Source organism: Oryx dammah, unplaced genomic scaffold (genome assembly GCF_014754425.2).
Source record: "Oryx dammah isolate SB20612 unplaced genomic scaffold, SCBI_Odam_1.1 HiC_scaffold_24, whole genome shotgun sequence".
Lineage (NCBI taxonomy): Eukaryota > Metazoa > Chordata > Mammalia > Artiodactyla > Bovidae > Oryx > Oryx dammah.
The window spans coordinates 64,787,113-64,859,201 of record NW_024070208.1 but is presented as its reverse complement, the minus strand read 5'-3'; the positions used below and the strand labels follow the sequence as shown (position 1 = coordinate 64,859,201).

The 72,089-nt window shown below is 38.9% G+C and overlaps 1 long non-coding RNA gene across 1 annotated transcript; it reads left to right on the top strand.

The window, feature by feature from the left end:
• The first annotated feature begins 31,230 nt into the window (after positions 1 to 31,230).
• LOC120883289 lies at positions 31,231 to 55,720 on the top strand. Its single transcript, XR_005725729.1, has 3 exons — positions 31,231 to 31,320; positions 42,426 to 42,430; positions 55,710 to 55,720. It is a non-coding gene; the product is annotated as an uncharacterized LOC120883289 (long non-coding RNA).
• Positions 55,721 to 72,089: the final 16,369 nt, after the last annotated feature.

Below are 72,089 nucleotides of genomic sequence, written 5' to 3'. Positions count from 1 at the left end.
GCACCTAGAAGGCATTCATACACTCACAGTAAATTTAACTGCATATCAGGTAGTGAAGCATCTATCTTCAAATATCACTATCATTACTCAAACAATCAAATTTATTTTGACTGCAAAAATTGCACCTGCAATATTAGGTCCTACACTTTATCACTTACTACATATCTGAATTACAGTATTATCAGAATTATTTTGCTCACAATAACTGTAGGAAGTATGTAGATTAAGTATTATCATCCTCATGAAAATCCCAAGGCAGAAGGAATGAGAGGGCCCAGCTGTAAATCACATAGATAATTAAAGAAAAAGGACCAGAATCAAAATAGCTTCATTCTCTGCCAAGGTTGTATTCAACTAGAGTATCTCTATTGGCAATAATATAAAATGCTTTATAATATTTAATATTTATAAAGTAAGTCAATTCTATAGTTGATGTTTTACATTAAAAAGGTAAAAACAAACAAAAAATACATTGTGAACATCCCTGATAGGAAAATAATGTTATATCATATCAGTATTAATATAAATGATAATATTATGCTGGGCAAGGGTTCCCACCCGCCCCCTTGTCCCACCCCCCATAGCAATGGCTCCAGCCAAATCTGCTTTCACAATTTCAGTTTCAGGTCATCTGGTCTGAAGTGATCACCCTAATATACAGTCTATATTTCTATCAGCATTCTATACATAATTACTTTTGCATTCTCTAAGAAGGGAGAAGATATATTCTCCTTTCCTGTCTGAGCTCTCACCAGGATGACTCTGAACAGTCCATGGGCTTTCTCTAACATGCACTTCAAAACTCTTCTAGCCCCTGACCATTACACAGTTCCAAAACCATTTTCATATTTTTAGGCTTTTGTTAAGTGACATGCTACTTCTTAGTACCAAAGTCTATTTTAGTTCAGGCTGCTATAACAAAATACCATAGACTAGGTGGCTTAATAAACATTTATTATATCAATAGTAATCAATAGTACAAAATAATAAAAAAGTGTTTTGATCAGAACAATTAATCTTGTTCTTTATTTGTTGCCTGCTACATCTGACTTTATATATGTGTTCACACCTAGAGATGCAACATTTTAAATACCAATTTATAATTAACTTAAGAAATTTATTATACCTTTATAGTTATTTGAGCTCCAAGTTCCTTTTGAGAAAACATCACTAAAAAGATATTGAGGGAAAAGAAAAGGTGAGAAAGAAAGGTAATTTTAGTAATATCAGAAAAATGTACCATACATTGGAATGTCAGTTCGAAAAATAAGTGTAGCATTTTGTTATTATTGTTCAGTCACTCAGTTGTGTCTGACTCTCTGTGACCCCAAGAATTGCAGCATGCCAGGCTTCCCTGTCCTTCAATACCTCTGAGTTTGCTCAAACTCATGTCCATTGAGTCAATGATGCCATCCAACCATTTCATTGTCTGTTGCCCCCTTCTCTTGTCCTCAAGTTTTCCTAGAATCAGGGTCTTTTCCAATGAGTCAGTTCTTCACATCTGGTGGCCAAAGAGTTGAAGCTTCAGCTTCAGCATCAGTCCTTCCAGTGAATACTCAGGGTTGATTTCCTTTGGGATTGACTGGATTGATCTCCTTGCTATCCAAAGGACTCAGCATTACAGTAATAAAAGACAGTATGTAAAGCAATATATCTAAAGTTCAGACCTTGAATATTGAATGAATATGCAACTTGATTTAGATAAAAGCAGTTGTGATCTGTTCTGATGAAATGGAAAAGAATTGGCTTATAAAATTTTAGAAAATGAGTAGAAATGTATGAATTGAGCAATTGTATATTTATTTCAAAACTGAATATGCTAACAAGAAATAAAGGAGCACTTTTATGAGAGAAAAATGCAAATTGTGATCAACATTGACATTATCTGTGATAAATGTCACGTGGAAATAAATATATGTTAAGAATTGGTACATTATTTTGTTGACAGTACATTATCTTGTAGAAAAGTCACAGTTACATCTGTTTATGGTTAAATGGGGCTTCCCTGGTGGCTCAGATGGTAAAGAATATGCTTGCAATGCAGAAGACCCAAGTTCTATCCCTGGGTCAGGAAGAACCCCTGAAGAAGGGAATGGCTACCCATTCCAGTATTCTTGCCTGGAGAATTCCATGGACAGAGGAGTCTGGCAGGCTACAGTCAATGGGGTCTCAAAGAGTTGGACATAACTAAGTGACTTTCACATGGTCATGTATTTCTTAAAGTGTCATTTGTGACATCTGAAAATTTTTTTATTAAGGGTTTAAAATGTACCAAAAATAATCTTAGCTTCCATGATATGAAGTGTTGAAAACACTTAAGTAAATTATCATTGCATAAATTGGGAAAGGAGTACACCAAGGCTATATATTGCCACCTTGCTTATTTAGCTTATATGCAGAGTACATCACGTGAAATGCCAGGACAGATGAAGCACAGCTGGAATCAAGGTTGCAGGGAGAAATATCAATAACCTCAGATATGCAAATGACACCACCCTTATGGCAGAAAATGAAGAAGAACTAAAGAGCCTCTTGATGAAAGTGAAAAAGGAGAGTGAAAAAGTTGGCTTAAAGCTCAACATTCAGAAAACGAACATTATGGCATCCGGCCCCATCACTTCATGGCAAATAGATGGGGAAACAATGAAAACAGTGGCGACTTTATTTTGGGGGCCTCCAAAATCACTGCAGATGGTGGTTGCAGCCATAAAATTAAAAGACAGTTGCTCTTGGAAGAAAAGCTACGACCAACCTAGACAGCATATTCAAAAGCAGAGACATTACTTTGCCAACAAAGGTCCGTCTAGTCAAGGCTATGGTTTTTCCAGTAGTCATGTATGGGTGTGAGAGTTGGACTATAAAGAAAGTTGAGCGCCGAAGAATTGATGCTTTTGAACTGGGGTGTTGGACCCTTGAGAGTCCCTTGGACTGCAAGGAGATCCAACCAGTCCATCCCAAAGGAAATCAATCCTGAATATTCTTTGGAAGGACTGGTTCTGAAGCCAAAACTCCAATACTTTGGCCACCTGATGTGAAGAACTGACTCATTTGAAAAGACCCTGATGCTGGGAAAGATTGAAGGCAGAAGGAGAAGGGGACGACAGAGAATGAGATGGTTGGATGGCATCACTGACTCAAGGGACATGAGTTTGAGCAAGCTCTGGCAATTTGTGAAGGACAGGGAAGCCTAGCGTGCTGAAGTCCATGGGGTCTCAAAGAGTCAGACACGACTGAGTGACTGAATTGAATGATTGAAAGAAATGGAGTTGTCTCAAACAATTTCTACCTCAAAATTTTACATACAAAATATGAATTGTCCTGTTTTCAAAGTAGTTATAGTAGAACATAATATGGAAATAATATAGACAATGAAAAATATAAACTGTTCATTCAAAAGCATTTGTGTTTTTTCCACTATTGCCACTTATTTCATCCAAATAAAAATATTTGCCATTTAGATACCTGACAGCATCTGAGAAGTCCATTTGGTAAGTTTATTCAGATGCCTACCCTCAAAATAATGCTAAACTATCTTACGCACAATTCTTTTGGTGGCCACGTTTTTGCTTTTGTTTCGTTTTGTTTTGCCATACATTGTCCTATATCACCTTCATTACAGCTGATTAATCCAAAACAAAGGGTTTACCCAAAGGCAATGAATATACAATCTGGTCAGATGTTTCTAAAATAAAAGATGAATGGAAATTTGGATTAAATCTGAGAGATTGAGTTATCTACGATCACCAGATGAATGGAATAAGGAAGAGTTACAATAAAAAAAATACACAATAGAAAATGTTCAAGGAAGTTCTGCAGAAAAGGAATTGTTCTTAAGCAGAAGAATGTTATTGGTAGAGAGCAGTGTATGGTAACAGTCAGATACACAGTGAAAGAAAAGAAACCGATGTTAGAATGCAGCACAACCCTATTGGTTTGGGAAGACTTCCACATCTGCTCCATAAACATCTTAATAGTAGCATTCTTTCTTTGACTGAACACATCTTCCTTAAAATAGTGCTTTGCCAGAGCTAAAGTACTCAGAGAGTAACTTGTAAAACTATACGGGGAAGAAATCTTCCATGTCAACAAAAATTTCTCTGAAGAATTCCTCTAAGGACTCCTTTTATTTACCAAGTTAGCAAACTGGGTTCCAAAAGTTATTTCACATGGTAAATATATATCAATGCAAGAACCATTAATTTCCTACTTCTTAGGTTAATAATCCTTAGAGCTAGTGAAATTATCCTCATAAATTTCCAACAAGACAAACAGATTTTTTTGTGGCTGAATTCTTTAAAGCAAGAGTCCCCAGTCTCTGGGGTCTAATGCCTGATGATTTGAGGTAGAGCTGATGTCATAATAATAGAAATAAAGTGTATGGTGAATGTAACATGCTTGAATCATCCTGAAACCATCACCCTCCCCTCGGTCAATGGAAAAGTTGACTTTCATGAAACTGGTCCTTGGTGCCAAAAAGTTGGAAGCCACTGCTCTAAAGAATCTAATAAGTTATTTTTAATACACATGGAGGGAAAAAAAGGTACTAATCTGAATTTGTATATTAAAATAAAAACATCTTATGGACATTAATGAAGACAGCTGTTAGACACAAAAGTATAAGCTTGAATATTGATTTCCATAACCATCAGAAGAGGACCACTTTATTTTTAAGGGTCTTCCCTCCTTGCCCCTCCCCCCTCAGGTTTTGAATATTAGAAATTGGAACTAGAAATCTCATTGTAATACTTTTGCATTATTACATTATAGCACTTAATTCATCTCATTTTCATGAACTTAATTGTTAGAAATATTCACTTTGCAGAAATCTTAGCCCCATTGACTCTTTATTGAGTGAAGCTATTATGCTCATTCCAATATACTTAGTAATCTGTTGCATTTTAATTTTTACTTTGAGATAGTGAATGCTGAATAAAATTAAAATCACTTAATATGTTATTTCAATATACAATTAAAAAAAAAATTAAAGGACTAAAAGGGCACCTGTCCTAATACTGGATCCACTTAAAAGAGAGTGTCTATCTAGTACATTTCCCCAGAGGGACAAAAATTCAAAATGAGTTAACATTTTATTTTTATATTCCCTTCTTCTGTTTAGACTTTAAATTTCTGAGTGATTTATACTAATCTATATTCAACACTGTTTTCTTGGGGTAAAAGAGTAATGGTTATGTGTTAAAATTCATTTGAGAAAAGAACAAGGTCTACAAAGAAAAAAAATCTTTTAAATAAAAGAGAGCAATCTTTATTATAAGAACTACATTTTAGACCTCTTTTCTTTGTTATTGGAAGAAGTTTAACTGAAAAGAAATATCACTTATACCTTTTTGCTATTCTCCTGAGTTATGTGACAGGATTAGCTGGCAGGAATCTTGGGGCCAACTTGAATAGGAGGTTCCCAAGGGAGAAAAGCAAGTCAAACCCAACCTCCATAAGTTTCTCTGCTACACTGCCCACCTAGGAGTCTGCCTCATTGTTTTGTGTCTTTCGTGGGTTAAGACCCAGGAATTTTCCCTCTGAATGTGGCTCCCCCGGGTCCATGTCTGAATCTTAGGATGTCATAGTGCTTCTTAGACTATGGGAATCATTTGAGAATTATCAAATGCATGAGGATTATAAGTAATGATTTTATAGTTCTCATTTAGGTCTAGCTGGGAGTCAGAAAAATATGATTTATATTTAGCATTTTCAAAGAAATTTTACAAAGCATTCCTGCAGTACTTCTTGCTGATCCCATTGTTTACAAGGTTGCAAGCATGCCAGCTCTCAATTATTCAAGTCAGTGGGTAACTGTCAATGAGCAGAGGGTACTTTCATTTTTAACCAATTATTACAATTTCCTCTTCCAACTCATCTAAAATGTCAACATAATTTCCTGGAAATATATTGAACTATTTTTCCTTTATTTTCTTGTCTGCTGGTACAACTCCCACATTGAAATCGCTCTTGTGTGAGTCACCAAAAGTTTTCATGTTATGAAAGCAAAAGGATGTTTTCTGATGGTGTTATCTTGCTTAACCTCTTTTCATTCATTCATTTAATGAGTTATTGAACATTTACTATTGCCAAGCACTGGGGAAACAGAGGTGCACAATGCAGAGTATGGACCATATCCTTATAGTATTTATAATTAAGTTTGAAAGACAGACCGAACAAGTAATTACAGAGGTGTTAAATGTCAGGAAAAGGTGCCATGGGAACATATAATGGAAACCTACTCTAGCTTTGAAGTCAGAAAAGGTCTCTCAGTGGAAGCAATTTTTAGTTGGGGTCTAAGTGTAAGTAAAGAGTTGATTTGTGAAACAGAGATAAGCAAGACATTTTTTTTAACAAAGAGAAAAGCAATTTTCACTTTCTCAATTTTCTTTCAGTTAACACCTACTCAGCTACCAAAGTAGCACTAAATCTAGATAAGAAATAATGAGGATTTAAAATCAGGGACAAAAAAAAATGAATATATTCAGGTGCATTAGGAATGTGTATTTGGTGATTGCATACATGTGAAGATGTGGGAAAAGGGAAAGTTAAGGAAGTCCTGAGTTTATGTTGGTCCACTATGTAGGTGATAGTGTCCCCTACTAAGACTGGGAATACTGAACACCTGCAGGTTTGGGAAGAGATCATAAATCCAGGATTTCATGTGCTGAATTTGAGGGGTTTGAGAACAAACTATTGGGAATGTTAAATAGTCAACCCAAGGTATCTTGCCCCAGAAGAGAGGCTGAAGATGCGTATGCATGCTAAGTCACTTCATTCATATCTGACTCTTTGCAACCCCATGGACCATGGCCCACTGGGCTTCTCTGTCCATGGGATGCTCCAGGCAAGAATACTGGAGTGGGTTGCCATTTCCTCCACCAGGGGATCTTCCTGACCCAGAGATTAAAGCTTATATCTCCTACCTTGGTAGGCGAGTTCTTTACCACTAGCACCACCTGGGAAGTCCAAGCATATAGCTATCTTAAAAAACAAACAATAAAAACCCCAAATTAACTCATCACACACAGCAGTATATTAATATGATGTCAGTTCCCTGATATCTTTGTGATCATATGATCTAGCATCCTTGTCATCAAAACCAGAAGACAAAGACATATTTATCCCTCATATTTTCTTATTCTCTATGTCTTTCCCAGCACTGTGTCCACTCAGTTCTACTTCTTAAATTTCCTCAGCCTCATCCTATAACACTTCCGGCTTTTCTGGGAAATTACAATCGCTTAATGTGGGCTCTTTCCTCAGTATCATCATTAAAATGAACATTTATATTACTGTCAGAATGAGCTATTTAAGAAAGAAAAGACACCTATGTTTTCTCTTTCCTCTTCTTCCCTATGTTAACTTAGGTCTAATGCTTTATGATGTTACCAGCAGAATCTTCACTCTCACTTTTCCCTACTTCCCTTTTTCTAAAGCATATATGGAGATAAATTTCCTCTAATAATTTTCTCCTTTGCCAGTTGTTTTGCTTAATCCTAGCACACAGATTGTAAAGCATTACTTTCATCATGAAAGCCACAGAGAAGTATAAGACAGTGGGTGCCAACATAGTCCAAGGAGAAAGACTATTAGCATTCAGAATCCAGCCCCAGTATCTGCCAGCTTGGTGACCTTGGACAGTTAAACTACTGGTGCTTTATTGTTTTCACATTTAATAGTGACTATTTCATAGTATTGTTCTGAAGATTGAGTTAGTTAATACATTAACGTGCTTAGAATGGTACCTGATACAAAGAAAACAGCAAGTCACCTTATTTTTAACTATGTACAGGCTAATTTCTGGATACTAATAAAAGAGAAACTTTATATATTAACTAAATTAACTTGGCTATTAAGACAGTTAAGATTTCTTATGTACCTGATGTGTGACAGGCCCTGCCCCAACACTGGTTATACAGGAGCAAACAAAAACAGCATGGTTTCTTTTATCATGAAAAATAGCACCTGAAAAAAGAAATGTACAGGACCCATACGTGATGAGTGATGTGTTTATCAACAGCTGATCATTGCATAGATATAGCATATCTAAAATTTCTGAAATAAGGTTTATCTTTTTATTCTAAACCTACTTTATCTTTGTTTCTTGGTTTCAATAATGGAAATATTTACTTGTTTCCTCTATTCAGAACTGGGAATTGTCCTCCACAACTGGCCCGCTCATTCATGTATTTAACAAGCATTCATTGGGTGCATTCTTGGGTGATATGACATTAAACATGATAAACACAATCCCTGCACCCTCAAAACCCATGCTATTAGGTATACCCATGTGATTGGGCCACCCAAAATGGCTGTTCTCTTGTTCTCTGTACATCCCCTGCTGAACTAGTATCTGCTTCACCTACACCCTACTCACATGACTGATGTTCCTACATACTTGCCCCTACCTGATCCAGCTAGTGACTGTTCTAACTTTTTGATCAAAACATCACCACCAAGATAGCTTACAAGATGGATGGTGAGGGGTGTGCCCCCTTCCAGTTTCCCTGGCAACTGATGAGCCAACCTGTTGGCCTGTGCTGTGCCATCCAACAATATTTCCCATACATGGCTTATTTTCCTTAAGGAGGTAGTGGTCTTGCTGGTGAGAAGAAATGAAACATTTAAAATACTAAATAACATTAAATAGTTAACTCATTCAAGGAAACAACATAAGAGCTGCTATAAGGTGGCAAGTGATGCTAAAGAGAAGGAAAGAGAATTGCAGAGTTAAAGGCTGCCGTCTTGCTCAGGAAAGATCACTGATGCTTTTTATGTTGGCAGTGGGATTTATGAAATGGTGGTCCTTCTAAGGAAGGAGGAACTACAACATTCTAGAGACGTTGAGTCAAATACATTATTTACTCATTAAAATTAATCATTTCCCTTTAGTTTTTGACCAAACACTTGACCGCTGGGATTCCATCTCAGCCCCAGATTGGAGATCTAGATCCTAGAAGTAGAAAATGACATTGAAGAAGATTCAAAATTACTATATTTTATTAGCAAGTACCTTGCTAATGTCAGGGGAGTGTGTAATTTCCTCAGTTCTATCTCGTCACAAGAAAAATTTGAAGTGACGGACCAGAGTTAGAGCCCTTGGGCAGACTGTGTCACAGCTCTCGGACAGATCAGTGTTACAGCTCTGTGTTACAGCTCAGTTTTATTTAGAAAATAAAGGAAAATACATCCTCAAAGCATGAGGGCAAGCCAACCCAAAAGACACAAGGAGAAGAGAGAGAGAGAGACAGAGAGAGAGAACAAGAGACCCCCTGGCTGTTTGGCTCCTCTTTTTATATGTTTTTTTCCTCCCCTGGGCCTGCCCTATGTAAATTGGGCTAGCCAGGAGTGCTTGTTTGTTTTACCTGAGGTTTTCACTGTGGTCCTTGGAACTTCCTTAGTTCTATTTTCTTGGGTTTTCCCACCCTTGTCTTTTAGCCGCACCATTCTGGACTCCTTTGTCCTATTCTAACTACCTAACATTTTCTAGCAAGATGGGAGGCCCAATTCTTTGGGAATAGGGGTGTCGAGGTCTTTCTGGCTACTTCCTGCTGAACTGGGATGGCAAGGGACCTTGGGCCTCCCCCTCTTGCCAGTCTCACGCCTCAGAGTCCTTATAGCAGTGTCCATCTAAGGGTGAGTGATATTTTCTGTGGTCAGCTGTAGTTTTATATATCCTTGTTGAACTGGCACTGCATGCTGTAGCTTGTTGATCTGGGCAGAGACAAAATGGGTTAGGCAATTGATAATACATGGAGCAATCGTAAGCAACATCAATATGGCATAACAAAGACTAGTAGGGGCATTAATCAACTCCAAATTCCCATTGCTGGGATGGCTCAAATCCCTCCTTGTTCAGGGATCAGAAGATCTATCTCCTGTCTGTTTTGGAGTACAACCCCTGCCAAGCTGTGTTGGCTCTTTAGAGCTGTCCTGAGAAATCTTATCCCCAGAAAATAGCTTTTGGGGGTGTTCATTAGAATGACACTCATTTATAGTTCTGAATAGGTATCTGAGATCTCCCAGGGGCTCACAGGTGTATTGAGTGTCCTCTTCTATTTTCTTCCATGACTTGATTCATGAGTAGTAAACCCAGGAGTCATGTCCTGGTACCTTGACCACTGTGGAGGTAGAAAGTATTACAGGGTAGGGGTCCTTCCATGTGGGCTGGAGTTGAGCCTTTGGGGACCCATCTTTCCAGACTTTAATTAAGACTTGAGTCCCTGGAGCATATAGTGGTGACTCCTTAAAATCTTTTGGGTCCTGGTTGACATCTCACAAGCGTATATCCTGTTGGAATTGCCCAAAGGTCATGATATAAGACTGGAGGGTCTGAACCTCTGGATCCAGGAAGAGGTCATTGACATAAACAAAAGGTCTTCCATATATCATCTCATAAGTACTAAGACCAACCTGTTCCTTAGGGACAATACAGGCACGGAGGAGAGCTATTGGTAAAGCCTCCTTCCATCCCAAGAAGGTCTTCTGGGTTATCTTTTTTATCGCTGATTTTAAGAATTGGTTGGCTCTTTCTACTTTTCCTGAAGACAGAGGCCTCCTGGCACAATGGAGATAAGTAATGCCCAATGCTTTAGAGACCCCTTTGGTGACCTTAGAAGTAAATGATGTCCCATTGTCACTTTGTAATGACCTGGGCAGACCAAATCTTGGAATGATTTCATGGAGCAGCTTTTTTACCACCTTCTCAGCCTTCTCAATCCAGGTGGGAAAGCCTTCAATCCAACCTGCGAATATATCTATCATCACTAATAGGTATTTATACCCTTAAGAAACTGGTATCTGGGTGAAGTCCATCTGCCAGTCCTCTCCTGGGTAGGTCCCTCATCGTTGGACAGGCTGGGCCTACTGGGGTCTTCAAGTTCCTCGGGGATTGTTTAATTGGCAAGAGGGACAAGAGGAGACCACCTACCTTATGGTCATTTGGAGGCCTGTTCCTCTGAAGGACCTTTCTAGTAATCTTTGGAAGGCCTTTTCCCTAAATGAGTGGTGGCATGTAAGGAGTTAACCAACTTCCATTGGAGCTTTCCAGGCAGAAAAAGGAGTCCCTCCTTTTGGAACCACCCCCTATGATCTTGAAAGCCCTAATTCTTAGTTTTAAGAGTCTCACCTTCATTATATGAAGTAGTTTCTGACAAATTAGTCTGTGGAACTAAGGTGGCAACCCCTATTAGGTTATTGTTCTGTAACACTGCTCTCTTAGCTGTCTGATCAGTAGCTTGGTTCCCTCGTGCCAGTTCCATGCTCCCTTTTTGGTGTCCTTTACAGTGGAAGACTGACACCTCAGTGGGCAGATGGACTGCCTCCAAGAGTCTAAGGATTTGATCACCATATTTGATTGGGGACCCTCGGGTGGTCAAGTGGTCTCTTTCTCTCCAAATAGCAGTATGTGCATGTAGCACCAGAAAGGCATACTTGGAGTCAGTGTAAATGGCTACTCTTTTTCCTTTTCCCATCTCTAAAGCCCGAGTCAGGGCTATGAGCTCGGAAAATTGGGCTAAAGTACCTGGTGGCAAAGGTTTAGCCTCTATGGTCTCAAAATTGGAGACTGCTGCATTTTCGGCTATTCTTTTTCAATTCAAGACAAAGCTACTTCCATCAGTGTAACAGATTTTAGAGTTGGTCAGAGGATCTTCCAACAATCCCTCTTGGGATTTTGTCCAGTGGTCCAAGGTTTCTAGGCAAGAATGAAAGGGGAGAGAGCCCTTGGGGGTAGGCAAGATGGTAGCTGGGTTAAGAACCTCACAAGGGGATATAGTGAGGCCTGTGCTTTCCATCAGCACTACTTGATATCTGACGATTCTTTGATCAGACATCCATAAATGGCCTCTCCCACTTAGGAGCTGTTTCACTTGGTGGCTGGAAAAATAGTTTGCCCCCAAAAGAGTTTTAAAGCATTTTCTATCAAGATTGCAATAGCTGCAAGATTTCGAGGGCAGGGAGGCCAACCTTGGGCGGTTGGGTCGAGCCTCTTGGATAAGTAAGCTACAGGCTGGGGCTCAGATCCCAACCTTTCAGTTAACACTTCCAAGGCTATTCCTTCTCTTTTGTGGACATAAAGTTGGAATGCTTTTTCTGGGTCTGGCAACCTCAAGACAGGTGCTTGAGTCAAGGTTTGTTTTAGTGTAGCCTCTGCCTTCTTTTGAGAAGTTCCCCACATCAGAGGGATTGAATCATCCCATCCCTTCAAGCTTTCTTATAAGGACTGAGCAATTAGACCATAGTTGGGTATCCAGATTCTACAACTCTCAGTTAGCCCCACAATTATTTTCAAGTCGTGGGGGAGGGCAACTGGAGAATTCCTTGTACCTGATCAGAGGACTACCTCCTGGACCCGTGTGTAATCTGAACTCCAGGTAAGTGACCTTTGTCTCAATCATTTGTGCCTTAGCACAGGAGACTTTATATCCTCTCTCTGCCAAAAAGTTTACAAACTGAATTGCATGTGGTTGGGCATTTTTTCTCATCTGGAGAGCAGATTAACAGGTTATCTACATATTGTAATATTTTCCTATTAGGTCCCAGGTCTAGATCTAAGAGATCCCTGCTAAGAGCCTGTCCAAACAGGTAGGGGCTATTGCTGAACCCCTGAGGTAATACTGTCCAAGTCATCTGTTGGTGTTTTTCTCCTGGACACTCCCCCTTGAAGGCAAAAAGATATTGGGATTCTTTAGCCAGTGGTATGCAAAAAAAATATGCATCTTTGAGATCCAAGACTGTAAACCACTTGGCACTGGGTGGGATTTCTCCCAAGATTACATAGGGATTGGGTACTGTGGGATGGAGGAAGACTACAGCTTTGTTTATGACCTGGAAATCTTGAACCGTTAACCAGGTTCCGTCCTTTTTCTTTACTTAGAGGATCGGGGTGTTACACAGCAAATTGGTGGGGACCAAGAACTGAATAGCCCACAGGCAAGATATTTATTTATTAGAGGCTGTAATCCCTCCTGAACCTCTCTTCTGATGGGATATTGTTTCAGGTTAGGAAACTGAGTGGCATCTTGGAGGACAATGATGACTGGTTCAGCCTGGTGGGCTCGTCCAGGAATCCCCTGGTCCCATACCTGGGTGTTCATTTTGTACTCCTATAGTTTTTGGTCCCTCTCTGTTGGAGAGGGTGTAATGGATTCTTCAGTAGTAAGCAGAAGCTCTAGGGCTCCAGGGGCTGAAAAGCTTCCCATCACAAGGGTGGTCCCCAGTTTAGTGAGTATATCTCCTCCCAATAAAGGAGTAGGACACTCAGGGACCACCAAAAACGGATGGGAAAATATTTGTCCACCCCAGCAACAAAGAATTGTTCAGGTGAATCTTTTAGTAATTGTTTTTCCTGTAGCACATAAAATGGTACAGGTTTGGGAGGAGAAGGCTCCGGAGTAGGAGATCAAGACAGAGTAGGTAGCCCCTGTGTCAACCAAGAAATTCTTGGACCTACCTGCCACATCCAGTTGCACCCATGGCTCCAGCCCCATGATGGTTATCTGTGACAGGCGGGCTGGCTGAAGCGAGCCGCTTCAGTCCTGTTGAACTATCATGAGGGAAGGCTTGGCACTTGACCTTGAGACTGTTGGATCCTGAGGGCAGAGTGCCACCCAGTGTCCCAATTGATGGCATTTATGGCAGGCAGTTTTAGGAGACTTGTCACGGTTTGGACACTCTTTGGCCCGATGCCCCTCCTGTCTACAGATTAGGCATTTGCCTCTTGCCTTGTCCTTCAAGGACTCAATGTTTGCCATAGGGCTTCCCTGGAGGGTGGCCAACACCTGGGCATGCCTTGTCTCTTTCCTTTTCTCCCTCTCCTGGGCCTTGGCCTCCCTCTCCTGTTCTCTGTTATAAAAGGTATTGGTGGCTGTCTGGACCATCTCATCTAAAGAGGCAGCAGGGTTCTGCTGCTGTAGCTGTTGTAACTTTATTCTGATGTCTAATGCACATTGGGACAGGAATTTGTTCTTTAAAATCACCTGTCCCTCGTAAGAGTCTAAGTTCAATTGCTAAACTTTTGGAGGGCCTCTTTTAGCCTTTCCAGAAAGACAATGGGGTTCTCATTGGGCTCCTGAGTTATTGCTGAGATCCAGGTATAGGCTGATTACTTTTTTTCTGGGCTGCTTTCAGTCCTGCCTTCACACAGATCAGAAAATGAGGGACTTCCTTAGGGGTGAATCTTTTTGAAACTTATCCTACCCAGTTGCGACCGGAAAGCCAGGTGTCCCCAGGTCAAGGTGCAGATCCCCAGGCAAGCTGAGGTGTGACAGCCTTCTGGAGATCAAATCCCCAGGCAGGTTGAGGCAGGTCGGCCTCCCGAGAATTGGGTCCCTGAGCAGGTTGAGGCATGATGACCTCCCGGGACCACTGGACTGGGGGATCCCCAAGCAGGTTGAGGAGTGACAACCTTTCGAGGACCAGATCCCTAGGCAGGTCGAAGCAGTTCAACCTCCTGTGACCCTCAGACTGGAGATGGGCATCCCCAGGGTCTCCAGTGTGACCAGTGCTGGGTAGGATTAAGGGGTTGTAATTTTAACTCATTTCCAGTTTGTTCACAGCAGATGGGAATAGATATCATGATATAAAGCAATCCAAGCCTGTGCCCTGAGACTGGGAACCTGGTGAAACAGTCATAAGCCTTATCCTCAGGCTTTCCTGGTGGCTCAGAGGTTAAAGTGTCTGCCTGCAATGTGGGAGACCTGGGTTTGATCCCTGGGTTGGGAAGATCCCCTGGAGAAGGAAATGGCAACCCACTCCAGTATTCTTGCCTGGAGAATCTCATGGATGGAAGAGCCTGGTGGGCTATCGTCCATGGGGTCACAAAGAGTCGGACATGACTGAGGGACTTCACTTCACTTTCACTTTTCTTACTGCTCTAAGGGGATGTAAGTCACTGATTTCCTCCCTTAGTCCTCCATAAATGCAGCTTAGGGTGTTTCCAATGGTAAACATTTCGTTGTCATAGACCCACTTTAGGTAATAACAGAAGTAATGACAAAGGAGTGGGTTATCTGTCCCTGTTAGGGGCATTAAAAGCATTTTAATAATAGGGGGGATGGAGCAATATTGCCTAAAAGGGAGCAGGGTCCTGGTTGTAAGAGTTAGTGATTGACTTAAGAACAAATTGGTAAGAGGCAACAGACCAGATGTTCCATAAAAGTGGAGTGGAGGTTTGATCCAGAGATTTGTTTGTAACTTTAGGAGAAGGGTGGTAAGGGTTTGGGCCCAAACGGCCTGCAGGGCTAACTCCCAAAGTGGCAATCATTATCCTGGGAAGCCCAGTTGCCTTTGAAGAGATGCCAGCAGATGAACTTCTAGCAGGCATTGTGTGCCTGTTTCCCACCCTAGCGAGTTCACTGGGAGATGCTGATGTTGCACATGCTGTAGAAAACATGGAAGATGAAGGGCTGAATATCTAGGGGGATTGGATATGATACAGTATTTCCCTCCCAAGAGCCAGCTATTTTCTTGTTGTTCCTCCAGAAGATTGTAGAGGCAACATTGTGGGCCCAGATGGGGCTCAGGAAAAGAGCATGAAACAGGAGGGAAGGGGGCAGGGCCCAACCTTTGAAAGAATGACATATAGCACATGGGCATAACATAAACTGATTAAAATCAAATGGGTCCAAGTTGACAAGTCAAATTCAACTAAACCTTGATCCCCAATCTGCAAGCTAAATGATACACCCAGGTGGCAGGACAGTTCCAAGACACTGTCAAAAGACAGAGGAGTGGGTGGCTCCCCAATGGTTGGGATGATCCTCCCACTCAGTAGCATATGAATACACTCAGCTCGCAAAACCTAGCCACACCACATTCCATGGCCTAAGCACTTGCCCTCTGCAATGGCCCACACCCTGCAGAGTGTGCTTCTCTCTGAATCTGAACAAATGTACCCCTTACCTTTTGCTGTGTCTTTGACTGAATTTTTGCAAAGAGACATCAGAGCCTGAGCTTCATTAGGTCCTCAAGCCAAGCACCATGGGAGTTTGACTGGGCTCAAGTCCCAGGAGAGAGGAGCTGAAGGATGGGAGGAAATAGCAGTGGGAAAAGCGTGCCAAGGAATCCCCTTCATAACCTGCCAGAAAACTTCTAAATACCTGACCTGTGCTCACAATTTTCTTTGACCTGATCCTTGGCACAAAGAAGATTAAGGACAGAAGAACCACTACTGGCTTGGGTAACAGCTACTGGGGCTCTGCAGATAGTGGAGCCTTTGGGACATACTGAGGAGTAGCCTGTCCTCTTGTTTGAGAAAACAAGTGAGAGATTATAAAGGAATTAAGATTTTTTTTTTCTAAGGCATATGTCCTTCCAGCCACAGGAGTGAGGACTTCCTTTCTTAACCGGAGGTCTTCTGGACTCTGTGACTGATCTGTGAGAGCTTTCTGCTGAGTTTGTTTTCTGATGTCCCAGTTTCCAGCACACTGGGCTTCTTGTCACTTCCTGTGTGCTGGGTTTTCTTTGCTTCAGCTTCCACCATAGGCACTTTCGATGAATTGGGCTCCTGCTGTGCTTGGCCTCCTTCTTGCGGGGGGCTGTGCTGAGGTTATTTCAGCCAGGTTAAATCGGCGTTTATTTCAGACAGGTTAAATCGGAGTCATGGCACCATAGATGTTGAGGGAGTGTGTAATTTCCTCGATTCTGTCTCGTCACAAGAAAAATTTGGAGCGACCGACCAGGGTTACAGACCTTGGACAGACTGTGTCACAGCTCTTGGACACATCAGTGTTACAGCTCTGTGTTACAGCTCAGTTTTATTTAGAAGATAAAGGAAAATACATCCTTGAGGTGTGAGGGCATGCTGACTCAAAAGACGACGAGAGAAAGAGAGAAAGAGAGAGAGAGAGAGAGAAAGCAAGAGAGAGAGAGCGAGAGAGAAAGCAAGAGAGAGAGCGAGAGAGAAAGCAAAAGAGAGAGCGAGAGACCCCCAGCCCCTTGGCTCCTCTTTTTATGTTTTTTATCCTCCCCCTGGGCCTGACTTATGTAAATTAGGCTAGCCAGGAGTGCTGTTTGTTCTACCCGAGGTCCTCTTTGTTCTATTTTCACGGGCTTTTCCCTTCCTTGTCTTTTAGCCACGGCCATTCTGGACTCCTTTGTCCTATTCTAGCTACCTAACACTAACATCCACCGGACTCCCAAACCTAGCTCCTGATTTGTCCATTTTCTCCAGAATTGTTTCTGTAAATGGTTACTGAAGATTTCTTAAATGACAGAATGGACCCAAAATTATGACCATAGTGTTAGAAGAAATTTTAAGAGAGCTTATCTTGGACATAAAACCCATGCAGAAAATCTGAGAGGCCCAGTAGAAAAATAGAATTAGACTTACACCCCTAGAGCTTGCTTTGTCTGCACTTTTCTGAAAACACAGTTAGCCTTAACTATTTTCTCCATGTTTATCTCTGCTGATTCTTGTTCCCATCAGGACTATCTATAGATTTATTTCCCCTACCCAGTTGACAGAGCCCTTAGCACAGGCTGTGCCAGCAAACATATGTTGTGAGCTCATGATTATTTGTCTAAATTCTGCCTGCTCTATGACCCTGGCTTTCCAGACAAATTTGGGGTTCCCCATTTAATATAATTCCCTGATCTGATACACAGTCATTTAATGAAAGAAAGGTATCTTAATTAAAACATATGATTAACTTTGTCAATTCAAACAAAAATAACTCTAATTTAGACATAGGCATAGAATTTTAAAGTTAGAAGGGGCCTCAAAGATCACCTAGTAAATGAATGGTTTTAGTAATTGTTCTTCCCTGCTGTGTACATTAGCATCTGCATTTTATTCACTGCTGTCAAATACATACTTTTAAAAGAGATAATAAGACCTTAGGAATATGCAAAGTTCCTAATAGTTGCACTTCTTAACAATCTCGCTAAAGTCCTCTGACCTTACAGTTCATGACATAATTATTTATTAGGCTAGGGATAGAATCATTTATGGCTTAGAGTAGATAATAAAAGGGATTACTACCCAGGCCATTTCTTCCTTAAACTCACAGTTTTCCTAATCTTTTTCCCTATGGCAACGGAGCAATTACTTTCCAGCATGTTGATTCCTTTGTACTTTAAATATAGATAAATGTAATCATGCTGAAAACCTGGAGGTTAGTGAGTGTTCCTGAACTGAAATCCCTTAACTACAGAAAAACATTGATTCATGGCTTAGTTTTCTATAAAACCTGGTTACAAGTGTATAAATCTGTAACTGTCATCACTATGAAGAATAAAGTCTAAAATGCGTAAATCTTGATTAAAATATTATTTCTAGAAAATAGAGTAAGGCTCTTTTTTTAAAGAATTACAAGTAAAACTTAGTTGATATACAAAGAAAATTTATAAAAATAAAAGAATGCTTGATTTAAGATGGGGGAGAAGGAAAATGATACAGTGACTGAGCATAATCTCTGCAATATGTCAGAGAGTGCATTTTTTTTTTTTTTTAAGGAATACATATCTGTGTATCTCATAGGGAATGAGTCTTTCGAATACTAGAACTACTGAATCAAGAAAAGAATTTCTGCAAGCCTGGGTGTGAATTTGCCCTCAATGATGGTCAATTACACCAAAAAACAAAAGTCCATCTAAAACACCATGAGAATTCATGGCTTTTGTGTAACCTACCCTATTTTTGCAGGCTTCCCAAGTGGTGATAGAGGTAAAGAACTCACCTGCCAGTGAAGGAGACATGAGTGATGGAGGTTTTTACCCTGGGTCAGGAAGATCCCTGGAATAGAAAATGGAAACCTACTCCAGTATTCTTGCCTGGAAAATTCCACGGACAGAGGAGCTTGCTGCTAATGCAGGAGACAAAAGATATTGAGTTTGATCCCTGGGTCATGAAGTTCCCATGGAGAAGGGCATGGCAACCCACTCTAGTCTTCTTGCCTGGGAAATGCCATTGACAGAGGAGCCTGGTGGGCTACAGTCCAAAGAGTCAGAAACCCCTGAGCATCTAATACTACCCCATTTTTATCAGTTACTAAATAGTTCACAAAACATTTATATCTATCTAACTATATATATCTATATCTCTCTATATATAATCTATATATATATATATATCTCATAACTGGGATAGTTAGATTAAAAAAAAAAAAACCTATGGCAGGAACTTGTATTCTACATCATTATCAAAGTAAACTGGGTTAAGAAGACTAAGGAGCAAATAGTCAAAGTAACCGATTTTCCTCCCCTTTTCAAGGATAATATTAAAATCTGTCACTGTGTCAGGGAGCAAGACATTTTTCTCTACTCTTCTAGGATTCCTCTGACTGACCCAAGGATTAAATTTACATGAGACAGACTAACGGAGAAAATTTAGTAAAGAGTATAAATGGGAATTATTGTCTGTTTAGTTGCTCAGTCATGTCTGACTCTTTGTGATCCCACAGGCTGTAACCCTTCAGGCTCCTCTGTCCATGGGATTTCTCAGGCAAGAATAGCAGAATGGGTTGCCATTTCCTTCTCCAGAGAACCCAGGAAAAGTGAATAAAACTCACCAAAATGGCTGAAATCCTCACCTTAAGTACTATCTTCAATTAAAGACAAAACAGGATTTGTTTATTAGTGGTTTGGGACTTCAAAGTGGGAGAAAGGTAATTCAGACAGAGATGGAAAAGCAAATGTTTGGTAAACAGACACTTGCTGGGCCACATGAGACAATGGGACAGAGTGGACCCTGATCTCTAAGCTCTGTAGTGTCCCCCTCTCCAAACCTTGCCCATCGTCTCTGGCATCTTTGCAAATAACTTATTCTGCTCTCCTATATCATCTTTCAATGCAATAGCTAAAGTAGTATTTTGAATCAGATTCTTAGTTATTAACTGAGTAATCATCACCTCTATCTTTAACTGAATAACCATCTTCATTCATCCCTATCTTGAGGCTTGGAAATATTGATACAGATGTTAGTTTGGGTACTACTGTGGAGAGTAGATGAAAGCAAGACAAAAAAGCAGGTTTTAGATCATGAAAAGTTCTGACTGTGTTGATAAGGTTATGTTTTATTCATTTAGTCAATACTGGTCTAGAGGTAATATTTTTAAGCAAAAGCATTAATATAATTAGATCTATCACTGAAAGGTGATTCAAACAGCATGAGAAGGGATTAATTGGGGCAAGAAGGGAAAGTCACCCAGTTCTAATAATCCACATAGAAAATTTATGGTGTCAGGACAAAAGGCATTAGGAAGAAAAATATGGAAAGGATTAAAAAATGATCAGGAATTAGAATTGTATGTGTCTTACTTCTGATTTGATATAGGCAGAGAGAGAAAAATAATAATCCAGGATAACAATTGCATTTGTGGCTGGGTTATCTGGTGTATAAGATTTCTCATGTGGCTCAGTGGTAAAGAATCCACCTGCTAGGCAGGAGAAGAGGGTTCAATCCATGGGTTGGGGAGAGCCCGGAAGGAGGGAATGGCAACTCACCCCAGTATTCTTGCCTGAGAAATACCATGGACAGAGGAGCCTGGCGAGGTATAGTCTATACAGTCGCAAAAGAGTCAGGCATGAGTTGGCAACTGAACAACTACAATGATCTAGTGAACGATTGTTTCATTTTCTCAGGTAGAGGGTATGAAAACAGAACACATCTGAGAAAGGGACATTTTAGTTGAGCTTGGAATACATAGAGCTTGAGGGGAGTGTGTGAAAACGGCAAGCAGGTTAAGTGGAGAATTTTTGTTACTTAGACAATGAAATAATGAGCATGGTTGTGGTAGCCCAGGGAATGAATACAGAAGAGAAGACAACTGAAATTGAAATTCTCAGAAAAATTGCCTTCAGGTTGAGAACCAGTGCTCAAAGGATGAGTGGAAAAAAAGCTGTAAAGCAAAAGCAGGAAAATCAACAAAGAGTATTGTCTAATTAGCCAAGTTTTGATAGTGCTTTTTGATAAAACTGAAATAATGAATATTGTCAAGTCTAACTTCAGGGGAGGAAAAAGAATGAAAAGATGCCCTTTGATTTGTGCATAAAGATACCATTATTATCCTTAATTTATAAGTGTTATTAAGGAAGAGATAAAATAGACCTAGAAATATTTTAATTTTAAAAGTTAATTTACAGAACTGGAGGAGTTTTATAGAGCAGACAGCTTCAAATTTTGATGAGAAACACTTATTAGTTAACAAAATTGAGCCCACTGTTCATATAAAAGTATAAATTATATACATTCAGTACTCTAATATATTAATATATGATAGCATGATTAAAATGAGTATATAGTTTAACAAAGTATATAATTAAAATATTTTAAATAAATATATTTCAGCTGATATGTTATACATGTGCTTGCTCTCAGAAAATTTGTAAGAGGGAGTAAAAAGCATAATCTTCAACAGTCTTCTCTGATGGTATGAAAATGTTAAATTAATTGATTAGAACCACCGTGACCAAGTCAAACAGGAACTTATTTTCTCTTTCAAAGATAACCTCAAAGTTTAAAGGCATCCTCTCTAACATAACAGTTGTTAGTCTGAATAAAAAAAGAAAGCTGTCATTTACTTTTAAAGGGAGGAGGATGCATGCTGAGTATTATTATTCAGATTATTTTGATCAAAACATCTACTGTTTATCACTAAAGAGGAAGGCAATTTCTAAAGTGAATTTGTATCCTAGGAGGGGAAAAATCCCATTATAATTATCTCAGTACTCCCCAGCACTTCCACATGTCCCAAGGACAAAGAAACGAAAATCATTTCAAAAGCTTTCAGAAGTGAGTTGATTGTCTTGGCAATAAAGACAGGAGTATTGTAAATCCTCTGAGCATCAACCCCTTCCAGATAGCAGTACACTGATTTCATTTAAGCAATTTGCCCTAAGGATGAGTTTATTTTTACATAGATTATTTAAAAATCTTTTCAAGAAACACATATTCTTCTTAAAAGAGAGATTGATTTTCATTAGCAATGTGCACACAGGCATTTCACTTGGGAAGTAAACCATGTTACTAAAAATTTATTTTTACCTGAAAAAGTTATTAGCTTTATTTTTACTATAAGCTAATAGTAGAGCTATGACATCACATTTACCTCTATCAGGTAACATAAGCGTCAAAGACAATGTGTTACCTCTTTCTATACTGAATTTTATTTTTCTACATATTGATCAGATATTTATTTCACTGTTAGCAGACTCTCAGGCTTCCCTGGTGGCTCAGATGGTAAAGCGTCTGCATGCAATGCGGGAGACCTGGGTTCGATTCCTGGGTCAGGAAGATCTCCTGGAGAAGGAAATGGCAATCCACTCCAGTATTCTTGCCTGGAGAATCCTGTGGAGGGAGGAGCCTGATAGGCTACAGTCCATGGAGTCCCAAAGAGTTGGACACGACTGAGTGACTTAACTTTAACTACCAGACTCGCCAGGCTTCCCTGGTGGCTCAGAGGTTAAAGCGTCTGCTCGGAATGCTGGAGACCCGAGTTTGATCCCTGCATCAGGAAGATCCCCTGGAGAAGGAAATAGCAACCCACTCCAGTATTCTTGCCTGGAGAATCCTGTGGAGGGAGGAGCCTGGTAGGTTACAGTCTACGGGGTCGCAGTGCACGACTGAGCGACTTTACTTACTTAGCAGACTTTCAATGGGGTAACAGATCTGTTACATAATTTTAGGTCAGAAAGTTACATGAATTAAAAAAAAATAAGATTTAGATGGAATATTAGGATCTTGGTTCACAGATATAAACATACAATTTAATAAGTGAGGCAAAAGAAAAGTAAGCTGAATAGTGAACTCTGCCTCATGTTAATCCTTAATTCAGAAGGACACTGTTGTGGCCTTGACTCATCCGTTAATCAGATTCATCTTGAAAAGTGAAGCAAGCAGCCCTATCTCATAGGGATTCCAAGATTCAATGGTAATTAATTACTGATTACAACATATTCTGAAGAAGCAAACTCTCATTAAGTAACATGCTGTAGGCAAGGTCCTTTCTCCTCCCCTCGCCAGCGAGCTCTGTGTGAGTTTGAACAAACCACATAAAGGCTTGGGGCTTCAGGTTCATCATCAAGACAGGATAAAGTCTAAATTGCCCTGGATGGCATCGTAGGTCCCTGTGGGCTTTCCTTGATTAATTAGTTTAGTCTTATCTTCTGTTCTCCCTCTTATTACCCTCACCCTCTTATTCACATCTTATGCTCCAAGAATACTTAATTACTGATAGTTCCCAGAAAATGCTCTATTTCCCTCGGCTTCCATGTCTTTGCATGCACTGTTCTTTTGGTGCAGAAAGCTTTTATCTGGGGTGTTGGCCTGAACAAATTCCCTTCCCTTTCAGCCCATCCTGCAGTGCTTCTCCCTCTGAGAAGCTGAGGTGATCTCTAAGGTCTGTGGTTTCTAGCAATGACCACACCACACTTATTCATTCTACCTACTCTTAAATGAGTCATGTACATCTGCCTGGCATACCATTAAGTAGTAAACTCCTCAAAGGACTTGAACTTTTTCAAGGATATGAATTTCATCTCCTTATTCATATATAGATGTTTAACACCTTTACTGAATGTACTTACACAATGGGTTTATTGAATACAATCAATTTTTAAAAAGTAGAAAATTAATCATCCTCTATGAAACAATCAATATTGAACCACATTTGAAAAGTGTTTACTGAGCAACTGCTTTGTACTAGGACAACTGATAAACACCAAAAATATAAAGTTAAATGATACAGAATCTCTGTCCTAGAGGAGTGTAAGACCAGAGAAGCAGGCAGGATGATGAACAGACCAATAAGAGAACAATTTGGTAAATTCTACTGAGGGATGAACAGAGTTTTTGCACTATGTGAGGCCAGAAAATAGAGAAACTGACCTTGCCTAGAAGACCTAAGGATTATCAAACTGGGAACTTTAAACTGGGTTTAATGTTTTGATAAGAGAAAGCAAGAATGACTGACTATTTTAGAAGGAGTGAGTAGAATATGCAAAGATAAAGAGTAGTGAAATATTTTAGGTCAAATAAAGAATGAATTTCCAAAATATCTCAGAAAGGGTCTCAGAAACTTTTCTTTAGATAGATCAATAATTTTCCAATGTGGAAGAACTTCTAGGCCATGGAAGAAGACTTGTATTTAATGAGCTTTCAGGAGGGAGAACTAAATGATGGTATGAACACCTTACAATACAGGAATTTGTCTGTAAGCATTTGAACTTCAACCCTCAAGCAGCCAAACAAAGCACGAGTAGTCACTGCCACCATATTGTGATTTCTGCTCTCTCTGCTCTCTTGTGTGGATCTCTTTATTTTCATTAACTTTCAGGGTCATCATGTTTTAAAACTGGGAGGGAGTGAAAGGACTCACTCTTCCTGCCAAGTAAGACATTAGCATCTTACATTATTTCATAACTGCATCCAATTGCAAATGTCACCAAACAGCTATTAAACAGCAAATTCTCTGCACAAAACTCAATGGTGTGTGACACCTCTGATTAGGTGCAGTTTTTTCTGAAAGGGTGATTATTCTTAGAAGGAATATTTCATTACCCTTAATGTGAGGCCAGTTTATGCAACCATAACCTGAAGCCCCATAAAGATATGTAACCAAACTTCAATATAAATCTATCGGTGCTTGTGGGTTATCTTGGTGAAGCATCTGTATGATTGAAATGCACTATTCCAAGTTATGTGTCAGAGATTATTAAAACTCTCATCAATTGCATTGTTGAAATTTTAAAACGATTCTTAATGCATGATTTGTATTACCCTTTGTTTGAAACAAAGCAGTGTTCTCTGCAGTTTCCAAGCAACATATTTTTTTCAGTTACTATTTAGCATTAAATTCTGGCCCTAGATTCCTAATGCACTTCTCTTCCTCACTATGTGTATCTTCAGTCTTGCAGAGGAATATTACTACTGCCTTACTTTGACCAAATCTATTGTGTGTCATATGTAAACCTTATGTAAATATGATAAATACACTGCTGCTAAGTCGTTTCAGTCATGTCTGACTCTGTGCGACCTCATAGTCAGCCTACCAGGCTCCTCCACTGGGACATTCAAAACTGAATTACGTAGTTCAACTTACTTTCAAGAAAAGAAGAATTCAATTTAGTTAGAACAATTAAAAAATATTTTTACTGATTGGAATTTTCCTCTTATTTCAGAAAATATAGAGTAAAAATTCTGAACCCAGATACCATTTTCACTCTTACTTTATAAATTTTCTAAGACTCAACAACTACATAGCAGAAATGAAGTTTGATTATAATAAGTTCATAAATATAATGATGATGACAATGATAAAAATGATAGATATGCTTACCTGGGTTTATAATGTGCTTGGCCTTGATCTAAGCCTTCAATGTATTTTAGCTTCATTAATGCTCAAATCAATGTCTAGTTTGATGGATAAGTTCACTACTAGAAGGCAATGGCAGCCCACTCCAGTACTCTTGCCTGGAGAATCCCATGGATGGAGGAGCCTGGTGGGCTGCAGTCTATGGGGTTGCTAAGAGTCAGGCACGACTGAGCGACTTAACTTTGACTTTTCACTCTCATGCATTGGAGAAGGAAATGGTAACCCACTCCAGTATTCTTGCCTGGAGAATCCCAGGGATGGGGGAGCCTGGTGGGCTGCCGTCTATGGGGTCGCACAGAGTCAGACACGACTGAAGTAAATTAGCAGCAGCAGTATTAGTCTTACTTTATAGATGCAGAAACTAACAAAGAGGGACATTACCTGACATGCCTAACATAAAAATATTAAGTATCAAAAGTGTTATTTTAGCATAGATAGCCTGACTTGTAACAAATAATTAGTCAATGTTCTAAAATTAATTGTTGTAATTTATACTCCTAGTTAAAACTAAATCTAATGATCTACCAAAAGAAATTACCAAAGAGTTTCAGCACATCCAAAACTACTTTTGAGTTTTATGACAAAAGTTGTATAGTGATGGTTTTGCAAAAAGCAATTATGATTTTGTGATAAATCTTACTGCAAAAAGCATTACTAGAAGTAAAATGAGGCATTTCATTTTACAGAAGATTTCCATACTTACTGTTATTCTTCCAAGGGCCTCTCTTAGCCTCTTTCTTCAGGAGTTCCACTGCTGTTTCAAGTAATCACAGTAATTTCTCCTGGAAAAATGACAACATGGGAAAGACTTTTAAAAGTGACTCTTGTTGTAGACAAGCGATTGTCTATTGACTGACTCTGGGAAAAAACATCATTGGGAATGGAACTTCTTTCTCTCTGTGGATTTCTCTATAGCTCTGTATGTTATTGTTATCTTTTAGACCAGAGGGAAAATCACGGTGAATAAAAACATATTAGTTCATCATGTGGCATACTCTATTCATTTGCTTCAACAGATATGGTAGGGTTTTTCCAGACACACACATGGTAATTTATAAACTTCTTAGCATCCTAAATAACACATATTGATAAAGTGACAGTATCCAGAAGACAAAAATTGGCCATTGAAAAATATTTTTAATGCTTGGTAGGATTCTTTACCATCTGAGCCACATGGAAGCCCTTTATTTGGGTAGTGGACAGAATTTGTACATAATGAAATGATACTGTGAGAGAGATTAAAGAGCTTTGGTATAATGATATAAGTGTCTTAGAAACATATATATTCTTCCCATTATAATCAGGCCAATCTAACAACATTCTTGCTCATATGACTATAGTAGCCTCAGAGTTGTCTTCCTACATTTTCTTTTCCACAACACTGGGGAAAAAAAAAACCTCTTTAAAACCCTACACATTTAGTCATGACAGATTTCATGTTAATGTACTCTGAGTATGCATTGGTCTTAGGAAAGTGAATTCTTTAACCTGACTGACAAAAGCCCACTGTAGTCACCACTGTCTAGCTAGTCAGCTTCATTTTAATGAACTATGTGTTTTGTCCACCTCGTCTTCATTTCTTCACTGAAAATCTACCCTCACCTTCCCTCCTAAGATTTACACATATCCCTCTATCAAAAAATGTTCTGAAATTTTCTAGTCTTAAAAATTTCTAAATTTTTCAGATCCTTTTCTCTGTGCTATATGCCTGAAACAAACACAGCATTGCAAATCAACAGTAGTGCAATCACACTTCAATAAAAAAATATAAAAATAGGAGAACTCTAGGTGGTGATCAGTCTGGTACTCTGAATCAGTGCCTGTTAGAGAGCTACCTATCAATCAGGAAATCAATCAGGAAAGCACATTTTATACTAAGGAATATGCTTCTACTGTGTTTGAAAAACAAATTTTAAATCACCTTTCAGATTTGAGGTTAAATTCCACCATTCTGGAAATATGTTTCTGGCTCTCTATGCTATTTTAGGGGTTCCATGTTATAATAGCTCATAACACTTTACCCTTTATTCATGTATCTTAGAGCAATAGTATTGAAATAAATTTATGTAGTTATTTGTTGTAGAATTTCAGTTGAGCTATTTCAAATCCTAAAAGGTGATGCTGTGAAAGTGCTGCACTCAATATGCCAGCAAATTGGGAAAACTCAGCAGTGGGCACAGGGCTGGAAAATGTCAGTTTTCATTCCAATCCCAAAAGAAGGCAATGCCAAAGAATGTTCAAACTACTGTACTGGGGTCCAGCCCCGGTTGGATCCAGGGTATCTGAAGTGTGGGCAGCAAGGAGAAGGAGATATATAGATATAGAGAGAGAAAAAGAAAGAATTTGCAGTTAAGAGAATAGAGGAGAGAAAAGAGGCTGATATTCCTTGGTTTACGCAGAAAGCCAATAAAGCCTCAGACAGGAGACTTGCTCTGTTCACGTAGGCCACAAGCGCACTCTTGAATAGCAGAAGGTGCCCCCCTTGGGTCTTAGAAGCCCGGCAGGAAAGTGAACTCAGAGGGCCCCTACACACCACGAAGTCAGCCCGAAAATAAAAAGAAAGAAAGACATGGGGAGACCAAGCTTCAGTGAGCAAGGCCCAAAATTTTATTTTCCAGGGAAGTTTATAGACCTTGAGTTGTACGTAGAGAATAATGGAAGATGCAGAGTCATGCAGGGTCAGTATTCTTGACCCTTATCAAGACCAAGCTTTCTTTCTGCATACCTTTCCATATGCAAAAGTTTTACATGATTTACATCATCTTATGGCCAGGAGGCCTGCTAACATTTTATGACCCTTCTTTCTGATAAAGGTTCAGGTCAGTTTAGTTCAGTTTAGTCGCTCAGTCATGTCCGACTCTTTGTGACCCCATGAATTGCAGCACGCCAGGCCTCCCTGTCCATCACCAACTCCCAGAGTTCACTCAGACTCGCGTCCATTGAGTCAGTGATGCCATCCAGCCATCTCATCCTCTGTCATCCCCTTCTTCTACTGCCCTCAATCCCTCCCAGCATCAGAGTCTTTTCCAATGAGTCAATTCTTCTCATGAGGTGGCCAAAGTACTGGAGTTTCAGCTTTAGCATCATTACTTCCAAAGAAATTCCCGGGTTGATCTCCTTTAGAATGGACTGGTTGGATCTCCTTGCAGTCCCTGGGACTCTCAAGCGTCTTCTCCAACACCACATTTCAAAAGCATCAATTCTTTGGTGCTCAGCCTTCTTCACAGTCCAACTCTCACATCCATACATGACTATTGGAAAAATCATAGCCTTGACTAGATGGACCTTAGTTGGCAAAGTAATGTCTCTGCTTTTGAATATGCTATCTAGGTTGGTCATCACTTTTCTTCCAAGGAGTAAGTGTCTTTTAATTTCATGGCTGCAGTAACCATCTGCAGTGATTTTGGAGCCCCCCAAAATAAAGTCTGACACTGTTTCCACTGTTTCTCCATCTATTTCCCATGAAGTGATGGGACCGGATGCCATGATCTTCGTTTTCTGAGTGTTGAGCTTCAAGCCAACTTTTTCACTCTCCTCTTTCACTTTCATCAAGAGGCTTTTTAGTTTCCCTTCTCTTTCTGCCATAAGGATGTTGTCATCTGCATATCTGAGGTTATTGATATTTCTCCCAGCAATCTTGATTCCAGCTTGTGTTTCTTCCAGTCCAGCATTTCTATGAAGTACTCTGCATATAAGTTAAATAAGCAGGGTGACAATATACAGCCTTGATGTACTCCTTTTCCTCTTTGGAACAGGTTTGTTGTTCCATGTCCAGTTCTAACTGTTGCTTCCTGGCCTGAAACAGATTTCTCAAGAAGCAGGTCAGGTGGTCTGGTATTCCCATCTCTCTCAGAATTTTCCACAGTTTATTGTGATCCACACAGTCAAAGGCTTTGGCATAGTCAATAAAGCAGAAATAGATGTTTTTCTGGAACTTTCTTGCTTTTTCCATGATCCAGCGGATGTTGGCAATTTGATCTCTTGTTCCTCTGCCTTTTCTAAAACCAGCTTGAACATCTGGAAGTTCACGGTTCACGTATTGCTGAAGTCTGGCTTCGAGAATTTTGGGCATTACTTTAATAGCGTGTGAGATGAGTGCAATTGTGTGGTAGTTTGAGAATTCTTTGGCCTTGTCTTTCTTTGGGATTGGAATGAAAACTGACCTTTTCCAGCCCTGTGGCCACTGCTGAGTTTTCCAAATTTGCTGGCATATTGAGTGCCGCACTTTCACAGCATCATCTTCCAAGATTTGAAATAGCTCCACTGGAATTCCATCACCTCCACTAGCTTTGTTCGTAGTGATGCTTTCTAAGGCCACTTGACTTCACACTTCAGGATGTCTGGCTCTAGATTAGTGATCACACCATCACGGTTATCCAGGTCGTGAAGTCTTTTTTGTACAGTTCTTCTGTGTATTCTTGCCACCTCTTCTTAATAACTTCTGCTTCTATTAGGTCCATACCATTTCTTTCCTTTATCGAGCCTATCTTTGCATGAAATGTTCCCTTGGTATCTCTAATTTTCTTGAAGAGGTCTCTAGTCTTTCTCCCATTCTGTTCTTTTCCTCTATTTCTTTGCATTGATCGCTGAAGAAGGCTTTCTTATCTCTTCTTGCTATTCTTTGGAACTCTGCATTCAGATGCTTATATCTTTCCTTTTTTCCTTGGCTTTTCACTTCTCCTCTTTTCACAGCTATTTGTAAGGCTTCCCCAGACAGCCATTTTGCCTTTTGCATTTCTTTTCTTGATTCCTGTCTCCTGTACAATGTCATGACCCTCAGTCCATAGTTCATCAGGCACTCTATCTATCAGATCTAGGCCCTTAAATCTATTTCTCACTTCCACTGTATAATCATAAGGGATTTGATTTAGGTCATACCTGAATGGTCTAGCTGTTTTCCCTGCTTTCTTCAATTTCAGTCTGAATTTAGCAAAAGGAGTTCATGATCTGAGCCACAGTCAGTTCCCGGTCTTGTTTTTGTTGACTGTATAGAGCTTCTCCATCTTTGGCTGCAGAGAATATAATCAATCTGATTTTGGTGTTGACCATCTGGTGATGTCCATGTGTAGAGTTTTCTCTTGTGTTGTTGGAAGAGGGTGTTTGCTATGACCAGTGCATTTTCTTGGCAAAACTCTATTAGTCTTTGCCCTGCTTCATTCCGCATTCCAAGGCCAAATTTGTCTGTTACTCCAGGTGTTTCTTGACTTCTTACTTTTGCATTCCAGTCCCCTGTAATGAAAAGGACATCTTTTTTGGGTGTTAATTCTAAAGGCCTTGTAGGTCTTCATAGAACCATTCAACTTCAGCTTTTTCAGCATTACTGGTTGGGGCATAGACTTGGATTACTGTGATATTGAATGGTTTGCCTTGGAAACAAACAGAGATCATTCTGTCGTTTTTGAGATTGCATCCAAGTACTGCATTTCGGACTCTTTTGTTGACCATGATGGCTACTCCATTTCTTCTGAGCGAGTCCTGCTCACAATGGTAGATATAATGGTCATCTGAGTTAAATTCACCCATTCCAGTCCATTTTAGTTCACTGATTCCTAGAATGTTGACGTTCACTCTTGCCATCTCCTGTTTGACCACTTCCAATTTGCCTTTATTCATAGACATGACTTTCCAGGCTCCTATGCAATATTGCTCTTTATAGCATCGGACCTTGCTTCTATCACCAGTCACATCCATAGCTGGGTATTGTTTTTGCTTTGGCTCCATCCCTTCATTCTTTCTGGAGTTATTTCTCCACTGACCTCCAGTGGCATATTGGGCACCTACTGACCTGGGGAGTACCTCTTTCAGTATCCTATCATTTTGCCTTTTCATACTGTTCATGGGGTTCTCAAGGCAAGAATACTGATAAAGGTTAGCTAACCAGAAACTTATTTCCTCTAAAGGTGATTCTTCTAAAGTCTAGCGCCACTCCCTGAAAGCACTAGATAAAGTTGCATTCCTATAGGGCAAAGTTGCGGTGGGCTATAACAAGGAAGGAATTTATTAACTCAAGGTTTAATGATGCAAATATCAAAGCTACTTACTTATATTTCTATATATCAACTATATTAGTTAATGCACTCCCAGGTACACAACGAAAGATATGAAAACTTGGCGGCAAGTACTGGCTCAACAATGAAACCCTTAACCAGTTCTATTTTAATAATTTTTAACTCCTCAAAAGGTTCTATATCCCTAAAGTGTTTTAAACTCCCCGTGCCTCTCATGTTTGGGAGGCTGTAAACAATCACATGCATAGTTGTAAGCATCCAGATAAACCTATCAGGCAATTTAGCAAGCTATCAGAGAGGTTTGAATTGAAACACTCTTATCGTGCCCAGGATACTTATTAACTAGAGTTCTAAGTTGATTTCCTTCAGAGAAAGGTGGTAGGGGACAGCCCCCATTAATATCAGAAGAATTGGGTGAAAAGCATAAGATAGTAAGATGGACAATTTCTGGGTTTGAGGTAGATGCTCGAGCAGGTCCAGGGGATCCCTCGAGTCCTGATCTGCCTTGCCCATCAGATCTCTCCGCATGACCTTGTCATGGGTGGGATCAATACAGGGAGTCCCTCGAGACCTTATTCTGCCTTGCCCGTCAGGCCTCTCCCACATGACCTTGTCATGGGTGGAATCTCCCATGCTGGCTCCTGGCACTACTGCACAATTGCACTCGTTTCACACGCTAGTAAAGTAATGCTTAAAATTCTCTAAGCCACGCTTCATCAATACATGAACTGTGAACTTCCAGATATTCAAGCTGGTTTTCAAAAAGGCAGAGGAACCAGAGATCAACTTGTCAACATCTGCTGGATCATTGAAAAACCAAGAGATTTCCAGAAAATCATCTGTTTCTGCTTTATTGACTATGCCAAAGAGTTTGACTGTGTGGATCACAACAAACTGTGGAAAATTCTGAAAGATATGGGAATACCAGACCACCTGACCTGCCTCCTGAGAAATCTGTATGCAGGTCAAGAAGCAACAGTTAAAACTGGATGTGGAACAACAGATTCGTTCCAAATCAGGGAAGGAGTACATCAAGGCTGTATATTGTCCCTCTGCTTATTTAACTTATATGCAGAGTACATCATGAGAAACACTGGGCTAGAAGAAGCACAAACTGGAATCAAGATTGTCGGGAGACATATCAATAACCTCAGATATGCAGATAACATCACCCTTATGGCAGACAGTGAAGAGGAACTAAAGAGTCTCTTGATGAAAGTGAAAGAGGAGAGTGAAAAAGTTGGCGTAAAGCCCAACATTCAGAAAACTAAGATCATGGCATCCGGCCCCATCACTTCATGGCAAATAGATGGGGAAACAGTGGAAACAGTGGCTGACTTTTTCTTGGCTCCAAAATCACTGAACATGGTGATTGCAGCAATGAGATTAAAAGACGCTTGCTCCTTGGAAGGAACATTATGACCAACCTAGACAACGTATTAAAAAGCAGAGAGAATACTTTGCCAACAAAGGTCTGTATAGTCAAGGCTATGATTTTTCCAGTAGTCATGTATGGATGTGAGAGTTGGACTATAAAGAAAGTTGAGCAGATAAGAATTGATGCTTTTGAACTGTGGTGTTGGAGAAAACTCTTGAGAGTCACTCAGACTGCAAGGAGATGCAACCAGTCTATCCTAAAGGAGATCAGTCCTGGGTATTCGTTGCAATCATTAATTTTGAAGCTGAAACTCCAATAATTTGGCCCCCTGATGCAAAGAGCTGACTCATTTGAAAAGATCCTGATGCTGGGAAAGATTGAGGGCAGGAGGAGAAGGGGACTATAGAGGATGAGATGGTTGGATGGCATCACCAATTCAATGGACATGAATTTGGGTGAACTCTGGGAATTGGTTATGGACAAGGAGGCCTGGCATGCTGCTGTTCATGGGGTCACAAAGAGTCGGACATGACTGAGCGACTGAACTGAACTGAACTGAACCGTAAAACCTACCAGCTATGAACTCTGTATAACCTTGTCTTTATTTTTCTTCACTCTTTCCTCAGCCTTATAACTACCATAAAGAGATCCTAAATGAAAATCTATAAAAGGAATGTTGAATAAACCATGCAATCATACTACTAAAGTTATTTTTTTTCCCCTTTAGCTATCCCTTAGCTTCAGCAGAATTTGAAGAATCTAGAAATCAGAGAAATAAATCAGCTATGGAGTCTAATGGAGCTCATGTTTGGTTTTCAATTCCCTGTACTTCTGTGTTCCACAGGTCAAGACTCGGTATTAATGGGTTACTAGACTGGTGGCTCTTCCTATTGTTTAGCATACCTAATATTCTATGTTACTTTGGACTTTGAAAATTACATAAGATTAGAACAATCCATACTTATATGTACAAGCTTTTTAAACTACCATATTTGAGCTTTTGAGGTTTAATTCAATGATTTGAAATTTGTGTATTACTAGTGTCAAGGATAAATACACATTAATTTATCTCATGCTTTATTAAAATGGATGAGGAGATCTGTAAAAATATATCAGGATAAAAAGTTCTCAAAATCTTGTCATTTGACTTTAAATTTTCTTCTTCTACCTAATTGTAGAACAATGAATGTGAAAGATGACCATCTTAAGAGTTTTCACTTTCCAAACATGTTCATCATGCATTCATCAAATAAACTGTTCCAAAATTTTTCATATTACCTCATTGGATATTTGCTCCTAAGTTGCAAATGTGATATCCTATTTGTATTCATGTCCAACTACAATGAAAATTTAATATGTAAAATAGCAGTTGGTCCTTTCAAAAGCCTAAAGTCATTACATAAAATTGAAACAGTGTATATTAAAAATAAAAAAATGGAATTCTGTAATTAAGGATAATATTTTTTCATGTAAATTTGTGTAAGTCTAATAATATCTTACCTCACAAAACATAGTTTATATCACAGTAAATAGAAAGTAAGAGTAATATAAATTCCCTTCATAGTGCATATACTTATTTAATCTCTATCTTCAATCAAAATTTCAATAACCTAAATGAGAATTATTGTCATTACATTTCAGTTAAAACATGAACAAGCAGAAAAACAACACACAGCCGAGGATAGGAAGACCTGCAGTAAAATAATCTTGTTCTGTTGTGAAACTACTTTGAAATTGCTATGCTCCCAAGTGTACAATGCTCAGATACAGAAACTCAAATACATCTAAACCACTTACATTGAATGATAGTATTCTTGACATATATAGCAATATGCCTGTTTGAAGATATTTATCAACTACCATTTTGTTAAAAATTGTGGACTGAATGACAACTTGTACTGAAAGTATATCTTTACACTCAGAGAGACAAGATATGATAAAGCTATAATGGAGTGCAGAGATTAGAAGTCAATGTTTAAAAAGGTGTTTTACCCATGTAACTTATTTGTCTTTATCAAACTATTCCCTCAGAGATAGTATGGAATTGACAAATGTAATGTTCTTCTGGGTGGGGCTGAAGCATTTTGTTCCATTCGTAGAGCAGTCATAACATGACCATTTGAATTCAGTTAGAGATAGTTCAGTCATTGCTTAAATATTTGCAACCTGAATACGCAATTTAAAACAGAAAGTTTCAGTTATATTCAAGGACTATTTAAAAATATAAATTCTTATGAACTTGAAGCAGACTATTCAAATAAATAAATGCATTTTTTTTTCTGATTTCATTCAATGTTTCTTCCCATGGCAACCCAGCCTTTATATAACACGATATATAAGAAGTAGTGAGGCACAGAGGAATGACAAATATCTACATTCAAACACTACTTTCAAGAGTATGAATTCTCTCTTCAAGACAAATCCCTTAGCATCTCTGAGATAATTTTGTCTACCTTGAAGCAATAGAATTGGAGATAATGAATATAAATTGACCAACCATACTGACTCCAGACACAAAACATGTGGTGGATGTTTTTATTAGATGATCGAAAAGAATCCTATATCTCTTAAAACATTTTTCATCTCTACAAGATGGCAGAGAATTAAAGAATAAGAGCAGAAATATTTGGCAGAATTATGGAAGAACAGAGAATCTTTCTTAAACAAGAAATTGAAGTAGAGTTGGCCTTTGAACAACACTGGTTTGAACTTCACAGGTCCACTTAGAGTTAGATTTTTTTTTCCAATGGTAAATACTACAGTACTGCTCCACTAGTGGTTGGTTGAATGCTAAGATTCAGAGGAACCAGGGATGTAGAAAGAGGGCTGACTGTAAATTATATGTGAATTTTGGACAGCTTGGAGGGCAGGGCCCCCTAACCCCCATTCAGTGATCAACTGTAGTAGAAAGGAAAGAAAGATAGAAAGTGAATTACCCAAATCCCATAAAGTAGATATTTTAAACTTCAGATCTCTCAGGAGAGTCTGGAGTAACCAAGAGCTTAATATAATCCTCTTGTTGACTCCAAAGCCCATGTTTATGCTGTCTAAGGCTGGGTTCCAGAATCTCTGTAACTGTTGGCCATTATTTAGGAAAAGCATTCCCTGGGAAAAACCTAGACCTGCCTAGGACCCAGGGAGAGGAAAGTTTGATTTAATGAGCTTATCCACATGTGAATGGAACTGAGGACACATAGACTTTTTGCCCAAATTTTCAGGGGGCACAAGATGGCAAATACTGTTCTGTGAGATTTTGATTCTTAATCTGGATGGTTGTTGGTATACAAGTGTGATAAAACTTCCAGAAAATATATAAATCTATACCCTTTTAATTTTTGCATTTACATGTATATTTATGTATGCATGCATGCTTAGTCACTCAGTTGTGTCTGACTCTTTGCAGCCCCATGGACTGTAGCCTGCCAGGTCTCTGTCCATGGGACTCTCCAGGCAAGAATACTGGAGTGGGTTGCCATTTTCTTCTCCAATATCTTTACGTATACACACATATTTTTATATATACCCACAATATGTATTTATATATTCATTTCAATCAAGTTAGCAAAACAAAAAAATCAATGTCCAGCAAGTACTTAGAATAAAGGAATCTGGAACTAGCATGAATGGAGTCAGATACAGGTCACCCAATGAAATGGCACATAAGCTGTGACCTAAAAGATGTATCTAGTGAGTTACATGACATTAAAAATGTGTAGAAAATGATATAGAGGTGAAAAGACTATTCACAAAAGGACAAGGAGATTGAGAGACCAGCCAGAGAATCCCTGGAGTGATTTGGATAAAACAAGTGCTTTATTATTGGTATATTTTGTGAGTAGAATAAGAACCTTTACTGAAAATATTCAAAGTCAATAACTTTTCAGTTCCGTTCAGTCTGTCAGTCGTGTCTGACTCTTTGCGACCCCAAGAACTGCAGCACGCTAGGCCTCCCTGTCCATCACCAACTCCCAGAGTCCACCCAAACCCATGTCTATTGACTCGGTGATGCCATCTAACCATCTCATCCTCTGTTTTCCCCTTCTCCTTCTGCCCTCAATCTTTCCCAGCATCAGGGACTTTTCAAATAAGTCAGCTCTTCGCATCAGGAGGCCAAAGTGTTGGAGTTTCAGCTTCAACATCAGTCCTTCCAATGAACACCCAGGACTGATCTCCTTTAGGATGGACTGGCTGCATCTCCTTGCAGTCCGAGGGACTCCCAAGGGTCTTCTCCAACACCACAGTTCAAAAGGATCAACTCTTCTGCACTCAACTTTCTTTATAGTCCAACTCTCACATCCATGACCACTGGAAAAACCACAGCCTTGACTAGATGGACCTTTGCTGGCAAAGTAATGTCTCTGCTTTTTAATATGTTGTCTAGGTTGGTCATAACTTTTTCCTTCCAAGGAGTAAGCATCTTTTAATTTCATGGCTGCAATCCCCATCTTCAGTGATTTTGGAGCCAGGAGAAACAAAGTCAGCCACTGTTTCTACTGTTTCCCAATCTATTTCCCATGAAGTGATGGGATCGGATGCCATGATCTTAGTTTGTTGAATGTTGAGGATTAAGCCAACTTTTTCAACTCTCTTCTTTCACTTTTATCAAGTGGCTCTTTAGTTCTTCTTCACTTTCTGCCATAAGGGTGGTGTCATTTGCATATCTGAGGTTATCGATATTTCTCCTGGCAATCTTGATTCCAGCTTGTGCTTCTTCCAGCCCAGCATGTCTCATGATGTACTCTGCATATAAATTAAATAAGCAGGGTGACAATATACAGCCTTGACATACTCCTTTTCCTATTTGGAACCAGTCTGTTGTTCCATGTCCAGTTCTAACTGTTGCTTCCTGACCCACATACAGGTTTCTCAGGAGGCAGGTCAGGGGGTCTGGTATTCCCATCTCTTTCAGAATTTTCCACAGTTTATTGTGATCTACACAGTCAAAGCCTTTGGCATAGTCAATAAAGAAGAAATAGATTTTTTTTTTTTTTCTGGAACTCTCTTGCTTTTTTGATGATCCAGCAGATGTTGGCAATTTGATCTCTGGTTCCTCTGCCTTTTCGAAAACCAGCTTGAACATCAGGAAGTTCACGGTTCACGTATTGCTGAAGCCTGGCTTGGAGAATTTTGACCATTAGTTTACTAGCATGTAAGATGAGTGCAATTGTGTGCTAGTTTGAGCATTCTTTGGCTTTGCCTTCCTTTGGGATTGGAATGGAAAGTGACCTTTTCCAGTCCTGAGGCCACTGCTGAGTTTACCAAATTTGCTGGCATATTGAGTGCAGCACTTTCACAGCATCATCTTTCAGGATTTGAAACAGCTCAACTGGAATTCCATCACCTCCACTAGCTTTGTTCATAGTGATGCTTCCTAAGGCCCACTTGACTTCACATTCCAGGATGTCTGGCTCTAGATGAGTGATCACACCATCGTGATTATCTGGGTCGTGAAGCTCTTTTTTTGTACAGTTCTTCTGTGTATTCTTGCCACCTCTTCTTAATAACTTCTGCTTCTGTTAGGTCCATACCATTTCTATCCTTTATTGAGCCCATCTTTTTCAAAAAATATTCCCTTGGTTTCCTAATTTTCTTGAAGAGATCTCTAGTCTTTCCCATTCTATTGTTTTCCACTATTTCTTTACATTGATCACTGAGGAAAGCTTTCTTATCTCTCCTTGCTATTCTTTGGAACTCTGCATTCAAATTGGTATATCTTTCCTTTTCTCCTTTGCTTTTTACTTCCTTTCTTTTCACAGCTATTTGTAAGGCCTCCTCAGACAGTCATTTTGCTTTTTTGCATTCCTTTTTCTTGGGGATGGTCTTGATCCCTGTCTCCTGTACAATGTCATGAACCTCCGTCCATAGTTCATCAGGCACCCTGTCTATCAGATCCAGTCCATTGAAACTATTTCTCACCTCCATTGTATAGTCATAAAGGATTTGATTTAAGTCATAGCTGAATTGTCTAGTGATTTCCCTACTTTCTTCAATTTAAGTCTGAATTTAGCAAAAGGAGTTCATGATCTGAGCCACAGCCAGATCCCAGTCTTGTTTTTGCTGACTGTATAGAGCTTCTCCATCTTTGGCTGCAAAGAATATAATCAATCTGATTTTGGTGTCGAGCATCTGGTGATGTCCATGTGTAGAGTCATCTCTTGTGTTGTTGGAAGAGGGTGTTTGCTATGACCAGTGCATTCTCTTGGCAGAACTCTATTAGCCTTTGCCCTGCTTAATTCTGTATTCCAAGGCCAAATTTGCCTGTTACTCCAGGTGTTTCTTGACTTCCTACTTTTGCATTCCAGTCCCCTATGATGAAAAGGACACCTTTTTAGGGAAGGAAGCAAATGTTAAATCTCGCTTCTTTAATAATAGTCATAACCGAAAACATTTTTTTGCAGGAATACAAGGTATTCATTATGATTAGAATACTTAAAGGGAAGTCATGCTGTGAGAAAAGTTTTTTTTTAATTGGTTGTTTTTGTATATTCTGTGAAATGCAATTTTAAGAATTTATTCCTTAGCAGCAAAATTGACATTTTGCAATAAGTGTGGCACCTCTATTATAATGAGACTACGGGACTTTTTTTAGGGATAGAGCAAGGCAGAGCAGATTTATATTCAGTTTTTAAATAATCAAATAAGAGCAGAATTTCTCTTCAAGTTAGCTCAAGATCTCTTGCTGTCTATGATTAAGAACTGGTTGGGACAGAGAGCAAAGTAGTGTGATTAAAGTCTGGACTTTTCTGAGAATCTGTGAAGTTTACTCTTATTTAAGGGAATTACTCTCAAGGTATCATCCATCAAGCATCACCCCAAGCATCACTTGAGTACTAGTTAAAAATGAAAATTCTTCGGCCGTAACTCAAATCCGTTGAATTGGAAACTCTTGAAGTAGACACAGCCTTCTGTTTTACAAGCCCTCTAGGTGATTCTAATGAAAGCTACATTTTGAGAACCAATAGTTACAACTTCCCGTTGGAAACTACAGAGTAGAAGGAGGCCATGCATATTCAAGAACCCCCTAAAGATATCTAACCACATCTTAGTATGGTTTCTGTACATGCTGCCAACATTTCCCAGCAACTTTCAGGTTAGAACCTTTCTTCTAATACATAACCCAAAGCAATAACCCATCTTTCCCTTATTCTACTCCAGCACCAACTCTTCATTTTTCAATTTATGGTTGCCCGACTTCCAATACAGAGAATCTACTTCACTTAGGTTACTCCCTTGAGCTCCTCATTGGTGTCAAATCATGGTCATCAGTTGCACAATTGTTTGTTTATTATCTATCTCCTACCATAATTTAATCTCCATTAGGAAGACGATTTTTCTCTTTTGTTCACTGTTACATCTGCAGTGCTGGAAGAGTACCTGGTACCAATCAGCGGCTCAAAAAAGTTTTTTTGAATGACTGAAATAACTTGTTCTCATTTCTCATCATACACTTCTTGAAGCATTTTTTAAGGTTAACACATATCATTAAAATCAACATTCAAAATCATCAAATCTCTACCCTTGATGTCAAAAATACTTCAGTCTTCTGGCTTTCTTCATATGCATCTGTCTTCTCTCCATTCTCCTTTGCTGGAGACGTTTCTGTTTCTGGGCAAGCCCAGCCACTTACAGAGAGACAAAAAATGGTAGTAATTAAAGAAGGCAAACTTCAAATTCAGAATTGAGGCAAATTGCCCTCTATAAGCTTCACTTTTCTCATCTATAAATTTGTATCCTGGTACTGTTTATATTGTAGCATTATTATGAAGACTAGATGGAATGATATTTGTAAATTATTTCACCTGACCCTTACTATATTTTTTTGTTCTTTGTTATTGATCTTCTGCATATGATAGAAATAAGTAATCTCCAACTTTTAATGACACATCAGATCTACATTTGCAATTTCCTATCAACACAGAAATATTACCTGAAATTTTTCTACTCGTTTAATTCCAAACTTGTTAGTTTTCCTCCTCATTCAGATGATATGGCTTCTTTGGCTGGATGTTTTTTTCTCAACTTCCATATCCCTAGCATGCTGTCCATAATTCTTTTAAAATTGTTTCTTATTTATCCTTTCACATTCTTTTTTTTTTTCCCCACTGCTACACAGATGATATAAGATGTGTAGAGGTGTGTATTACAATAACCTGCAAAAGCTGCATGTATTCTCTACTTCCTGTGTTCAATATTTTACCATTCTGCAGCCAGAGAGCTTCTTCTGAAACACAAATATGGCATTAAAACTGTTAACTGCATTCTCACTTTTTGGGGTCCAGGCACCTCAAGCTTGTTTAGTGCAATTCCAATCCTCTAATGCAAAGGGGACTTTCCTCCCTGAAGCATGCCAGAGTCACCATGTATAAGTGCTCTAGGATAGCAACAACAGGCAGATGGACATGGTCATGCAAGTCCAGATAAAAATCAGGTGGCCCCACATTTGGTCCTGATCATTTTAGTTCAGTTCAGTTCAGTTGCTCAGTCATGTCGACTCTTTGCGACCCCATGAATTGCAGCACGCCAGGCCTCCCTGTCTATCACCAACTCCCAGAGTTCACTCAGATTCACGTCCATCGAGTCAGTGATGCCATCAAGCCATCTCATCCTCTGTCATCCCCTTCTCCTCCTACCCCCAATCCCTCCCAGCATCAGAGTCTTTTCCAATGAGTCAACTCTTCGCATGAGATGGCCAAAGTACTGGAGTTTCAGCTTTAGCATCATTCCTTCCAAAGAAATCCCAGGGTTGATCTCCTTCAGAATGGACTGGTTGGATCTCCTTGCAGTCCAAGGGACTCTCAAGAGTCTTCTCCAACACCACAGTTCAAAAGCATCAATTCTTTGGCACTCAGCTTTCTTCACAGTTCAATTTTCACATCCATACATGACCACTAGAGACCCCAAACGCTTATGAAGGTCTCACACAAATGTGTCTTGCAAGTTTAACTCATTTTCTATTCCCTTTTAACTGTTTTTTAAAAATATACCCGTTATGATTTTCTGGTTTCTCAGTGCTTATAACATCTCCTACCTTCCATCAGTTCTAGGGTTCCCAGGAGAGAGGTAGGGAGAAACAAACAGAAAACCTTATTTTTTTTTCTCATTTGTCATTTCATTAAAATTACAATACAATTTTTTTCCCCTTGATCCAAAGGACAGAAAGGGTTTTCACTTCAAATATGCCTAGGATGTGAGGAAATATATTTGCCCTCTATCTTATGTATTTTTGTTGTTCGGTAGCTAAGTCATGTCTGACTCTTTGAGATTCCATGGTCATATGCCAAGCTTCTTATGCATTTAAGAAAATAAAACTAATGCAAAAGTGAGTGAGTGTCTAAATCCTGTTATTAAAAGAGAGAAATTCTTAACATGGTCTGCATTGTCTGTCCTCACACAGCCCTTAGCTCTCTCTTCAGTCTCCTCTCATACCAGGACATTTCTTGATTTATATGAGTTCCTCAGACTTGCCATACCCTGTTTTGCCACCAGAATTGCACATACTGTTCCCATAGTTTGAAATATCCTTCCTTTTCTTCTTTACTTCATCCTTACTGTTCTTTTCTCAAATGTCATCATTCATCTCATCTCCATGACTAATGTAAAAAAAAAAATCACTATTTTACACTATAACTATTTAATAGCACTATACTCTTAGGTATGAGACATAGTAAGCACCCAATAAACGTTAACAAAATCAGAATTAGCAAATATTTTAGTAAATTGCTTGTATAGGGTCTGTGTAGGATCTATGGTCTACATTTGCAATCATTTTTTTTTTAACTTTTTTTTTTCTCACTATTACTAATGCTACCAAGAATGAGTTCTTCATTCTTTGCTCTAACAAAGTCGTTGACTCAAACTTCTTCCCTAGATTGTTTATATTTCCTGCTGAATCCATTGTTATGATCTCAAATCTCAAATACAGTTACATTACTTTTCTGCTTAAAATTCTTCATTGTCTCTTCATGTGCATAAGGAATAAATACAAATATCTTGGCATAGTAAGGTCCTCTCAAGTCTGAACTCTTTATCATTTATCTATTTATGAGAATCTCCATAAAATATCTTCTGTGTTAACTGCTGTGGAATATTTGCTATTCCATGGATATTTACTCCAACTTCCTAAAGACTGATAAGTAAATATATACAAGGGAAACTGAAAATACATTGCAATCAATACAGGTCAGAATCAAAGAATTAAAAGGACTGAGAAAACCTAGTTTCCCTTAATATTTCAAAGAGAATTTCCTACCCTTATGCCAGACATACATATTTTATTTCTTCATGTTTGTTTCTTTCTTAATGTATTACTTAAATTATTTTAATAGCTGTATCTTATTTTTAAGTAATGTAGATTTATTTGTAAACATATTGCAAATAAACACTATTTATGGAATGATTGATCATTATACTATTAATAATATATGCCAGTCAGAAGCAAGGGAAACAGAGTTTATAACTTTATGCATCAAAACAACATTAAAAATGAGAATAACTGGATATTTTTCTTACCAGTTCAACTGGATATGATGGTAGTTAAAAGAACTCCTGCAGTATTTAATTAATACTGACTGTATATATGGAACACTGTTAAGGTTAAAGGAAGAATGCAAATGTGATTAGAAAGAGACCACTGTCCTCATGAAGCTTAGGTTCTCCTGAGTGGGCAGGCACTTCATTACATTTAATATAAGGCACATAGTATAAAGTGCCAAAAATTCAATAAAAAATGAAGTGTCTTGGCAGGGTCTGGGCAGAAAGAGATTAATTTTTACTGAGAAGAGTGCAGCTGACTTATTTGTATACATGACATTTGACCTGAGTCAAAGAAAGAGAAAGATTTCATTAGTCAGAAACAGGGAAAGAGATCATTCCAGGCTAAGGGGGAGCTAGGAGGCATAGCACAGAGTTGCAAAAGGGCACAACCTCTTTGGAGAAAGGCGGCTAAGCAACCAAGCTGGAGGTTAGATGGGCCTTCTGTAAGAAAGTGATTCATAAGGTGAGATGAGGCATAAGAGATAGATAGGGTCAGGCTGTGAAGTCATGAGTACCTTGAGAAGAAATTTTTATGAGTACAACAAGGGGCAGTGGGAAATACCATTTAAAAAATTTTTGTTTCATTTCTTTACTGCATTCAAATTGGCCAGGATTTAATTTTCAGCTATTCTACCTACTATCTCTATGATATTGGGACGCACAAAGAGCTATCTTAGCCTTCAAGTATTTATCTATACAGTGAGATAGAACCAAGTAAATTATGTTTTGTTTTCTGAACGTTTATCCTGCCCAGCTCTGTTCCAGAGCTGATGCTATATCAGTGAACAACAACAAGAAAAAGCTCCAAGTTTCCATCAAGATTAAATTTTTGAGGAGAGGAAGCAAAGAAATAAATAAATGTATATACAGCATGAAATGTGGAGATGTGTGTGTTAGTCATGTCTGGCTCTTTGTGACCTCATGGACTATAGCCTGCCAGGCTCCTCTGTCCAAGGAATTCTCTAGATGACAATACTGGAGTGGGTTGCCATTTTATTCTCTGGGGGGGAGGGTCTTCCTGACCCAAGGATTGAACCCCAGTCTCCAGAGTGGAAGGCAGATTCTTTAGCACCAGAGTATGAATTGAACTAAAGTAGAGTTAGGGGATAGAGAGTGATGGAGGTCACTATTCTATTTTTAAAAATATTTATTTATTTTTATTTGCTTGTTTGGCTGTACCAGGTCTTAGTTGAGGCACGCAGGATCTTCTATTTTCGTTGGGGCAAGCAGGATATTTAGTTCCACCATGTGGAATCTCGTTCCCCCACCAGGAATTGAACCTGGGTTCCCTGCACTGGGAGTGCAGAGTCTTAGTCACTGGACTACCAGGGAAGTCCTTGGAGGCCACTATTTTAGTGAAGTAGTTAGGGTAGAACTCATTGAGGAGAAAACTGCCTTTAGGTTCTCATTTGGCTTTGTACTGTTGAAAGTCCAGGAAGAAAACTACCAGAGGTAGGAGTATGCTTGGCATATTCACAGAAGAGCCAAGAGGCCAGTAAAGCTGAAACACAATGAACAAGGATAGAGTGGAGGGGATGAGGTCAGAGGAGTTGACAGGGACCAAATGCAATGAAGCATGTTGACCATGCAAAGAACATGAATTTAATTTGGAGTCATTAAAAAACATATTAGAGGTATTGGATATAGCTGTGATAAGTTCTTTCCTCCATGTTGGTAGGATTACTCTGACTGGTTTATGGAGAATAAATGAGCATTATATAAGTAAAAGAAAATGCAATGAGACTACTGGAAGAATCTGAATGAGAGTGATGGCTTGAATGAAGGCCATAGTTGCACAGTGGAACCAGTGGTTCAGTTCAGTTCAGTGGCTCAGTTGTGTCTGACTCTTTGCAACCCCATGGACTGCAGCACGCCAGGCCTCCCTGTCCATCACCAACTCCCGGGGTCTGTTCAACCTCATGTCCATCGAGTCTGTGATGCCATCCAACCATCTCCTCCTTGGTTGCCCCTTTCTTCTCCTGCCTTCAGTCTTTCCCAGCATCAGGGTCTTTTTCAATGAGTCAGTTCTTCACATAAGGTGGCCAAAGTATTGGGGTTTCAGCTTCAGCAACAGTTCTTCCAATGACTGAGAATATGAGAGTGTTTAATATCAGCACCCGAGGAGGTATGGCCAGTGAGGAAGGAAAACAAAATTAAGAGACAGAGAGTATCACAAGAAATGTAGAGAAAGTGCATTAAGAAGAGAGAAGTGATCAACTATGTCATATGTTACTAACAATTCAAGTAAGCTGAAAACTCACAACTTCAGTGACCTGGAGCTCTTGATTAGAGTAATCTAGACAGTTTGAGTAGAAGAGTGATAATTTGGTAGGCTAAAAGTCTTTCCTACCAAAAGTCCCAGTGCAATATTATAAAAATGTTTCCTACTAAAATACTCAAAATATTTAACAAAATTTCCAACTTTTTAAACATTAAATAAAGAAACCCATTTTTAAAAAAACAAATGCACACAAACATGGTTGGACTAAGTACATCAAGGAAAATTTTGAAGGTCAAAACAAAGAACCAAAAAACAAATGGAACACTGTTTTCAAGGTAAGCCTGTCACGTATGTATTTTTGTTGTGTTTTTCACTTTGTTTTTATGTTATTCATTTTTTCTGCGGTTATTTCTGGTGAATTTTGATTGAATTCTGGACGTGTATGAAATATTAGAGGGACATTTTGAGGCTCTGAAACATCTTTCTTAGAGAGAATTCTTTGCTTTTAGCAGGCAGTTAGTGGAAGGGCAAATCTCCTTAATCCAAGTAGAATTTAAGTTGATTCAAATGTAGGTTTATCTATTTATTGTTCATTCTTTTCCTGGCATTTACAACTAAAATCTCAAAGTTTTACCAAGCCCTCTTCTCTTGGCATGCCTGCAGACCAATGTTGTTCCGCATTCCTGTAAGATGCTTAAAAGATTTTCTGTACTGCTAAATGTCCCACTTACCATATTCTTTCTGGCTTCTCAGCCTCCTGGCTTCTGATTAATGCCTAGGAGAAAAGCCTAGAACATTAGGCTCACTTATCTTCAAGAGCACTCTGTCTTGTTAGCATTTTAACTCCATCAAATAGATTCCTTTAAAATATTTTTTCCAATTTACATGATTTTCTTTCTGTCACTAGGAGAGGTGATCTGAAATAAGCCAGGATACTACTGCCATAAATAGAAAGCCCAAGGATGGAATTTTACTTCCAGAAAGACAGCTGGGAATATAATTGTGAAAGAACTTACAGGGGACTTCAGATATTTCCTTTGAAACTATGGACTAACCTAGGTGGTGGGCCTTGTGTTATTTTTAGGCTAGATATATGCATATATATCTTGCATATCCTATAGTAGATCCTATATACTTAAAAATTATAGAGAATTGGAAAATGCAATGGAATCAGCAAGTACAGAGAAGTTTTTTGTTTCAAAGGGCAAGCTAATAATTTGGACATTATTTGAAAGAATATGGAGTAGAAGAAGAAACATTATTTTTAAAAGTCTACAATTCAGAATATTCTCATGCTAATGTGTAGAAGTGTGGAGATTGCATTAATTCCTTATGTGAAGCACAGAGCAAAGTATGTATACTTATATTAAGAGTATAATGCATTTAAGTTTCTTTATAGCCATAATATCATTTTAAAATTCCAGCTGCAGGAAGAGTAGATCGGCAGTAGCAAAAGTGGTGGAAATCAAAGCAATCATGATGAAGTCTTAGAAAAGGCAGAGTTAAAGATGAGGTTAGGTGTGAAGGAAAGTGAAGAGTTAGATGTAACTCTTGGATTTCTAAACTCCATAATTCAGAAGTAAGCAAGCTAGCCTTACATGGATTAGAAAATGCAATGACGATGTATTATATTAACATCTATTTCCAGTTCCAATGAGGGAAGCAATAATATGCTTGGGAAACTATTGTACTTTGATATGGTTTGTAAATTGATATTTATATCAAGCGTAGCTATATGATCCCATGATACAGTGATATAGCAATTTTAATAGGGGCAAGCTGTTGGGTAAAGTTTGTGTCTGTTTGAATTTGATATGACCAACACTTAGTCCTGAGTCATCCAAGGGTCGAATAGAAGCAACACAGTCCTCTTTTTGCCATGCTTAAATATCATGATTTTTTTCTCTATTAAAGACTCTAATTATCCAAATTAGTGTTCATATAGGGAATAAAATCTCAGAGGAAGATGGATGAAATTCACATAATCCCTAAGGGATGTTATTAACTGGAATTGTTAATTTGCATTAACTTGCTAATTTTGGTTCCCAAGAGCACAACAGATCTGCTTGAGATGAGAGTGTTTGCCAGTTGATTGATTATTCTGTGCCATTTAGAGTAGTCCCTTATGTACAGAACTGAAACCACTGTCATTCAGAGAGAGGGTTAAACAGTTATGAAATGTGAGAATTTATGGGAGGATAATTACAATTTATTTTCATTTCACCTGGCATTAAAACTTATTATCAACTATCAATACTAATATTTTTTGAAAGGGGAGAAACTGTTATGATAAAAATGTTTTTAAGAAAAATTGCCTTCCTATAAAATGTGCCATATCCCATTTGTGGCTCACTGTATTCTAGACCATCAGTCTTATGAAGCAATAAATTTGTGTTGTATACTCCATAAGCTTCTGTGATAACATTTTATATTGCTTGTCTGCTGCCTGAAGGAGGGTAAAATATTATTTCAATGTGCATTTTGCATCCAAAGAGACAAGTCTTGCTTATTACAATTGTCCCATTTTTACTCTTGGGCAACAGTAGTTAGATATGAATGAAAAAATGAGAAAGATTTGTTTCCCTTCTTCAAGGAAAGGAGGAGAGAAGAGATGTAAGAGGAGAGAAAAATGGGAAGGGGAGATAGATTAGTAAAATCTTGGGAGGCAGGTAATAAGTAGAGAATTGTTTCCTGAGGAAATCTATCCCTCAGAGGTGATTGGCTGAAATGTCTTGTAAGAACATCAAGCAAGCATGTTTACATTTTTGCTTTGTGATGAACATTATGATTCTAACTGTATCACCCTCAAATCTTCACTATCAGTTTATGAGAGGTGATTTTTTGTTTGTTTTGCTCATGGTCCCTTAGGAGGAAGTTAGGTATCATGTTTGGTGTTTGGGGTTGAATTGTGTCCCCATAAAATTTATATGTTGAAATCCTAACTATCATTATTTCAGGATGTAACCTTGGAAGTAGTGTCACTGAGGATATAAGTAAGATTCAAGTCATACTGGAGTAGGTGCATGCTTAGTCACTTCAGTTGTGTTGGACTCTTTGTGACCCATTGGACTGTAGACTGCCAGTCTCCTCTATCAGTGGGATTTTTCAGACAAGAATATGGAGTGGGTTGTCATTTCCTTCTCCAGGGGATCTTCCTGACCCAGAGATTGAACCTGCATTTCCTGTGTCTCCTGCATTGCGGGTGGGATACTTTTACCTTCTGAGCCATGAGGGACTGGAGTATGGTGGGCTTCTAATTCAATAAGACAGGTGTCTTTATAAAAAGAGTGCAGTGTGAAGAGAGAGGCATGAACAGAGGGAACATGGTATGAAGACAAAGGAAGGAACACCCCAAATTGCCAGTAACTCACCAAAAAGTAAAGAGATACATGGAAGAGATTTTTACCAAAATTCCTCTAAAGGAACCAACTCTGTAGACAACTTGATCTTGCACTTTTAGTCTCTAGAGTTGCGGTACAAAACATGTCTGTAGTTTAAACTCCCCAGTTTGTGATGCCTTGTTGTGGCACCCCTAGCCAACTATTATCTTTTAACCCGGTGAAGATGAGAAAAAGCATGAAGAATATTTGTTTCTCAGAGATGAAGACACTTGGTGTTAGTCTGGGTCCTCTGAGAGATAAACACCAAGTGGGATTCAATGTCTAGGATAGTTTATGGGAGAAAAGCCTGTGGGACATAAGAGGAGGCAGAAGGAGAGGGTTTGGTCTACAATGCAAGTTTGAAGCCTGCAAAAATGAAGTATGTCAGACAGAAGGATTGGGTGGGTGGAGACTCAGACTACAGTATATTTTTCTAAGAAAGGGTAAGCCAGGCTAATGGGGTCTCCTTGATCCCAAGTCACCCATCATAGGAATTCCAAGTCTTGTAGGTGTGGGCTTTTTTGTATCTCTGCCATGCTCACTTACTGGCTGAGAATGGCCTGGGGGAGGTAGGGCGTCAGCACAAAGGCACCAGTGGGTATGGGGAGTTGCTGCTAGACTGTCTGTTAATCTTGCTCCCCACGGCATGAGATCTGAGCGGTGTGCCTCCATGGCTGAAGAATCTTTAAGAGAGTAAAGAATTTATTTCTTGAGAGTCTGTTGGAATATGTTACATGTTTAAGGTACTCTCCAGATATAGTAATAGTGGAAAAAAAATTGATAAAATTTTTAATAAGACAGCTCTTTTTCTATCAGGTGCTGATGGTCCCTATGGACCAAACCCAGCTTTGGCCTATTTTTCTGTAAGGCCTGTGGAATTTTACACTTTTAAAGAGTGAAAAAAAAGGAGAAAAAGGTGGAGCTGAAGAAAGAGGAAGAGGAGGACTGGGGGGAGAGAGTCAAGAGAGACTATATGAGGTCTGTAAAACCTGGTTCTTAAAAAAAAAAAAAAAAAAAAAGATGCTTATTGACCACTGTTGTGGAAGATACCTAAAATCGTAAATATTGAGTTTCTATGACACCATGATGCCAAAGTAGCTTGCTTCACAGGATTCATGATCAGTTTCTCCTAAATCTATCCCTATAGGAATAAGCCAAGCTGAGCTGGGCAAGTTGGGGCTGGGGGTGTAGGTCATACTCTGTTTAAAAGAAAAGGACATGGAATCACTACACACAACAGACTTGCCTTCTCCTGGGAGTCACATACAATATTAGTTCAGGCTTCACTTTCTTATTTTCTTCTTTCCAGATAAGTGGAATTTTCATGTTATGTATGGTAGGTGTGGCCCGGTCATAGCCACTCACTGGGTGTCAGCATATTCTGCTCAAGCCAGCTCATCCTTTGAGGTATTCCTTGCTGCTACTGCTAAGTCACTTCAGTCTTGTCCGACTCTGTGCGACCCCATAGACAGAAGTCCATCAGGCTCCTCTGTCCCTGGGATTCTCCAGGCAAGAACACTGGAGTGGGTTGCCATTTCCTTCTCCAATGCATGAAAGTGAAAAGTGAAAGTGAAGTCGCTCAGTCGTGTCCGACTCTTAGTGACTCATGGACTGTAGCCTAGGAGGCTCCTCCCTCCATGGGATTTCCCAGGCAAGAGTAGTGGAGTGGGGTGCCATTGCCTTCTCCAGGTATTCCTTAGACCTCATGAAAAATTCATTGATATATTTTAGTTAAAATTTAAGAGTAGGTTAACAAAATAATCTTTGGAACTATGTGCAAAAGAAATAATATGCTTTGAGAAGATTTATATAAAAGTTTATTATAAAATTAACCATTTTAAAGATAAATTACCAGCAAAAGGACAGACATATATGTGGCTTTTACTATGAAAGAAAGGCAGGTTTTTGAGCAAACAAACGACATCATGTTTTAAAAGAGTCAGTCAAGCTTCTGGGTTGGGAATAGACTGCATAAGATAAGGGGATACTATAAAAAGTCCAGAAATAAGTACAATGCATATATACAGCCTATGTATAAATAAATGGACTAAATCCAGCTGTTCTCAGCCATCACTTACTCACCCTATAGCTTTAGGCCCAGTTGATTTTGCTTTCTCCTAATCCTTTCTTCCCTTAGATTCCAGGATGGGAAAAGAATTAGCAAATGGTATAGAAACAGTTGACTAGCTATTATAAAAGATCTTACTCATTTGTTTTTACATCAAAATAAACTCCAGATAGAACTTGATTAATGTGCAAAATAATATCCTAAGAAAATAAGATCATTTAAAATAAAAATTAGTAGCAAATAAAAAATATTACAAAGAAAATAGAACATAGATTTCATAAATGAAAAGCTATATCAATGTCCATTATTATATTCAATCATTTGTCCAATACTTATGTCATGCCTATTTTGTTATAAAATGTGAATTAGGCATTTGGGGTTTATCAGTGAATGTAAGAGATCACAGAATACACCAATTGTAAAACTATTTTTGAGGAGATGTCAAAAAAGAAGCAGTTACAAATAAATAAATTATTAACTATTTCAGATGTTAAGTACACAGGGATCATGGTTGCTGGAATAGGAATAGGTGCTTATTTGCAGAATTTTTAAGTGTGGTCTGGGTAAACATGGTAGAAAGGGGGAAATTTAAGCAAAGATCAAAGGTGAGAGATTTAGGTGGAAGGAGTGTTGTATGTAGAGGGAATAGCAGACAAAGACCCTGTAATCAGACCATGTGTGACATGTTGCAGGCAAAGGAGGGTGTTCCATATGACTAGAGCATAATAGGTGGAGATAAGTCTTGGGGAGACAGTCAGTGGCCTGAATAATGATGGGCCTTCCTGGCCTTGTGGAGAACTGTGACCATCACAATCAGACAAACACAGCTCAAGTTTCACACAGAGGAAAGATATCATTCAACTTGGGTTTTAAAAGGATGATTTCTTCGGTTCAGTTCAGTTTAGTCACTCAGTTGTGTCCAACTATTGTGACCCCATGAATTGCAGCACGCCAGGCCTCCCTGTCCATCACCAACTCCCGGAAGTCACTCAGACTCACATCCATTGAGTGAGTGATGCCATCCAGCCATCTCATCCTCTGTTGTCCCCTTTTCCTCCTGCCCTCAATCCTTCCCAGCATCAGAGTCTTTTCCAGTGAGTCAACTCTTCACATGAGGTGGCCAAAGTACTGGAGTTTCAGCTTCAGCATCATTCCTTCCAAAGAAATCCCAGAGCTGATCTCTTTCAGAATGGACTGTTTGATCTCCTTGTAGTCCAAGGGACTCTCAAGAGTCTTCTCCAACATCACAGTTTATTAAGGATTATTCCTTAGTTTGACTATTTTAAATACATCATATAGTGTTTGTTTAGACTTATTTCCCTTAATGTCTTCCAGGTCCATGTGTGCCATTGCAAATGGCAGAATTTCCATCACATTTAAGGTTGAATAATTGTATAAAAAGGTCTTCTTGATCCAGATGATCATGATGGTGTGATCACTTACCTAGAGCCAGATATCCTGGAATGTAAAGTCAAGTGGGCCTTAGGAAGCATCACTATGAACAAAACTAGTGGAGGTGATGGAATTCCAGTTAAGCTATTTCAAATCCTAAAAGATGATGCTGTGAAAGTCCTACACTCAATATGCCAGCAAATTCAGAAAACTCAGCAGTGGCCACAGGACTGGAAAAGGTCAGCTTTCATTCCAATCCCAAAGAAAGGCACAAATGCACAATTGCACTCATCTCACATGCTAGCAAAATAATGCTCAAAATTCTCCAAGCCAGACTTCAACAATATGTGAATCATGAACTTCCAGATGTTCAAGCTGGTTGTAGAAAAGACAGAGGAACCAGAGATTAAGTTGCCAACATCCGCTGGATCATGGAAAAAGCAAGAAAGTTCCAGAAAAACATCTATTTCTGCATTATTGACTATGTCAAAGCCTTTGACTGTGTGGATCACAATCAACTGTGGAAAATTCTGAAAGAGATGGGAATACCAGACCACCTGACCTGCCTTTTGAGAAATCTGTATGCAGGTCAGGAAGCAACAGTGAGAACTGGGCATGGAACAACAGACTGGTTCCAAATAGGAAAAGGAGTACGTCAAGGCTGTACATTGTCACTCTGCTTATTTAACTTATAAGCAGAGTACATCATGAGAAACGCTGGGCTGGAGGAAGCACAAGCTGGAATCAAGATTGCCGGGAGAAATATCAATAACCTCAGATACGCAGATGACACCAGCCTTATGGCAGAAAGTGAAGAACTAAAGAGTCACTTGATGAAAGTGAAAGAGAAGAGTAAAAATGTTGGCTTGAAGCTCAACATTCAGCAAACTAAGATCATGGCATCTGGTTCCATCACTTCATGACAAATAGATGGGGAAACAGTGGAAACGGTGGCAGACTTTATCTTCTTGGGCTCCAAAATCACTACAGATGGTGACTTCAGCCATGAAATTAAAAGACTCTTACTCCTTAGAAGGAAAGTTACAACCAACCTAGACCGCATATTAAAAAGCAGAGACATTATTTTGCCAAAATAGGTCTGCCTAGCCAAGGCTATGGTTTTTCCAGTAGTCATGTATGGATATGAGAGTTGGACTATAAAGAAAGCTGAGCACCGAAGAATTGATGCATTGGAACTGCGGTGTTGGAGAAGACTCTTGAGAGTCCCTCAGACTGTAAGGAGATCCAACCAGCCCATCCTAAAGGAACTCAGTCCTGAGTGTTCATTAGGACTGATGCTGAAGCTGAAACTCCAATACTTTGGCCACCTCATGCAAAGAGCTGACTCATTTGAAAAGACCCTGATTGAAGGCAGGAGTAGAGGGGATGACAGAGGATGAGATGGTTGGATGGCATCACTGACTCAATGGACATGAGTTTGGGTAAACTCTGGGAGTTGGTGATGGACAGGGAGGCCTGGCTTGCTGCAATCCATGGGGTTGCAAAGAGTCAGACATGACTGACCAACTGAACTGAACTGAACTGAACCAGCTATTTATCCGTTCATCTGTCGGTGGACATTTGGATTGTTTCCGTACCTTGGCTATTATGAATAATGATGCCATGGATGACCATGAGAGTGCAGATAATGCTTCAAATCCTGATTTCTATTCTTTAGACATGCTGGCAGGAGTGGGATTGCTAGATCCTATGATAGTTCTAGTTTTACTGTGGAAGGTGGGGAGGAACCTCCATACTGTGTTCCATAACAGCTGCACCATTTTACTTTCCTAACAGTTTGGGTATGGTGATGCTTTCAGCAGTGTGTGTATATGTCCAAACTCATTATATTGAATACATGTATTTTTTTGTATATAAAGTATATCTCAATAAAGCTTTAAGAAAATGAAATTAGTCTGGCTAATGGCCTGGAAGTAGATTATATAGGACAAAGACAGAAGCAGGTATTTTTATTTTTTATAGCAATTCAAGTTGATGAAAAGTCTTTGTATTCTGGATATGTTTTAAAGAGAAAAGAATTTGACGACATATTGAATTTACATGAGAGAAAAACAAGAGTTGAAGGATGACTTCAATATTTTTTTTTGATGTGGACTGTATCAAAAGTCTTTATTGAATTTGTTACAATATTGCTTCTCTTTTATGTTTATTTTGTTTGTGTTTTGGCTGTGAGGTGTTTGTGATCTTAGCTCCCCAAGCAGGGATTAGACTTGCACTCCCTGCATTGAAAGGCAGAGACTTAACCACTGGACTGCCAAGGAAGTCCCACTCCAGTGTTTTTTGATTTTTGCCACTGGAAGGTGGATTTGTCATCAACTGAGATGGGGAAGAAAGATGGAAGGAGTGGGTGGGTGTGATGGGAGAAAGCAAGCCAAGATAATCAGTTTCAAACCTGCTGAATTTGAGGTGTTTATTGGGTACCCAACTGAAAATTTTAGTCATCAATTATATATTTAATCTGGAGATCACAGAAAATTTAGAAATAACTTTGGGGGAGTATCTGAGCCAATGAAAATTAATACAGTCCCTAAGAGAGAGAGTACAGATGTAAGACAACAAGGACTAAGTTTTGAAGTATTAGAATTAAATGCTAGAGGATAAAAGATGAACCCAGTAAAGGAGACTGCAGAGAACCAGCCAATAAGGTAGAAAGAAACTCAGAAAATTGTAATGGCCTGAAAGATAAATTAAGAAAGGAGATAGGTGTGGGGGAAAGAGAGAGAAGGAACAAGGGAAAAGTTAACTGGATCTAAGGGACTATTCTTCTGTATCAAGTAAGAAGAGGATTGAAAATTAGATTAGTAACAAGTGATCTTTGGCATCTTTGGATGAGAGTGGATTTGGTGGCTTCCTGGCTTAACTGAGGTGAGTTAAAAGAGCCTGGGAAGAGAGGGTTTAAAACAACACAACTTTTGATGAGTTTGGCTGCAAAGAGAAGAAAGAAATGAAGAGGCAGGCAGGGGAAGTAGGGTCCTGAACAAGCTAATGGACCAAATAGACAATTCAACAAGAATAATCCAGTAGAAAATAAAAAATCTGACACTGTTTCCTCATCTATTTCCCATGAAGTTAGAAGTAAGAGCAGAGCATTTGTTGAGGTGATGGTGTAACAGGGTCTAGTACTTGTGTAGAGAGGCTGAGTTTAGATAGAAGTTTGGTAGAATCATCTGTGGCAACAGATAGGAAAAAATGAGGGCTAAATGCTGGTAGATGGATGGGGCCATTTTGTTGGTAGAAACCTGTGAAGTTCTCTGCTGAAGCTTTCAATTTTCTCAGTGAAGCAGGAAGAAGTGTGAGGATTGAAATAGGTTATACGTGTGAAGCACACAGTGTTCCTAATGTGTATTTTAATAAGTATATTGAAATAGATAATATTCATGATATATCAATAATTAAAGATGGTTACAAATGGTATACAGGGTATAACCAAACATTTTTTGAGTCTAAAAAGTGTTTTTTAGGATGAATACTATACATTTAACAATAGAAAGAACCTTGTGTTGAGTTTGAGTCCAAGAGTTAGAGTTGAAGAAAGCAAAGAACATTTTAGCACCTCAAATGCAAAATACTTTCAGGTGCAAATCAAAAGTCAGGCTAGGTGCCAAGCTGGAACAAATCGAACATACATTTGGAAGCTATGTCAGGGAGGGATATTTGGAAGAACCCAAAGAAATGTATCTACACTTACTGGTCTTTATGCTGCCTTTAAGATATGAGTTTGAGGATGCGGTATTGTAGAGTGGAAGCTTTAAAAGGAAAAAATCTATTTCATTCCCTATTTAGGTTTGTAGTGATTATAGTATGGACTGTATAGATTAGAATGTCAGTTCTCCAGTTACTGTGTGTTTAATATGTAGCTGAGAAACAGCTACCATCAGATATGACTAGCAATGGTCCTAGAGCTCCTAGTTAATGTTCTTTAATAAACTTTTGGAAATTTATAATTGAGGTCATGACTTAGCCAGAAATTAAGTACAAGGATGTTTAATTTTGAAATAATTCCATAACTTGAAATATGTACATTATAAAACATTTTTAATAATTTAAGTTACTTGAAGTCAAAAGTATTTTGAATTAGAATAAATTTTAAAAATAGTTTCAGCTAAAACTCAAGATTTTATGACATTTATTCTTTTATAAAATGTATTGCATTGTAAACATTTTATCACTAATTTTTTTTTTTGGCAGTATCTTGATCCACATGATCCACAAGATAATTTGCTTAAAAATTTCAATTTTCCCTTGTGACTGCATTTATATTTTATTCTATGCTTTTTGTTTGTTTGTTTTGATTAGTTATTGAAGATAACCTATTGCTGTTTTACTAATATTACAAACTGAAATTAACATGGTTTTGACAAACAGAGACTAATACAAAGCGTTTTATTTTTAAATATACTTTTCAATCTCCCTTTGTATTTATTTTCTCTGTGTACCTTATGACCACAAGCAAGTCATTTTTCATCTCAGAGACTTTCACTCCTCATTTGAAATGTGAGTCCAGACATCCCTGATTTAGGATGATTCAATTTAGGATTATGTAACTTTCAGTTCAGTTCAGTTCAGTCACTCAGTCATGTCCGACTCTTTGCGACCCCATGAACCACAGCACGCCAGGCCTCCCTGTCCATCACCAACTCCTGGAGTTTACCCAAACCCATGTCCATCGAGTCAGTGATGCCATCCCACCATCTCATTCTCTGTTGTCCCCTTCTCCTCCTGCCCTGAATCTTTCCCAGCATTAGGATCTTTTCTAATGAGTCAGCTCTTTGCATGAGGTGTTTACTTTGCAAAGTATTAGAGTTTCATCTTCAACATCTGTCCTTCCAATGAACACCCAGGACTGATTTCCTTTAGGATGGACTGGTTGGATCTCCTTGCAATCCAAGGGACTCTAAAGAGTCTTCTCCAACACCACAGTTCAAAAGTATCAATTCCTCAGCACTCAGCTTTCCTTATAGTTCAACTCTCACATCCATACATGATCACTGGAAAAACAATAGCCTTGGCTAGACAGACCTGTTGGCAAAGTAATGTCTCTGCTTTTTAATATGCTGTCTAGGTTAGTCATAATTTTCCATCCAAGGAGTAAGCATCTTTAAATTTCATAGCTGCAATCACCATCTGCAGTGATTTTGGAGCCCAGAAAAATAAAGTCAGCCATTGTCTCCACTGTTTCCCATGAAATGATGGGACCAGATCCCATGATCTTAGTTTTCTAAATGTTGAGCTTTAAGCCAAATTTTTCACTCTCCTCTTTCACTTTCATCAAGAGGCTCTTTAGTTCTACTTCACTTTCTGCTATAAGGGTGGTGTCATCTGCATATCTGAGGTTATTGATATTTCTCCCAGCAATCTTGATTCCAGCTTGTGCTTCTTCCAGCCCAGCCTTTCTCATGATGTACTCTGCATATAAGTTAAATAAGCAGGGTGACAATATACAGCCTTGATGTACTCCTTTTCCTATTTGGAACCAGTCTGTTGTTCCATGTCCAGTTCTAACTCTTGCTTCCTGACCTGCATATAGGTTTCTCAAGTGGCAGTTCAGGTGGTCTGGTATTTGTTGGGAGCCAGCGTGAGGAACTCCGCCCACGGCAAATGTCATGAGGAAGGAAGCTTGGCATACGCAAAGGCGTGATCAAGCCTCAGGAAACCCCCTGTTCCCGAGCATCTACCCCCAAAACCAGAGTACTTTACGGGGAGCTCTCCCCCACAACCATTTCTCTCAGAGAAGGAGTTAACTTGCAGCTCCATTTAATAAAAATTCCTGGGCGTGACTCTGTATTCATCCCTATGTATAACAAAAAGGTATATAAACAAACCTGAAAAATAAAGAAATCGGATCAGTTTCTGGAAAGACTGATTCCCCCGTGCCATTTCTTTCTCACTCCCCGTTTTCCTGGCTGAATTCCATCTGGTCCCACTACACTATCTGTTTCTAATCTCCCTCTATATCTGTAATTAAATAAGTTTTTTCCAGGATGCCGATTCCGTCCCCACTTTCGAATTACCCTGGATCCACCGGGGCTGGACCCCGGCAGGTATTCCCATCTCCTTCAAAATTTTCCACAGTTTATTGTGATCCACAGTCAAAGGCTTTGACATAGTCAATAAAGCAGAAATAGATGTTTTTCTGGAACTCTCTTGCTTTTTTGATGATCCAGCAGATGTTGGCAATTTGTTCTCTGGTTCCGATGCCTTTTCTAAAACCAGCTTGAACATCTAGAAGTTCACGGTTCATGTATTGCTGAAGCCTGGCTTGGAGAATTTTAAGCATTACTTTACTAGTGTGTCAGATGAGTGCAATTGTGTGGTAGTTTGAGCATTCTTTGGCATTGCATTTCTTTGGGATTGGAATGAAAACTGACTTTAAGACGGTGTGAAAGCATTACGCATTCAGTAGGAACTGTACTTTGAATTTTGATTTTTTTTCTTGGGCCAGCAATGTGAGGTATGATTCTCTCATGATGCTGGGCAGAGGGTGGAGCATAGCTCCCAGTCAGCCATGTGATCACTGAGCAGTACATTGCCAATAAACTCACAACTCTTCCACACCCAGATATCCATCCTGTTTTTTACTTCCAGTACAGTATTCATTAAACTACATGTGACATTAAACACTTTATTATAAAATACACTTTGTGGTAAATGATTTTGCCAATCTGTAGAGTAGTGCCCCGGATAACTCAGGGGTAAAATATCCACTTAACAATGCAGGAGATGTGGGTTTGATCCCTGGGTCAGGAGTATCCTCTGGAGGAGGAAATGGCTATCCACTCCTGTACTCTTGCCTGGGAAATCCTCATGTACAGAGGAATTTGGTATAGTCCATGGAGTCGCAAAAGAGTTGGACACTATTGAGCCATTAAACAATAAGGCTAATGTAAGTAACTGGGTAACTTAAACTACTATGTTTAAGATAGGCCAAAACTGAGTGACTTCACTTTCACTTTTCACTTTCATGCGTTGGAGAAGAAAATGGCAACCCACTCCAGTGTTCTTGCCTGGAGAATCCCAGGGACAGGGGAGCCTGGTGAACTGCCATCTATGGGGTCGCACAGAGTTGGACACGACTGAAGTGACTTAGCAGCAGCAGTAGCAGGCTAAGCTAAAATGGTAGGTTAGATGCATTAAATGCATTTTTGACTTGATAATTTCCACTTTACTGGGGCATAATCTGATCATAAGGGGGAAAATATCTGAATATCAGACTACTCAGCAGGTATCTTCTTCAGTTCAGTTCAGTCACTCAGTCGTGTCCAACTTTTTGTGACCCCGCAAACCGCAGCATGCCAGGACCCCCTGTCCATCACCAACTCTCAGAGTTTACCCAAACTCATGTCCATTGAGTCAGTGAGGCCATCCAACCATCTATCCTCTGTCATCCTCTTCTCCTCCAGACCTCAATCTTTCCCAGCATCAGGGTCTTTTCAAATGAGTCAGCTCTTCAACTTTCAGAAATGATGATCTATGTTTATCTCTTCATAAGTCTTTTCAATCTTTTCCATATTTATGAAAATTAGCAAGATCAAGGGATGAATATTTTTCAGTTTACTTCTTTTACTGTAGGGCTAATTTTGATTCCTACTAAGATGACACCCTTTTTAGGATTCTACTTAGTATATTATGGCTTATGAGGTATTTCCAGTCTACCTGTAGGATACAAATAACTTCAGTCCTACAGTGAACGTCACAGATGGCCCTACTTACTTCCAATGGTTATTTCTCTAAGAAACAAAGTGTTCATTGCTCAGTCATGTCCAATTCTATCCGACTCTATGGGCTAGCCCGCAGGGCTCCTTTCTCCATGGAATTCTCTAGGCAAGAATACTGGATAGTTTTTCTGTGTATTCTTGCCACCTCTTAGTATCTTCTGCTTCTGTTAGGTCTATATCATTTCTGTCCCTTATTGTGCCAATCTTTACATGAAATGTTCCCTTGGTATCTCTAATTTTCTTGAAGCAATCTCTAGTCTTTCCCATTCTATTGTTTCCCTCTATTTCTTTGCACTGATCATTGAGGAAGGCTTTCTTATCTCTCCTTGCTATTCTTTGGAGCTCTGCGTTCAGATGGGTATATCTTTCCTTTTCTCCTTTGGCTTTAGCTTCTCTTCTTTACTCAGCTATTTGTAAGGCCTCCTCAGACAACCATTTTGCCTTTCTTTTTCTTGGGGATGGTCTTGATCCCTGCCTCCTGTACAACATCACAAACCTCCATCCATAGTTCTTCAGGCACTCTTGTCTATCAGACCTAATCCCTTGACTCTATCTGTCTAAGCCACCAGGTAATTTCTTATTATGCATACCCAGATAAGGACAATCAATAATACAAGGGGTGACTTACCATCTAAGGCACCAGGTAATTTCTTGTTATGCCTACCCAGATAAGGACTTTATCAATAATACAAGGGGTTCTTTGTGTAAATCTCTGGAATCTCTATATTGTTCCCTTCTCCCTATTATTGTGCCTTATAAATTTTAGCTAGTACCTTGGCCTCCTCAAATTCCCATCTCAACCTCCTTAACTCAGCAACATCAAAAGACTCTGGTAGGGTACTGCATCTCAGCTTTGTCTCAACTATTGTCTCCAAGCTGGGGGAGTTTCAGGGCTCACTTCAGTGTGTTCTTTCTCTAAGAGACCCCAGTGCTCCTCTGCTCATGTCTGAAATCCTTTTTACAGATACTTTGTCCAATTCCCTAGGGTTAACATTGGGAATGTTAAAGCAGATCCCTGTTATGTCTTGAAGCCGTAACCTAAAAAATAAAATTTAAGTATATTTACTCTATCATGGAAAGTCATCATATGTGTTAAGAATAAATCTAAGGAAATATTTGGAAATCATTTACAAAAGCCATACAGTGTTATCAGGAGCCTTAAGGAAGACCTGACTCAGTGGAGGAATATACCGTGTTCAAATATTGAAAGATTCAAAACTGTAAAGAGAACAAATCTCTCCAAATTAATTTATGGCCTTAATGCAGTTTTATTTAAAATCCCAGTAGGTTCTATAATGGATTTTTACAAATCATTCTAATCATGTTCATCAAAATACAAAGGGAAAAGTACATCTAAGACAATGCTTGGAAAATAAGATGGTATAAAGATTTAGTCCTTCAGAAATCAAGAAAGATTTTAAAGATACTTAAGTTAATATAGGATGAAACTGATACAAAGGATAGCAAGGAGAACAATGGAACACAAGAGACCCACACGTGGATACATGATTTATGACAAGCATTGTATTGCAAAATATTACAGACAGGATATTCTTTTCAATAAAAGGTTCTGGATGAATTGGATCTTCTCATGAAAGAAATGAAACTTGACCTTTATGTCACACCACACACAAAAATCTATTTCCTGTTGACTGTAGATCTAAAATATGAAAGTGATAATATTAAAGCTTTTAAAATACAGTAAAAAATATCTTTATAAATGTGGGCTAGGTAAAGAGGACACAAAAGCCCTTGAATCTAAGGGAAAACAGTAGGTTGGATAATATTAAAATTAAAGAATTCTGTGTGTGATGTGGTCCCATTAAGGAAGTAGAAAAAAAAATCTACTGAGAAGAAAATATTTGCAGCAAATATATACAAGAAGTTGCAATGTATCAGTATGAAAAAGGCAGACAACCTAGGAGAAAATTGACAAAATACTTAAGAAAGAAATCACCAAAACCTGGCATCCAAGTACACAAAAAGCTTGAAAATCTAATCAAGCATTAATAATGGGAAATGCAAATTAACATGACAATGAGATATTCTAATAGGTATCAGTATGGCTAAAATAAAATAATCTCAAAGGAACCACTGCTATATATATTCAAATATTGATTTCATAAAGCTAATATTGAATAAAACAATCCAGAAACATAAGTATATGTATTATATGACTACTCATTAAGGTTAAAAACAAACAGGTAAAATGTGTTTACATACTTAGCAATTGCAGTAAGAGTTACATTGTACAGAATGGGAAGCATAGTAACTAGAAGTCAGCACATGAAGATCTTGTTTTTTATAATCTTGTCTGTTTTTTAGATGGGTCAAGATATGAGAGATATGTTCACTTTGGGGCCATTCATTTAACAGTCTGTAGGTTTATATATTGCTCTATGTGTTTGTTATATTTCAATTGATTAGAGTAAAAAAAGAGAAAAATTAGAGAGAAAAGAATAGACCCAATAAATTTACTAGACCCAATAAAAGATTTAAATAAAAGTGTCCACAAATTGTAATGCAGAATAAAATTTTAAAGGTCCATGTATAGGCTTACTTTCTGAAATTTCAATGCACTAGAAAAATGGGGTGAAGTTCTCAAAAACTTCTAGACAGAGGAGGAAAAACAGGTCAGCTTCAAAGAAGGAAGGATAAGACTTGAATTTTTTAAAAATCAAGTTTGGATTACAGAAGATAAACGCAGTCAATCAGTCAGTTCAGTCACTTAGTCGTGTCCGACTTTTTGCGACCCCATGAGTCACAGGCCTCCCTGTCCATCACCATTTCCTGGAGTTCATTCAAACTCAAGTCCATTGAGTCGGTGATGCCATCCAGCCATCTCATCCTCTATCATCCCCTTTTCCTCCTGCCCCCAATCCCTCCCAGCATCAGAGTCTTTTCCAATGAGTCAGCTCTTCGCATGAGGTGGCCAAAGCACTGGAGTTTCAGCTTTAGCATCATTTATTCCAAAGAACACCCAGGACTGATCTCCTTTAGGATGGGCTGTTTGGATCTCCTTGCAGTCCAAGGGACTCTCAAGAGTCTTCTCCAACACCACAGTTCAAAAGCATCAATTCTTTGGCGCTCAGCTTTCTTCACAGTCCAACTCTCACATCCATACATGACCACTGGAAAAACCATAGCCTTGACTAGACGGACATTTGTTGGCAAAGTATTGTCTCTGCTTTGCTATCTCTGTCTATGGTTCCTAGGTTGGTCATAACTTTCCTTCCAAGGAGTAAGTGTCTTAATTTCATGGCTGCAGTCACCATCTGCAATGATTTTGGAGCCCCCCAAAATAAAGTCTGACACTGTTTCCACTGTTTCCCCATCTATTTGCCATGAAATGATGGGACCAGATGCCATGATCTTTGTTTTCTGAATGTTGAGCTTTAAGCCAACTTTTTCACTCTCCTCTTTCACTTTCATCAAGAGGCTTTTTAGCTCCTCTTCACTTTCTGCCATAAGGGTGATGTCATCTGCATATTTGAGGTTATTGATATTTCTCCTAGCAATCTTGATTCCAGCTTGTGCTTCTTCCAGTCCAGCCTTTCTCATGGTGTACGCTGCATATAAGTCAAATAAGCAGGGTGACAGTATACAGCCTTGACGTACTCCTTTTCCTATTTGGAACCAGTCTGTTGTTCCATGTCCAGTTCTCACTGTTGCTTCCTGACCTGCATATAGGTTTCTCAAGAGGCAGGTCAGGTGTTCTGGTATTCTCATCTCTTTCAAAATTTTCCACAGTTTATTGTGATCTACACAGTCAAAGGCTTTGGCATAGTCAATAAAGCAGAAATAGATGTTTTTCTGGAACTCTCTTGCTTTTTTGATGATCCAGCGAATGTTGGCAATTTGATTTCTGGTTCCTCTGCAATTCCCAGCTTGAGATAAAGGCAGAGTAATCTCAAATTCCTTAGGGAAAATGATATTCAACCTGAAATTCTATGTCAAAATAAACTGTCTAATTATAAATTCAAGATAAATACATTTTCTTAAATGACACAATCTTAAACAACTATCCTCCATACATCATTTCAGAGGCAGTTGTTCAGTATAAGGAGCTTTCATGGTGGCTCAGATGGTAAAGAATATGCCTGCAATGAGGGATAACCAGGTTCAATTCCTGGGTCAGAAAGATCCACTGGAGAAGGGAATGGCAACTCACTCTAGTATTCTTACCTGGAAAATTCCATGGAGAGAGGAGTCTGGCAGGCTATAGTCCATGGTGTCCCAAAGAACTGGACATGACTGAGGGACTAACACTGCTCAGTACAGAGGTAAAATAACAAGTGGGAACAGAGGCTGTAGAATGGTAGAAACAGTAGCCATGACTCAAGAACTCAGGAAAATTAAACCCTGGGATGATGTTTCTACAGTGGATCTTGTGTCATAGATCATCTGAGCTGGCACAATGGAATACCATAGTCGGGTGGCTTATAAACAAACAAGACACATTTCTTACAGTTCTGGAGTCTGAGCAGTCCAAGAGCAACATTCCAGTAGATTCCAGGTCTGGTGACAACTCACTTTTGATTTACTGATGGCTATCATTTCATTGGTAACCTCACGTGGCAGAAAGGGCCAGGGAAGTCTTTGGGATCTCTTTCATAAGGGGAACTGACCTCGTTCATGAGCTTGGATCTAATCAGCTCCCAAAGTCCCCACTTCCAACTGCTATCACTCTTGGGGAAAAACTTTCAGTATATGAATGGGAGAGCACAGATATTCAATCTACATTGGACCATTGAAAGCAGTTATGCTATGCTAAATCATATTGGGACTGAAATTGTCAGTGGCTCCAGAATGATCATCCAAAAAAGACATTGACTAGGCAATAGCCAAGTAACTGATTGTAAAAAGTTTGCTGGAAGATAGACTAAGTGATCTATTTAAGGAATTACCTCTTCATTCTCTTGCCATAGAACTGAACATTAGAAAATTCAGGAAAAAACAACAAACTGAACATAAGTAATAATCAAGGTCTACATATGAAACAAAGTAAAATGTGTCATTATGGGAAACAACTAAAAGAGTATAAGAAATAGAATCAATCTTTGATGTAAGGAACATTCCTTTGAATATTACTCTTACCCTGACATTGGGCTTTACAGATGCTAGTAAAGATTGGAATGATTTTACTTCTGCTGTGTATTTTTGCCATGAAAGATATTTATTTAGTCAGACTGATGTAAAAGCTTGTTTTCAAACTTCAGAAATTATCTCTGGACAAAGGACTAAATACATAATTATTTTCAAAGTAAAAAAAAAATGCTCACCTTGATAATATAAAAGTATAGGGAGATGCAAATGTTGAAAAGGCAGTGAGGAGTGGGGAAGCGATGTGGAGCAATTAGAGGGATATTAATATTCACACGCAGTCAGTAATTAAGAAATAGAATGTCTAAAGAAGATTAAACAAGAAAGAGAGAGTGTGCATCATCTGCATTGTCTAAATAATCAATTGAAAAGTGATCTAAAATTTTGATCAAATGGGCATGAGGAGAGATAGGGGAAGGGGCAGAAAGGATGTGGTATACCTTCATCTTTCAGAGCTGGAGTCAAAGATAATGGAAAAAGCTAATATATTACAAAGTAGCATATGTGCATGCCTTTTTGAATTACGGCCATTACTATCAGAATAACTAATAATAGATAAGCTTCAATGTATCACTAGTTGCCTTTGGAGACTTGAAAAAGTGATGGAGGAAGTGGCAACTACTGGTTTTGAATGTAAATTCTTGGATACTATTAGTTTACATGTTTAAAAAAATAATAAAAGTTTATAATTTCAAATAAATGCCTTCCATTTAATTTGAAGCCTTTAATAATACATCAAATCCTCCTGTCTTTTTCTGTGATTTTTTTTTTCTTCAAAATGAATAATCTTTACTCTTGGGTAGTAACTAGATCATGTCCTTGGCTGATCCTAACAAGATGCATTCTTTTAGTTTCCTCAACAAATTAGCTAGTTAATGGTCCTCATGATTTGCAAAATTCTGCCACCTTTGCCCTGCTAGTCTTGTCAGTGCTCTTCTGGCTCAACTAGCATTTCTTTCCTCACTCATCTTCACTGAGTGGATAGGGGCGATTTAGTTAGTTCAGTCGCTCAGTCGTGTCGGACTCTTTGCGACCCCATGAATCGCAGCATACCAGGCCTCCCTGTCCATCACCAACTCCCGGAGCTCACTCAGACTCACGTCCATCGAGTTGGTGGTGCCATCCAGCCATCTCATCCTCTGTTGTCCCCTTCTCCTCCTGCCCCCAATCCCTCCCAGCATCGGAGTCTTTTCCAATGAGTCAACTCTTCACATGAGGTGGCCAAAGTACTGGAGCTTCAGCTTTAGCATCATTCCTTCCAAAGAAATCCCAGGGTTGATCTCCTTCACAATGGACTGGTTGGATCTCCTTGCAGTCCAGGGGACTCTCAAGTCTTCTCCAACACCACAGTTCAAAAGCATCAATTCTTCTGCGCTCAGCTTTCTTCACAGTCCAACTCTCACATCCATACATGACCACTGGAAAAACCATAGCCTTGACTAGATGGACCTTAGTCAGCAAAGTAATGTCTGTACTTTTGAATATACTATCTAGGTTGGTCATCACTTTTCTTCCAAGGAGTAAGCATCTTTTAATTTCATGGCTGCAGTCACCATCTGCAGTGATTTTGGAGCCCCCCAAAATGAAGTCTGACACTGTTTCCACTGATTCCCCATCTATTTCCCATGAAGTGATGGGACCAGATGCCGTGATCTTCATTTTCTGAATGTTGAGCTTCAAGCCAACTTTTTCGCTCTCCTCTTTCACCGTCATCAAGAGGCTTTTTAGCTCCTTTTCACTTTCTGCCATAAGGGTGGTGTCATCTGCATATCTGAGGTTATTGATATTTCTCCCGGCAATCTGGATTCCAGCTTGTGTTTCTTCCCGTCCAGCGTTTCTCATGATGGACTCTGCATAGAAGTTAAATAAGCAGGGTGACAATATACAGCCTTGACGTACTCCTTTTCCTTTTTGGAACCAGTCTGTTGTTCCATGTCCAGTTCTAACTGTTGCTTCCTGACCTACATACAGATTTCTCAAGAGGCAGGTTAGGTGGTCTGGTATTCCCATCTCTTTCAGAATTTTCCACAGTTGATTGTGATCCACGCAGTCATAGGTTTTGGCATAGTCAATAATGCAGAAACAGATGTTTTCCTGGAACTCTCTTGCTTTTTCCATGATCCGGTGGATGTTGGTAATTTGATCTTTGGTTCCTCTGCCTTTTCTAAAACCAGCTTGAACATCAGCATTTCTTTCCTCACTCATCTTCACTGAGTGGATAGGGGCAATTTAGGCAAGGTCAGAAGCTAGGACTTAAAAAAAGTAAGTTGTCATTGTAATTTAATCACTAAGTCCTGTCGAACTTTTTTGTTACCCCCATGAACTGCAGCCCTCCAGGCTCCTTTGTCTGTGGGATTTCCCAGGCAAGAATACTGGAGTGGGTTGCTATTTCCTTCTCCAAGGGATCTTCCTGACCTGGGGATCAAACCTGTGTCTCCTGGATTGCAAGTGGATTCTTTACCACCAAGCCACTGGGGAAGTCAACTTGCTTGCCAGTTGTTGTTTTGTCACATAATCATGATTCTATTCTCTGCCAGTGCCTGCTGTGATGGCCTATTTTACTAAATGTGATCAGTCTTGCTATGAAAAAAGGGAAACTGAAGAGGATCGTTTGAGATCCTGTCAGGGCAAACTTCTACTCATTATACATAGGCTGCTTCTTCCCCACAGTCTGGGATAGCATTCTGGAAAGCATTAAGTGACTACTTTTCCTATTTTACAATTTCACTAGTCAAGTAAACTGAAATAATTTCTTTACAATTGCCCAGTAAATAAGGTGCATTTAGCAGAACATCAGATACAATTTACAATTGCAGGAGTAAAACAATATATACAGCAGTTGACCAAATGGATGTCTGGCGTAGCTAAAGGGTGAAGTTAAGTGAAGTTGCTCAGTTGTGTCTGACTCTTTGCGACCCCACGGACAGTAGCCTACCAGGCTCCACCATCCATGGGATTTTCCAGGCAAGAATACTGGAGTGGGCTGCCATTTCCTTCTCCAGGGGATCTTCCCAACCCAGGGATCGAACCCGGGTCTCCTGCATTGCAGACAGACGCTTTACCATCTGAGCCACCAGGGAAGCCAAGCTAAAGGGTAAGACAATACAATTGACCCAAACAGTTGCTTTCCTTTATGTGACAGGAGACATTTTATTGACACATTCACTCAAAGAGATATTAACACTTTTTTTCTAAGAAAGAATAGCTGAGTTTTTGTTTTTTTTTTTTAATGTGGATTTTGTTTGAAACTTTCTTTCATATGCCATTTGTCTTCCAAACTGCAGAGGTAATTTTGGGGGTCAAACAGTGTGACACTGATCAATCAATGACATTTTCTACTAATGCTGTAAAGTGCATTTCTGACACACTTCCAGTTGTTTCCATTTCATATAAGAGCATCACACACATTCAGCAGAACAGATTGCTCATTAAATTCACTATCAATCTTTGGTTAGGTACATACAAAAGATGCTAAGGAAATTGCATTCAGAATAATGCAATATTCCAATTGTTGTTCTTTTTTCTTTTTTCTGTGTGCTGTTGTTAACATTGGCAAGCAGACTTTGCATTGTCCAGATAGTATCTCATACTATCAAATCCTTAACACTGAGAAAATTACATATACTACACGTTTATAAACTCATGTATGACTCAATGAGAGAGTTCAACATCTACTGTTAATGTTCATTTTATAAAATTACATTAAGGAATCGTTATGTGACATAAAATAGCAAAACTTATTATAGCTAAAGATTTCATAGAAAAATGATTGAAACATGTTGTGTAATTCCAATTATTCCTTTATTGAGCTTAATTCTTTCATAGCATAGTGGTTAACAGAAATGACTGTATCACAGTACCTGGGTGTGGTTATTGGTTTTGTAATTTACTAACAATGTGGCATTAAAATTGTTTCATCTGTAATAAGGTATTTAAATAAATACTCATTTAACTACATCATAAGGTTGTTATAAATATTAAATGAATAATATGTAAAATATGTCAAACATGTAGCATAGACATGGTACAATTATGTCAGTGAATGCTCTTATTCTTTCTTCATTCATGCATTTTATTTATTCAACAAGTAGCTATAAGACATCTAATTTGGGCCAGTAATTTATCAATAAATTTATCAATTTATTAAGTGTCAGATATTTCAAATATCTTAGACATATTATTTGAGAAAAAATTTATAGATGGCATAAGTAAATAACTATTTAAAAATTTTTTTTAATTTATTTATTTTAATTAAGGCTAATTACTTTACAATATTGTATTGGTTTTGCCATACATCAACATGAATCCACCACAGGTATACATGTGTTCCCCATACTTGACCCCCCTTCCTCCTCCCTCCCTGTACCATACCTCTGGGTCGTCTCAGTGCACCAGCCCCGAGCATCCTGTATCATACATCGAACCTGGACTAGCGATTCATTTCACATATGATATTATACATGGTAAACAACTATTTGAAAGTGACTAGTGTGTATAAAAACAAACTGCTAAGTGTTTAGTGTATGCAAAAATGTTCAGGATGCATTAACCGCTAAAGAGAAAAATATGTTATTTTTTACATTAGAAAAATGAATAGGGATAACAGCAAATGCGACAAGGGGGAAAATCAGGACAGTTTCAGTTCAGTTCAGTCGCTCAGTCGTGTCCGACTCTTTGTGACCCCATGAATCACAGCACGCCAGGCCTCCCTGTTCATCACCAACTCCCGGAGGTCACTCAGACTCATGTCCATTGAGTCCGTGATGCCATCCAGCCATCTCATCCTCGGTCGTCCCCTTCTCCTCTTGCCCCCAATCCCTCCCAGCATCGGAGTCTTCTCCAATGAGTCAATTCTTCTCATGAGGTGGCCAAAGTACTGGAGTTTCAGCTTTAGCATCATTCCTTCCAAAGAAATCCCAGGGTTGATCTCCTTCAGAATGGACTGGTTGGATCTCCTTGCAGTCCATGGGACTCTCAAGAGTCCTCTCCAACACCACAGTTCAAAAGTATCAATTCTTTGGCGCTCAGCCTTCTTCACAGTCCAACTCTCACATCCATACATGACTACTGGAAAAACTATAGCCTTGACTAGACGGACCACAGTGCATGGGTATTTGAATAAGTTAATAATGACTATTATTAGTTGCTTCTGTGTCTCATTTCACTCTTTGTCCCAGTAATTATCCAGTGTAACTTTAGTTAAGATTCTCATGGACAACCAAAAAGGAATGGATAAGTTCTTAGAAACATATAACCTACTAAGACTGAATCATGAAGAAATAGAAAATTAGAACAGACTGATTACAAGTAAGGATTTGAATCAGGAATCAAAATCCTTCCAACAAACAAAATTCAAGACTAGAAGCCTTCATTGATGAATTCTACCAAATAATTGAAAAATTAATACCAATCCTTCTCAAATACTTATAAAAAATAGGAGAGGGAACAATTCCAAACTCATCCCACAATGCCAGCATTACTCTTATACAAAAATCAGACTAGGATACCACAAGAAAATTATGGGCCAATAGCCAGATGAACATAGATGCAAAAATACTCAATAAAATATTAGCAAACTAAATTTAATGATATATTAAAAGGATTGTATACAAAGGTCAAATGGGACTTATTCCAGATATTCAAAGCCTTTAACTGTGTGGATCACAATAAACTGTGGAAAATTCTGAGAGATGGGAAAACCAGACCACCTGACCTGCCTCTTGAGAAACCTATATGCAGGTCAGGAAGCAAGAGTTAGAACTGGACATGGAACAACAGACTGGTTCCAAATAGGAAAAGGAGTACGTCAAGGCTGTACATTGTCATCCTGCTTATTTAACTTATATGCAGAGTACATCACGAGAAAGGCTGGGCTGGAGGAAACACAAGCTGGAATCAAGATTGCCAGGAGAATTATCAATAACCTCAGATATGCAGATGACACCACCCTTATGGCAGAAAGTGAAGAAGAACTAAAGAGAGCCTCCTGATGAAAGTGAAAGAGGAGAGTGAAAAAGTTGGTCTGAAGCTCAACATTCAGCAAACTAAGATCATGGCATCCAGCCCCATCACTTCATGGGAAATAGATTGGGAAACAGTGGAAACAGTGGCTGACTAATTTTTCCGGGCTTCAAAATCACTGCAGATGGTGATTATATCCATGAAATTAAAAGACACTTACTCCCTGGTAGGAAAGTTATGACCAAGATAGCATATTAAAAAGCAGAGACATTACTTTGCCAACAAAGGTCCATCTAGTCAAGGCTATTGTTTTTCCAGTGGTCATGTATGGATGTGAGAGTTGGACTGTGAAGAAAGCTGAGGGCTGAAGAATTGATGATTTTGAACTGTGGTGTTGGAGAAGACTCTTAGGAAATCCAACCAGTCCATCCTAAAGGAGATCAGTCCTGGGCGTTCATTGGAAGGACTGATGAAGTTGAAACTCCAATATTTTGGCCAGCTGATGTGAAGAGCTGACTCATTTGAAAAGACCCTGATACTGGGAAAGATTGAGGGCAAGAGGAGAAGGGGATGACAGAGGATGAGATGGTTGGATGGCATCACCAACTTGATGTACATGGGTTTGGGAGGACTCCAGGAGTTGGTGATGGACAGGGAGGCCTGGCGTGCTGCAGTTCATGGGGTCGCAAAGAGTTGAACATGACTGAGCTGAACTGATTCCAGATATCCAAAGATGGTACTATACCCACAGATCAATGTGATATGTTATAGTAACAAAAAAAAAGAATTGAAATTATACATCATTTTGAAAAAGACAGAAAATACATTTAATAAAATTCAAAATCTATGATAAAAATTCTCAAACTGGGTATTGAGGGAATATATATCAACTTAGTAAAAGCCATATATGACAAACCAACAGCTAATAACATACTCATCATTGAAATATTGAATGCTTTTACTCTAAGGTAAGAAATAAGAAAGGACATGCATGCTAAC